The 72,089-nt window shown below is 43.0% G+C and overlaps 1 protein-coding gene across 1 annotated transcript; it reads left to right on the top strand.

Moving 5' to 3' along the window:
• The first annotated feature begins 13,990 nt into the window (after positions 1 to 13,990).
• Positions 13,991 to 50,893, top strand: LOC132391919 (octopamine receptor 1-like). The gene is made up of 4 exons (XM_059965696.1): positions 13,991 to 14,128; positions 20,307 to 20,586; positions 42,851 to 43,027; positions 46,300 to 50,893. Exons 2-4 carry the CDS (start codon positions 20,315 to 20,317, stop codon positions 46,979 to 46,981), a joined length of 1,131 nt encoding a protein of 376 aa, XP_059821679.1. The 5' UTR covers positions 13,991 to 14,128; positions 20,307 to 20,314; the 3' UTR covers positions 46,982 to 50,893.
• The last annotated feature ends 21,196 nt before the right edge of the window (positions 50,894 to 72,089 follow it).

Genomic DNA, 72,089 nt, shown 5'->3' with positions numbered 1-72,089 from the left:
GGCTCAACAACAAGGTGTTCTAAAAAGCCATTTCATAGGCATTCAACAAACTCACTTTCTTGAGATCTATTACCAGTCTGATTTTCCCAATCATCCTGCATGGTAAAATCTCCCATAACCATTGTAACATTGCCCTTCTCAGGGAGCTGGAACAGGGATCCAATCACAGACCCAGTACTGTGCACACAGTGATATTAATTGAGTAACAACTCCCGAGGTACAAACAAAGTTGGCATGAAAGTTCAGGCAGAGATCAAAATATCCAGAGAAATCCAAAAACCAGAATCAGGAGGCAGGCAGAATCAATATTCAGACAGACAGAGAGAGTACAGACATGAATGCTGGAAAGGCTCAGGAAAATTCACTGGCACAATATGGTAACAAACAGGTGAAAACACAGGACTGAAATACACAGAGCATAAACAGAGAGGCAGATGATAGGTGGAGCACAATGAGACACAGGTGGCAGCAATACAGGTAATAATGAGAAACAGATGAGAGACGGAGTACTCAGTGATACAGGGGCCGGAGTAGAGCAGGAGTGGGGACAGGAGCACATGGAAATACAAAACCACAGACAGTTAAGGCGAAACACACAAAAAGACAAGAGTTCAACTGGAGGTACTGTCAGCCCTTTTGACATGCCTTTTCTATTTTCTGTTGTAATCTGTGGTTCACATCCCAGCTACTGTTGGGGAGCCTGTTTATAAAAGCCATCAGAGTCCTCTTACCCTTGCAGTTTCTTAACTCATGAGGATTCAACATCTATGTCACATTTTCAACTGTTTTTTTTTTAATTATTGCACAGCACAACAAAGATTTTGCATCCTGAATACTTTTGGATGTACCTTATGGAGTTTGGGCAGCTGATCATGAAAATCACCATGACATTTCCCATTACACACCATTCTTAATCGTCTGTATTTGTTATTTCAATTCACAACTCAAGTCAGAATAACTGATGCCAAGATTAAGGAAGGCACTTTTATTTCACAAATCAAACAGGTCATTAATGACAGGAAATTTGAAGAACTTCTATTAGGACCTGAGTAAGTCGTATGGAAGGCACTCAAAAAGGTTGCTGAAAATTTTCTTGGCAACTACAAAGTGTCAAACTACATGCAGCTGGTTGACAATATGCTTCAAGCGTACAAAACCGTGAAGTGCAACATGTCATTAAAGATTCATCTTCTGTATTCCCATTTAGACTTCATCCCTACAGATCTTGGTGGTGTCGGTGATGAGCACGGTGAAAGGCTTCAACAGGACATTGAGGTCATGGAGAAATAGTCTCAGGGCAAATAGAATCCGTCAATGCTGGCTGATTATTGTTGGACTGTCAAGCGAGAAGTGTCAGATACTGTACAAATGAAAATCATCTTCAAAACTTAGTTGAACCATTGCAAAGTGTCAGCACCATTATGCAATTAAACACATTATGTTCAACAAAAGTTAATTTCTTGTTTCTCCAAATTCCTACGTGATACGAGGAATCTGAAATTATATTTGTGTTCAGCTTCAAGTGGTCTATCAAAAAACAAAAAAAAAAGTTTTCTGAGGAAGCAACACTTTAGGAAAAAGTTATAGTCTGATGTTTTTATTATCACATGGTACAGGAATGGGACCCGCTCTCAGAGCCTCACCACCGGCTGCTTCTCGATATCCCAAAGATGCAGCTTGGAAAACTAGCGCTCCTTCAGGGTGCCAGATTTTCGTGGCTCTGGAGATGGGCTGACTCCCTGGACTGAGGTGTCGTGAGAGAACACGGAACATCAGAGCAGCAGGTTAGCTGCCGTGGATGTGTGCTGGGAGACCTGAGCCTCGCAGGCCGATTCTCTGGGCGCAGAGCTTGGAAAAAGCAAAGCAACAGACTTCTAACATCACAAATCAGCGAGTTGTTTGTTGTGTCTCCCCTCTTGCTGTGAAACAGGGACACCTTTTTTTCCCTGATTAGGGAGAGGGAGAGCGCCTGTGGTTTGTCGAATTACCAGGTGAACCAGTAGTCTTTGGGGTGCTGCAAGTCTGTGTCTTTACTGATGCTTTGCTGCACGCTTTAGTGTTCAGCGGAGGGCGCCGAAGCTTTTTTTTTTGCTGGTGGGGCAAGTGGGGTGTTGTTGCCTTGCTGCTTGTGCATGGGAGGGGGAAGTTGGTGGGGGGGACTTTGGGGTCCTAACATTTAACTGTCATTCGTTCTTTGGGGCACTCCTCTGTTTTCATGGATGTTTGGGAAGAAAAAGAATTTCAGGATGTATATTGTATACATTTCTCTGACATTGAATGTACCTATCGAACCTACTCACTGTTTATGAACCAATGAATTTTATCCTGTTTCTGCCTTTTTTTAAACTCTCCCCCTTCTGAAGAAAATATGTGGTGCACTTTTTCTTTAACTCAAATGTCTCTCTCTTTTTTTCCTCTGTTTGCTGTACTTCAACAGGTAGGTAGGCATCTCGGGTTCTTTTTAAAACTTATTCATCACTGCTGTTAAGTTTTTTAACACCAAAAAATAAAACCAATGAAAAGAAAAACACAAAGCTGGGGATAATGTCTCTACATCATTCTTACTTTAGTTAGGCGCACACTTATGACATGGTGAAGTAATGACATACAGTAAACAATCACTTACTCTTACGGATAATTTCCAGTTTAAACTGGTGCTACTGAAGTTGTGCAACCTCTGACAGGTAAATCAGAAGGCAAGAAATATGAATAAAAACATTAGTAATAATACCTTTTCTCAAGTAAACTCTGGTCAGCTATCACTAGAAACAATGAAGAAGCAGGTGAGGTGAAACTGATTTGAGGGATGAGCCACACTGGTGTATCGCAAAGCCGAACCGTAACGTGTACAAGCTGCGGCTGCAGATGGAGCTGCTGTCACTGTCGCTGTAGGAGAGAGTGATTCGGAGAGGAGTCGATGCAGAAGAGTTTCGATGCCCATGTGCCTAACCCGGCTGGATTGCCCCCAGGTGCCGAACTAATTGGTGAGATCGAGAATGCCTCCAGGCTCTGAGGTCCGGGTGCATTGCTGTGCCAAGGCCTGGGTCCTAGGGCTGGGCACTACCCACTGCTTGAACAGTTTAAACGCTGGCCCAGATAGGCTGGAAAGCCTGAGATGATTTTGCTTGCTCTCCCACAATGTTCATTCCTCTCTCCGGTGGATGCCATCTCTGCGAGTTTTGCAGCCTTTTTGTCCCGTAAGTATGATGAATGAGATCGAGGTTTTGGCCTACCACTCTGGCTGCTCCTGGGAGTGGAACTAAAGACTCAATTTCGCTCTTGTTTGGATGATGTGTGTGCGTGTGTGTGTGTCTGTGTGTGTGTGTGTGTGTGTGTGTGTGTGTGTGTGTGTTTCTCAGCACAGTGGTTATGGTCTTCCCTTTTTTAGCTGGGTTCTTCAAGTTTCTTGCTCTGTGGCTGTTTGTGAGCAAACAAATTTCAAGGTGTAAAATTTATACATCCTTTGATAATGAATGTACTTTGAATTGACTTTGAACTCAGGATGAATTATGTAAGCAACAGAGAATGCTTAATCAAACAATATTCTTACAATATTATTCAAATATTACTGAAATATTAAATACACAGCATCCCTCAGCTGGTCTCACCTATCACCTATCAGCTTGTAATCCTTCCCCATACCCCACCTTCTTATTCTGGCTGCTGCCCCTTCCTTTCCAGTTCTGATTAAAAGTTGACTATTTGTTCTCCTCCATAGATGCTGCCTGAACTGCTGAAGTCCTCCAGCATTCTGTGTGTTGCTCAAGATTTCCACACAGAATTTCTTGTGTTTATTACCAATTACTGATTTTGCCAAGGGCTGGGATTGAGCGGTGCTGGCAAATTCCAAACTGGGCTTGGGTGACTGGGTTATTGGGATTATTGTTGAGTAAATCTCATCCTGGAGCACAGCCAGTGACAGCTTCTATCATTTTTCTACTAATTGAGAGTTGACTGATTTGCCGATATTTTACCTGTTTGGGTTTTTCCTGCTTTTGGTGAACATGGCATGCTTGGGCAATTTTCCATAATGCTGGGTAGATGCCAGTGTTGTTACTTGAACTGATGTCTGTCCAATGGCAGATTACCCAGCCAGTTATCTCAGTCACCTGCACAAGCTTTGGCTACCCTGTCAGCCTTTGTAGGCTGTGGGTCTGGCACTCAGCTGAGTGGACATCCCCCCACTCAGCACCTCTCAAAATTACCCATTTATCTGTCTTTCCTTCTAGGAGACGTGGGGATCCAGATGGAAGATTTTACCCTTGTCCAGAACACTGAGTAGTCACCACTGCCTGGGTAGATTTTATGTCCAGCCATGTGAAGATTTGTTTTAAGGTGTCATGCAAAAGATGACACTTCTGGCACAGCAGCACTGATCTGAAAATCTAATCCAAAAAATGTAAAGATCCCTGTACCCAGCTGATATCATTACTTGACAATCCTACATTCTCCTGTGGGCTAACATACGTGTGAGACCAGACACCTCCACAATGGAGTTTACACAAAACAGAATACACGTTGTTGTGTTCTGCAGTGTCTCGGCTGGAAAGTCTTATATATTTTCCACTTGGACTGCCCCAGTACTGGTCTGTTTTCATTGGCCAAGTCCGTATACTTTCTGGTCATGGACTATCTACACCAGTACCAGAGAGCACTGGAGAGGTTACAATGCACTCTCTACAGAAATATCTCCAAATCCTCTACACAATGAATGAACCAAATATCAGTGTCCCCTCCGAGACCAACAATGTAGGTCTGATATTGATAACACACCCAGCGTCAGGTCCTCTTCTCTAAGCACTTTCATTGCAAGGGTTTACCTGGATGACAGAGGAATGATTTGAGAATAGTCTCTAAAGTTTCCTGGAGAAATCCAATATCTCCACAAACCCTCATGGAAAGTCGCATTGTGTACAGTTCTGATTACCCTGCCATTGGAAGGACATCAATAATGCAGCATGTTAGGATGCTCTCTACTGTGTATCTATAGAAGGACGTGAGGATAGATGTGCATAGTCCAGCTCCCTTCAGCCTCCCAAGAAAGCGGAGGTGCTGGTGAGCTTTCCTGGCTGTGTTGGATGTGTTCTGAGACCATGAGAGGTTGTGCAAGATGTGCACTCCCAGGAGATTGAAACTGCTCGCAGTTTCCACTGCTGTGCCACCGGTGTAAGGAGGGGGTATGAGTGGCTCTCCTTAAGTCGGTAACCATCTCCTTTGTCATGTTGACATTGAAGAAGAGGCTTTTTGCCGGGCACCAGACCTCGAGCTCTTCCACCTCCTCTCTGCTGGCTGCCTCATCATTGTTGGCAGTATTGACTACCCATTGATAAGCTGACCTGCCCACCACAGTGTAGACTCTGTACTATGCAGTGATGCAGCAAGCTCTCCACTGCACGTCTGTGGTGTCTTCAGCAAACTTGACAATGTCATTACTTGAGTGTTTGGCCATAAAGCCATGTGTGAGCAGAGTGTATAGCAGTGGGCTCAGCACCCAGTTCTAAGACGGGAGGGGGGTGGGCCACCCATTTTGAGGATGACAGGGAGGAAGAGATGGATGTGCATCCGGCTCTCTGAGGTCTGTTGGTTTGGAAGTCCAACACCCAAGTCCACAGTGGTGTATTTAGACTACTACCTTTCAGTAAAGGGACAAAAACGTGTGCAGTACCCTTGGTGTGGTCTTTCCAACACCTTGTACGTTTGTGCCAATACTTCCCTTTCCAAAAATCCCATTTCCTTTGTAATGAAGACCAATGTGTTATTTGCATCAGCCAACTTAGAAGCCATAAAACTGGAATGAAAACAAGTTAGCCTCAGAATACAAGGATGCCCCTTTAGAGCAGAGATGAGGAGGAATTTCTTTAGCCAGCGGGTGGTGAATCTGTGGAATTCACTGTCACAGATGGCTGTGGAGGCCAAGTCGTTGGGTACATTGAAAGCAGAGGTTGATAAGTTCTTGATTAGTAAGGGCATCAAAGGCAATAGGGAGAAAGCAGGAGAATGGTATTGAGGATAATAAATTAGACATTATCAAATGATTGGATAGACTTAAGGGGGTGAGTGGCCTAATTCCGCTCCTCTGTATATGGTCTTATCTGTGTAATGAGCTCCTTGGGTCTGTGCGGGGTATCGGAGGGTAATGGGCTCTGAGGCTTTTAAAGCACCTGCATTGATTTATTGTCGTTTAATTAGAGTTCTTTGAGTTTTTATCAAGTGACTTGCTCTTTGTAATCTGGTGTCCTGGATAAAGTAAATTTATTTTAATAGTCTCAGGGATTCCACGTTATGTACTTGTATTATGTGAGTGGATGCCCGATTAGTACTAAACATGGGTCTTGGTTCTGAGAATATTACTTCTTGCAGAGTCGTCGATGTTCTTTGGAAATATTATGAATAAACTCTTGTTGCAGTCTCTACATCAGAATCTCTCATTCCTCTGCACTTGAGTTCCAATATTACCAGTGCACAGCATGACAATCTATCAATTCAACCTTCGAAGAAGAACTGAATTGCAACAAAAAGCTGTATGAGAGAAAAGGTCGGCAGGTATGTTTTTGTTTGGCATTGGTTGAAGATGGAGTATTTGCCAGGGGAATTCTCCACTCTGTTGTACACAATGTTCTCATTAGTAGATGCTTGAAGGACCAGGGAATAGAGATTCAAACTGATGAAGGTATGGAGAGAAACTATTTTACACTAAGAATAAAGACGATTTGGAATTCACTTCACATAAAGCAGGTAGGAAAGTTAACCAGTGCTTTGTAAAGCAAATTGAAAGGTACTCGGGGAGGAGGAAATAATTTATATGGACTCTGGGTAAGAATGAGAAAATGGGCTTAAATAAAGCACTCTACAAGGAGCCACCAGAGACCTAAGAAGGTAAATAGCTTCACCTTATGCAGTAAGGATGCCTCTGGTAACATTAAATATTTAAGGTGCATCTGGATCACTAGAAGGTTACAAAGTTGCGGCTAATATGAATGGCAAACATCTGATAAACACCTCCGCAATATCCCAGAATTCCTTATGATTGACAGGGCTCATAACTTGCCAATACAACTGCAGGGCCATTTCTCTTTCATCGTAAATGTGGCTGGGCTTATTCTAACTCACGTGGGTCTCTCTGCTACTCCAGTCTCTTGTTCTATTCCCCAAGAAGTTCTTTCATTAGCGAGTGGGAACAAACTGAATGTCAACTATTTCAACGGTATCACTCGCTGCTCTGTTCCCTGAATTGGCTAGCTTTAGGATAGTCATTTCTGTGCACAGGCAGCTCATCTCACACCTAAAAGGAAAACAGACAGGCTTTGGACTTTATAGACTGCTTCAGCCCTTCCTTCAATTAATCTCAGGATCCCTGACATCTCAAACTGAGATGACACTCCACAAGAGCTGAATTTCAACTCTCCTTGCTCTAGGTCCTTTTCTGATCCATATAGCAATATTGTGGCAAGGCTCCTACATTAAAAACTGGGAGATAAATCTCACTGGATAGTATAAATTCAGTTACTAGGTAAAATCTGGAAAAAAAAGTGAAGATGTTGGCACTGTTATAGTGGGAAAGGGGAAGATAAATTGTTGTACTTATAATGTATTTGGTTAACAGCAAAGCGGCTAATGCCACAGGTTTTACAACACCAGCAATCAGGGTTCAGTTCACTCTACTCTCTGTAAAGGGTTTGAGCAAGTGGGTTTCCTCCTGGTGTTCTGTTTTCCTCCCACTTACCAAAGACATACGGCTAGGCTGTGGAGGAATTTGTGGGCTTGCTATGTTAGGGTCCGAGGAGTGGTGGTACTTTGTGGGCTTCCCCCAGCACAATCCTCACTGATTTGATTTGATGCTAAGTGATACATTTCACTGTATATTTTAATGTACCTGTGACAAATAAAGCTATCGTCCCTTTCAATTCTTTAGTCCAGAGATTCCCTGGGTGAGAAGTGAAGGGCAAATCAGAGCAGGTGGCAGAATGGGGGAGGAGGGAATCCGGTGTGTGAAATATGAGTGGATCAGGAGGGGAAGGAGGATGGAAATAGCAATGGGGGCTGGTGAAGTACATGGAATAAAGGACAAAACTAAAAGGAGAAGGATTAAAGATGATCTTTATTCAGGAAATGCACATCAAAACATACAGTGAAATGCATCATTTATGTTAAAGACCAATACAACTCAAGGATTGTGCTGGTGGCACAATTTGTAAGTGTCACCACACTTCCAGCAACAACAGAACATGACCACGACTCACTAACCATAACAGTATATCCTTAGAATGGGGAAGGAAGCTGGAAGCCTACTCAGTCCTGGTGAGAGCATATAAACCCCTTACAGATAGTGCCGGGTGTTGTACCCCAATCACTGATCTCTGGCGCTGTAAAGTGCTGTGCTAATGCACTACTGTACTGCAGTGGATCAGAGACAGAGAGTGAGAGAGTGAGACTGAGAGTGAGAACAAGAACTCAAGTGATAAGGGTTATCTGAAGAAGTGTTGCTGTTCATCTACCATGAGGAGACAATAACCAGTCACCTCTTTGACATTAACCATATCCAAGGAAGAGGTGTGGTGCTTATGAAATCACCATGACAACCACTACTGATCATTGCTCAGACGCAGTGAGACACATTCCTTAAAAGAAACACGAAGGTCATTCCTGACCTTATCAAGGTTTCACAACCAGCCCTGCTTGCCACTCCGCACATATTTATCAACTCAGTGTAGCCCCCGGCACGCCTTAGGCTCACTCAGCTCACTTCCGTTTAGGGGGAGCTGCCTTCGGCCCCGCCAAACTGGGTAATCAGCTTGTGTTGATGCTGTGTGATGTCCCCAATATGCCAAATAACAGGCAGGACACCGTATGCAATTAAATGAGTTCACTTTATAGATCTTACTAGAACTAAGTGATTAATAATGATACCGTATATATGAAGGAAAAGAAAATAAAGAAAAGGCACCAAAACTTATCGAAGTCCAAACCACTTCGTGCACAACCGATGGAGCTCTATTAACGAAGTCTTCTGGCCACCATTCTATCCCCTCAGACCTCCTCGACTTGAAGCTCAGGACCACCCGATGTGATCAACCAAGCACCCCCGGCACCTCTGTCTTTGTCTCCTTTCCTCGCCAAAAATCCTGGCCTCGGACCCCCGCTCGGGGTCCATTCCGTCGCCCAGCTTACAGCATCAGGGTCTCTCACTCTCATCCTCTCTCCCCAAAAGACTGCCAACAACAGCTTACAGACCCAGAAGAGAGAATAACATCTATCCCAATTGATTAACAAACGAACACAATTCACGATATCAGTAATTTTAACCCAAACAAACTATGAGAGAAAGCACTTATCATAACAAAGAAGCATTCCTACTTTTAACAAAACAAAGAAGCCATTTTGATTAACATACGCAGGAACAAAGAAAAAGAAGAAACCCCGTTACATCAGTTTTCTGTAGTGTTAAGATCAAAGTCACATGACCATGCCATAGTTACTGCCTGCTGCCTGACTTGATGAGTCCATCCAGCATTTTGTGGATGTTGCACAAGATTTCCAGCACCTGCAGCATCTCTTGTGTTTATGATCCACGACGTGATCTGCTCAAGCTTGTCTGACAGCAACTCCACAACCCTTGGTGGCTGGTCACAGGGTGGAACGACAAATGCATCAAACATCTCCACCTGCAGGCCTCCATCACTCAGACTCGGGACCACATCAGCAACCCTTCGTCATCCCTGCATCAGGATCTAGAAATAGTTTATCCAAAAGCACAGTGGAGATAACTTCACCAAAGCAAATTGCTCTTCTCACTCCCGTCGACGAGCAGGTACAGGAGCCTGAAGAAAGATACACACTCAACCTTTTAGGAACAGCTCCTTCCCCTCCACCATCAGATCCTTGAATGGACAATGAACGGGTGTACACTACCTCACTATGTTTCCTTTCTTTTTTGCTCTCTTTTTACACTACTTATTTTATTTAATTGTATGTATATATTTCTTATTGTATTTATATTATACTGTAATATATTTCTTATTGTAATTATCACTTTTATTATGTATTGCAATGTACTGCTGCCGCACGACATATGCCAGTGATATAAAACCTCATTCTGTTTCTGATTCTGATTCTGATGCGATCAAAGGCAGCTCACCACCATCCTCTCAAAAACTATCAGGTCAGGCCCACAGATCAGAATCAGAATCAGGTTTGTTATTGCTAATGCACGTCATAAAATTTGTTTTTTTACGGCAACGGTACAATGTAATGCATAAAATATACGATAAATTATATATTAAAAATGATAAATAAGGCATGCAAAAACAGAGCAAAAATGGTCAGGTAGTGTTCATGTGTTCATTGTCTGTCGGTGGAGGGGAAGAGGCTTTGCCTGAACCATTGAGTATGTGTTTTCCATCTCCTGCACCTCCTCTCTGATGGTGGCAAAGAGAAGAGGGCATTTCCTGGGTGCCAGGGTCCTTACTGACAGAGGCTGCCTTTTGAGACCTTTCCTTCTGAGGGTGTCCGTGATATGATAGAGCTTGTTGATTTTACAGCCCTCTGCAGCTTTTTCCGACCTTGTGCAGTTACATCCCATTACGAATAAAAATATACGCCTTCTATTGGAGTGTCGGTGTAGGGAGGTTACATGAGTCATTTCTCAATCATGTACAGAGTAACATCGAGCCCACCATGCCACACAATCTCAAACAAGAGGCTTATTTAGATATTTTTCTCCCACTTTATTTGAGATTGTTAAACAGCAGCAAACAAAAGCAGCGGCATGGAACTGTCCCAGTATTATTAATTACATTAAGGACACTTCCGTTACCACGTACATGAAGTCATAGGGTCATAGAACTATAAAACACAGAGCATAACATATAGCACTGTACAATTCTTAGCTGCTCCAATAGCAGTCAGGTTTAAATTTCTCTAAAGGATCCTGCACACAAGGCAAATCGTTCTGGCAACTATGTATATCCGCTATTATTTTTCATAAACACATGAGATTCTGCAGATGCTGGAAATCCAGAGCAACACAGACAACCCCCTTGGAGGGACTCAGGGGCAGCATCTATGGAGAAGAATAAACAGTCAATGATTTGGGCCAATATCTTTCATCAAGACTGGAAAGAAAGCCCTTCACATTTTTCCACCTATCACCTCCCAGCTTCTCACTTTGTCCTCTCTCCCTGTCCCACCTACCACCCACCCCCTTCACCTGGCTTCATGCCAGCTTGTACCGCCCCCCACCCCACCTTCTTACTCTGGCTTCCTTTCCTTTTTTCCTTTCTTTTCCAGTCCTGACGAAGGTTTATTTCACTCCAAAGTTGTCTGCCCTGCTGAGTGCCTCCAGCACATTGTGCGTGCCCCCCACCATCCTGTGGGGATCCATTGCCAATCCTCAACCTCCTCATTGAAAGGTCTTTTTAAAACAACCGCTTTTGCATATGCTGACTCCTGATAAAGTCAGGTGTTGAATCCCCGTGCGTCTTACAGGCAATTAACTGAAGAAAGTCATTTAACAGGTACACTACCCTCCTACATGCTTCAGTTTTAAATAGCTGGCCCATTATCTCAAAACTACAGGCTGTCCCAAGGTTCTCTTTTTAGAGGTGTTCAAAGTAAATCAATTATCAACCTATGTTACCATATATGTACATTGGGATATTTGCGGTACATACGCATGTACGTGATAACCGATTGGGGTCCAATTCCCACCTCAGTCTGAGGAAAGTTTATACATTCTCCCTCTGACTGGTCGGGCTCCCTGCGGGTGATCTGGTTTCCTTCCACATTCCAAAGACATACGGTTAGGATTAGTGAGTTGTGGGCATGCTACATTGGCACCGGAAGAACGAAAACACTCCCAGCACGATGCTTGGACTATGTTGGTCGTTGACGCATCCAACGCATTTCACTGTGTATTTCACGTGACAAATAAAGATAATCTTTAACCTTTAGTGCAGCCTTGAGATTCCTTTACTTGCAGGCATTTACGAGGGGGGGGGAAGAACTACAGATAGAACTTCACAGAAAACTATACATAACCAAAGACTGACAAACAACCAATGAGCAGAAGAAGAAAAACTGCAAATAAAAATAATCGCGGGAATGTGAGCTGGAAAGTGTAATTGAAAGTGACTCCATCGGCTGTAGAATCAGTTCAGAGCATTGGTGAGTGAAGTTCACCGCGCTGATCCAGTAAGCTGATGGTAATAACTGTTCCTGAACCTGGTGGTGTGGGATCTAAGGCTCCTGCGCCTCCTGCCCGATGGAAGTAGCAAGAAGTTGCTTTTGCCCGGAAGTCAGAAAATGCACCTAAGTCACTCAGTTTTTGGTAACCATACCTCCACAGAAAGGCACCAAAAGCACATGAGACTAACAAGAAGGAGCAATTACAAGTGGAGCTGTAGAGAAAAACGAGTTTGGTTTCTCATTGGAATAAATGCATCTGTGTACGTCAGACATCATATAATGTTATGGAAACTCATTTATATGTAAAGATGTCTATGATCGGGTATTCGTACCCTGGGACAGTGTGCCCAGGATTCTGCCACTAGTGGAAACATCTCAATGTCTGTAACGCCCTCTCAGGATCTGGTACATTTCACTCAGCCCATCTCCTACTTTTCTAAGTTCCAAAGAATGATATGGAAGCTCCAATGCACAGGATCACAAGAAGCTGCGGAGGGTTGTAGATTCCACCAGCTCCCTCATGGGTACAACCCTCCCAACCATTGTGGACACCATCAAAAGTTGGTGCCTCAGGAAAGTCACATTCGTCATTAAGAATCTTCATCATCTGGGCCAGGCCCTCTTCTCATCACTACCGTCGGGGATGAGGTACAGGAGCCTGAAGACGTTTTAGGAATGCCTTCTTCCCCTCTGTCCTCAGATTTCCTGATGGAAAACTCGCTATTGCTCCTGTGTACAGTTTTTTAACTGATCAATTGATTGACTGATTATATCTTACCGTAATTTTTATGTCCTACACTGTCCTGCTGCCACAAAACAGCCGATTTCATGACAGCGACTCTACATGTATTATTCTTGGGGTCCGCAGGGCAGCATAGTAATTAGCACAACACCTCACAGTATGGGTGACCTGTGTTCGATTCCTGCCGCTGCCTGTAAGGAGTTTGTATGGTCTCCGTGTGACCGCCTGGGTTTCCTCCTGATGCTCTGGTTTGCTCCCACATTCTAGAGGCTGGGAGGTTGGTTGGTCATTGTAAATTGTCCTGTGATTAGGCTAGCTTTAAATTGGGGGGGGGGGGGAGATTGCTGAGCGACCTGGTTTGAAGAGCGGGAGAAGCCTACTCCGCGCTGTACCTCAATAAATAAACACAGAAATGAGTAAGTAGATCAATAGATAGGTAACCCCGATACTAATTAATTTAAGGCGAGGGAAGAAATAGTTTAAAGTGATCTGAGGAGAAAAGTTTTTTTTTAATATACACAGAGTGCTGGGTACACGGAAAGAGCTGACCAAAGTAGTGGCAGAGGCGGGTACAATGATAATGGTTAAAAGACAGTTACGAGGATCGGGAGGGAATTGAGGCAAATGGTGTTTGGATAAACATTTTGATCCGGCATCGACCAGTTGGGCCGCAGGTCCTGATTCCCGTGCTGTATATCTCTGTCCACCTACGAATTTCTTTAACAGCTAGTGATAGGAAATGTCCCTCATCCAGGAATTGACAATGAGAATCTCTTTTGGATTGACTTCGGTATGAGTACTGTACATCCCATCTCACGTAAGGGGAATACAAAAGATGTACAGCATGACTCCAGGTGTAGCCTCGCCAGCACCCTGCACACAGTAACAATACTTCCCTAATTCAGGATCAGGTTCCTTTTAAAGTAAATTCAAGGGTGGAGGACAATTCCCCGGCGCACCTCCCCCTGAACGCAGTGAAATAGCGCTGCGTGTGGCGTGGCCGTGCGAAGAGACAAGTTAGCGGATGTACAGCCCACCCCTCGATGTATTTGGAGGCAGCAGCGAGAGATGAGAGTCCAGCTTTGCTGGGACGCTCCTGAATCCAGCGATTCGCTTTCCGAACTATGACCGGGGAACCCTCGGGAGAAGGAGAGAGGACGGTGCGGTGCTGAACCCGCGAAAGGCAGCTTGTTTAACCCTGTGGTAGGTACAGCCTCTTGCGCTATTTCACCTCGCTTCTCTCTCACTGAGGAGCAACATAGCCTTCAACTCACTTTCGTTGTCCGTGCCAGGTCATTTTAGTGAGACCTCACACTCGTACACTGACCGGTCTTTATCATAGCGATCCTGCAAATACCGAACTTGTGATTTGAAAAAAAAACAACACGATTTGGATTAGTTAAAAACTGCATCAATCGGATTTAAAATGGTTATCGATTGACTTGTACGGAATCGGTGTCACTGCCCCTGGTTTTACAAACAGAATTGGACTTGGGTTTTTATCATTTAAATTTTGCATGTGGCGGGTTACATCAGTAAACGAACCGGCGAAAATAACGCAGCTTCAAGGAGTTGCCTAAGTTAGATGGTGAAAATTAACTCGGCAGTAACCCCTTAATTGCACAAGTTCGGGAGAGGAGATGGGGTTTCTGGGGACAATTCAGATCTGCGAGGGGCCACATGTACACCCCGTGGTATCTCCTGTAGGTAATAAAGTGGCCACCAAGTATACGTTCATGGTCTTCTGCTCCTGTAGTCCATCTACTTGAAGGTTCGAGGTGTGTTGTGCGTTCAGATATGCTCTTCTGCACATCGCTGTTGTTACGTGAGGTTATTTGAGTTATTGTTGCTCTCAGTTTGAACCAGCCTGGCCATTCTCTTCTGACCTCTCATTAACAAGGCGTTTTCACGCACAGAAATTTATGCTCACTGCAAGTATTTTTGTATTTCACATCATTCACTGTAAATTTTAAAGGCTATTGTGCGTGTAAATCCAAGGAGATCAGTTTTTTCTAAGATATCTGAGCCACCCCGTCCGGCATCAATAATCATTCTAAGGTCAAAGTAACTTAGATTACATTTCTTCCTGATTCTAATCGACAACTGAACATCATCTTCTGACTTTCCGTGGCACTTGGCAATCCAACTTAAAGGGGCATTACTACCACCAACTGGACTGGAGTGTGGGGTAGGGAATCAGGCAAAAGCCCTGACTACTTCTCTTTTCAAATGAAAGCTGAATTGCCCCCTAAAGCCCTATAGATTGTAGGTACTGAGAGATGATACTGTGAATTAAAGTCACTCCCATAACTTAACCAAGTTTTTAAATGAAACCTGTTAACCCCCAAAGGTTGTAAAGAAGCCAGTATTTGAATTCTTTCAACCTTCTGCTACTGCTACTGCTGGAATGACCTGTTTCATAATGATAAGGAAACCTGCATTACCCAAAATGATGTTTTCCAACAAGATATGAGGAATAATTAAACATAGTGTGCCCAATTCTAAGTTGTGTCAAAATAATTCCTTCCCTCCTTGTTCTACCCCCTTCTCCCATCTACCCAACAGTTTTTTGTATTCTATAAAGGTGTCTCCCTGTATGCCCATTATCCCACAGGACTTGCCATAACCCCCTAATTCTTAACTTTACTGACCCCTTAATTCTGATTTGCTAAGTGGAAGGTCTATATCCTCTTGAACTTTTAACAGTTTTCGTAGCTAGACTATCATGGACCCATAAGAAGAAAACAGATAACCAATATTTTGTATACGAAATAAAGTTTGATGAGCTTCCAACAGTGAATCTGATCTACTGCTGGAACGACCTGTTTTAAAACTCATCAAAACCGAAAAGGAATCTGAACAAGTTACAACTTTACATGGACAAAATTCCCTCCACCCACGGTAAGCCTAAAATGATGGCAACCAATTCTGCTGTATGTACTGATAAATGGTTAGTAAGTCATTCCTTTATTGTTACCTGTAATTCCAGCCCAAAAACAGCCACACCAACATTCCCAGTTAAATCATTTTTTGATCTATCTGTAAAAATGGTTAACGTACCATAAGAATTTTCCTTAATATATTAATGAGCCAACAGATCCAAAACAGGCAAAACAGAATCCTTAGACTTTATTAAATATTGTAATCTAAGATCAATTAAAGTCATTAGAATAAAACAAGGTGGAGTTACTGAGAAAACTACAGTAGGGCATAATCCAGCAAACCCATATTCCCTGCATGATAAGAACTAAGCCACCACAAACTATAAACACTATTCCCAACAGTCCTCCATTGCACCTGGAAGGATAATTGTCCCATTTCAACCAGTAAAGCCAAAACAGGGGACAAACGTATTGCGCCACAACATAATCTTAAAGGCTGTGCTTGTATCACATCCAAACACTATAAAACTGAAGATGCAGCTGACCCATAAGCCACGAAGCCATAATCAAGAACAGATCTAATTAAAAAAATATAAATGGCCAACAAAGATTTTCATGTAACACCCGAAAAACACCCCCATAGGCACCTGAGAAATAGTTAATGCTCCTTTACATTTATCAATTAGTTTACTGATAAGATGCTTCCATGTCAGCTTATTACCGACCCACATGCTGAAAAATTTTACCACCAACACTTCTTCAAGAACTTGACCATATAATGTCAAATCAAGTGCAGATCTTTAAATCCTCTTTGTAAAACACATAACTGTTTTAGCTACTGAAATCTTAAATCTCCATCTATTTGTCCACTGTTCAACCTTATTCATTGCTAAGTGCATTCCATATACAGTAAAATTGAAATTTCTATCTCTAATCCATAGAGCTTCATCATCTGAACATAGTAATTCACCCACCTTTCTCAGAGAAAATATTATTGATCATAATATCAAATAATAAATGGCTACAAACACTGCCTTGTTGGATCCCATTCTGTATTTCATAGAAATTCAAAAATACCCACACTAACCTGCATAGACTGTCCAAATAAAAAAAACTCAAAAAAATTTATACAATCTGTCCCTGACTCCTAATTTCCTTAGTTCAATCAAAAGTTCTTCCTTCCATAACATAAACTGAATCTCTTGACCATGTCTGCATGCTTTTATGCATTGATGTGCTGCCACATAATTGGCTGGATATTTGTATTAATGAGCAGGTATACAGGGTATATCTAATAAAATGGCCATAGTGTGCATAACATGAATTCTAAAACATCATTAGCAAGACAACACATGCATAGTCCAAGTTCCTGAGTGACATGCAAATTGATAGTACAGCACCAGGCAAACCAGCCTGTCATTCCACCGGTCAAACACTGGAGGGCATCACTGATGGGAGAGGCCAGCTCATAACTGAACATGGACTCCACACTACACCAGCTCCAGTATTGTCTCAGCTGGACTGCAGCAGCAGGCAAGCCCCACTTGAGGCCTAGTCCTCACTACAAGCAAGGCCACGCTGCCACCTCATCGCCTGTCTTGTCACCAAACAATGGAAACAGGCCTGCGGCATCTCACAATATCAATGTCCTTGCGTTTGCAAGAGAGTCATCCGAGACAATCACTCATGGTAACACTGCACGCTGCTTTTGCACACCAACTCCGATGCCTTCGAGCAGCAGGCAGCAACACAGTCTGCACCCAGGTCAGCTCCTCCCAACCCAATCCGTCCTGTCCCCTTCTCCAAGCCCAGTGCAAGCTTCTCCTTCTCTAACCTGAGCATCGACTCCTTCGACATCTTGGCTGGCGGCTCTGAACATAAGGAGATCACTGATGCAGCAGACCTGCGGTACTCATTGTTCGTGGTGTCCAGCATAGTCCTATGATCACAAAAACACATCTTAATAAGCAAAGTGCAGCCTTAGTTGGCCACCAAGAGGTTGCTGTGTTCAAACATGCTGCCATCTTACCAGAAGTTCGTACCAGAACATTGTAGGCCAAAGGGCTTGTACTGTGTGTTATTGTTCTATGTGTTATCTACTTATCTGTGTGTCTTGCTAGCTATCTCACTCATAAATTTGCATATTTCTAGCAGGTTACCCCTCAGCTCCCCGCACTCCAGGGAAAACAATCCCTGTCTGAACAATCCTTTGGAAACAAGGTACAGAACAGCCATGACATTATTGGATGGCAGATCAGGTTGTGGAGCTAATCAAAGTTCAAAGTACATTTATTATCTAAGCACATATATGACACTGTGGCAACCCATTTCCTGGCACATCCGAACCGGCTCACAATTAGATAGCCTATGGGGGTTTGTGAGCACAGAGCTTTGGAGCCTCTGCGCCACGGGGGGCAGGTTGAGGGAGGCTTAAAAGTGAGGCTGAGGATTTCGAATAAAGTTTTTTTCCTTCGACTGCAGTTACCAACTCCGTGTCATAATTTTAGCGCTGCATGTAGCACACCGCTACAACACCATATACAACCCTGAGATTCATTTTCTCTGGGCATTCACAGTACATACAAGAAACTCAATAAAATCAGTGAAAAACTGCACCCAGCAGAACAGACAAACACCCAATGTGCAAATACAAAAAAAAATACTACTAATAATAATAAATAAGCAATAAATATAGAGAAATTGAGAAGAAGAATCCTTGAAAATGAATCCATAGTTTGTGGGAACAGTTTAGCGATGGAGTGGGTGAAGTTGAGTGAAATTATCCCCGCTGGTTCAAAAGCCAAATGGTTGGTGGGTAATAATTATTCCTGAGCCTAGTTGTGCGGTTCCTAAGGCCCCTGTACCATCTTGATGGCAGCAGTGAGAAGAAAGCATGGCCTGGGTCGTGGAGGTCCTTGATGATCAATGTGGCTTTCCTGCAAAAGTACTCCACGTAAATATGTTCAATGGTGGGGAGGGTGTTACCCATGTGGACTGGCATTTCCATTCAAGGGTATTGGTGTTTTCATACCAAGCCATGATACAACCAGTCAATATACTCTCCACCACACATCTATAGAAGTTAGATGTCATGCCAAATCTTCACAAACTTCCAAGAAAGTACAGGCGCTGCCGTGCTTTCTTCATAATGGCACTTGAGTGTGGGACCCAGAACAGATCCTCTGAAATGATAACACCCAGGAATTTAAAGTTCCTGACCCTCTCCACCTCTAATCTCCCAATGTGGACTTGTTCATGGACTTCTGGTTTTCCCCTCCTGAAGTCAGTAATCAGCTTCATGGTCTTGCTGACATTGAGTAAGAGGTTGCTGTGGCACTACTCAAGCAAATTTTCAATCTACCCTTCTAGATATTCTTCAGCACTTTCGATTCAGCCGACAACAATAGTGTCATCAGTAAATGTACATATGGCTTAGCCTCACAGTCATAAGTAGAAGGACAGGGGACTAAGCACACAGCCTTGTGGTGTACCTACGCTGATGGAGATTGTGGAGGAGATGTTGTTGCCAATCCAAAGTGACTGGGATCTACAAGTGAGGAAATCAAGGATCCAGTTACACAAGGAAGTTTTGTGGCCAAGGTCTTGTAGCTTATTGCTTAGTTTTGAGGGAATGATGGTGCTGAATGCTAAGCAGTAGTCGATAAAGAACGTCATGGTATATACATCTTCACTGTCCACATATTCCAGGATCGAGTGACGAGCTAATGAAATGGGATCTGCTGTGGACCTGTTGTGCTTGTAGGAAAATTGGAGTGGATCCAAGTCACTTCTCAGGCAAGAGTTGATATGTTTAATCACCAACCTCTCAATGCACTTCATCACAGAGGATGCAAGCGCTACTGGACAATGGTTGTTGTGGCAGGTCACGATGTTCTTCTCAGGCCTGTTAATTAATTAATTAACTAATTAATTAAAGCGTACTTGAAACAGGTGGGTACCTCAGACTGTCAAAGTGAGAGGTTAAAGATCTCATTAAACGCTCCAGCCAGTTGAGAGGACAGGTATTTAGTACTCGGCCAGGTACTCCATCTGGGCCAAATGGGTATCCCTGCTGAAGGATGTTCTCACATCTGGGGCTGTGGGAGTTTGTGAAGGTTCCACCATGTTTTGATGGTCAAAGCAAGCATAAAATGCATTGATCTCATCTGGGATCGAAACCTTGTTGTCACCTATGCCGCTTGGTTTCACCTAGTAATCATAAACCCTTGAGATTCTGCAAATACTGGAAATCCTGAGCAACACAAAGTGTTGGAGGAATGCAGCAGGTCAGCCAGCATTGATGAGAGTGAACAGTCAGCGTTCCAGGTCAAGACCCTTCATCAAGTCTTGGTGAAGGGTCTTGGCCCAATCCATCAACTGTTTATACCCCTCTGTAGATGCTAGCTGACTTTCTCAGTTCCTCCAGGTCAAGGACCTGATCAGTCACCTTCTCCACAGTCGTGTAAATACAAGGCTTTCTTTGCAACACTTTTTTGCAGGGTTGAAGATGGGGCTGGAAGCCAACCTGTCGGTGCTGCCTAACGATTCAGTGCCCTGGGATCTGGGAACAGGAGTGGGCAACAGTAGCAGCTGGCTGGCTCCCCAGGATGTGATGGTGGGCATTCTGCTCACTCTCATTGATCTTGTCACCTTCCTGGGCAATACCATCGTCTTCATCTGCCCAGCCGTGGAGAAGAGACTGAGGACAGTCACCTATATGTTCATCATGTCCTTGGCCTTGGCAGATTTACTGCTTGCTTGCCTTGTTATGCCTTTCAGGTAAGAAATTGACTGTATAATCATAGATTCATTACGTTTTAGCAAGATAGAAACAGGCCATTTGGCCCATTAAGTCCATGTGGTTGTTCCAGTATTCCAGTTATCCTACTCCTTTGTTCTTTATTGCGACTTATTTATATTTGCATTTGCACAGTTTGTTGTTCATTGATCCTGTTTACAGTTACTGTTCTATCGATTTGCCAAGTATGTCCACAGGGTTGTATGTAGTAACATGTACTCTGATAATAAAAATACTTTGAGCTTTGAATTTTTCTCCTGTTTGTTCATTATATGCCTTGTCATATGACTTAGGCAATCATGGTCTTTCCGTGGCTATGATCATTCTTGGCAAATGTTTCCACTGAAGTGGTTTGCCATTGGTGCCTTCTGGGCAGTGTCTTTACAAGACGGGTGAGCCCAGCCGTTACCAATACTCTTCAGCAATTGTCTGCCTGGCATCAGTGGTCGCACAATCAGGACTTGTGATGTGCACCGGCTGCTCGTGCGACCATTGACCACCTGCTCCCGTGACTTCACATGACCCTGATTGGGGGCTAAGCAGGTGCTACACCTTGCCCCAGGGTGACCTGCAGGCTAGCAGAGGGAAGGAGTGGCTTACACCTCCTTTAGTAGAGACATTTCTCCACCCCTCACCTAAGTATAATGCAATTAGCACTATTATAATAAAGCAAGCAGTAGTATAAATGTGTAGTATAAACTTTATGATCTGTTGTCCTTTGTGATTTGGTTTCAATTCCATCTCTTTGTACTGATGCAAAAGAGCATTGGACACAGCGATTGCAGGTTATTGCTGTTGATGTCTGAGCAGCGAATTGTCAGTATAATGAGCATCCGTTCACACTAGTCACCTCAGGTAACTTTCTGACGCTGTGGTCTAAGAGGAAACTCTAATCTGGCAGAGTCTTGTAACAGTAATGTGGTTCTTGCTGCCAGTCAGATATCCAATTCTTTTCAGATCAAGGTCGGAAAATTTTGGCCATTGTGAGCTAACCCTCTGTAAATGATCTCCAATGTGACGGCATCGAATTTTCACTGTGAAAAGTATGAACATAAAACTACTATGCACAGAGAAAGGGCTGAGCGTCCCTCCATTCATTCCGTCGAAATCCCCTGCAATCTTGTATGAGGAAGTGCGGGCATTGGAGGGGTCCAGAGGTTTAGAGAAAGTATCCCAGGATTGAACACGTGAGAGCTGTTTGATCGCTCTGGGCCTATAGTTGCTGGAGTTTAGAAGAATGGTGGGGGGTGGGTTTCATTGATTTACTTTTTATCTGGTTCAGACAGCGTTGTGGGCTGAAGGGACTGTTCTTGCGGTGGACTCTTCTATGTTTTTTAAAAACCTAGCTAATATTGAAAGGGTTAAATAGTGACGCAGAGAGTATGCTTCCATTTGTGGGAGAGTCTAGAACCAGAGAGCACAGCCTCCAAACATAAAGCAATTGCTTTAGAGGAGAAAAATGGGGAGGAATTTCTTTAGGCAGGGGGTAATGAATTAATGGAATTCATTGCCGCAGATGGCTGTGGAGGCCAAGTCAATGGCGATATTTAAAATGGATGTCAATAGCTTCTTGATTAGTAGGAGTGTCAAAGGCAGGAGAATGGGGTTGAGAGGGATAATAAATCAGCCATGCTGGAATGGTGGAGCATATTTGATGGGCTGATTGGCCGACATCTGCCTCTGTCTTATTGTATTATATCAAATTTCCTCTAAATTCTGTGCTCTAAGTCAAGTTAATCATTCAAGCTTTTCCAGTCCAATAGTGTGGCTGAGATCTCACATCCCTGGAATTACACTACTCTGTTCCACATCCTCTGTAGGGCCTTCACCTCCTTCTCGGTCTGTCTGCTGCCATTCAAGTCCGGGATGATAATTGCCTCAAAGCAGCTCTTATCACCTGGCAATGCCCTGGAGCAGATGGTTGTGATGGTAAAGGTCACCTTCTGCTCCACTACCCCAGCGCATCTCCGACCGCCATTGATGCAAAACAACTCGTGTTTCAATGGACATGTGACAAATGAAGCTGAAGTTGATCTTCTTCAGGTGATAATTGATAACCGCTGATTGCTTAATTATTGTCACATGCGCTGAATTACAGTGAAAGACATCACTTTGCATGCAGGTCATTCCAGAAAGTAGGTCGGTCTAGATAGTGCAAGTATGAAAGTGGTAACGGAGCGCAGAATTGAGGGCAAAGCAGGAAAGCAGTGAACTTCTGTTTGTGTGGTGAAAGAGTGAATTATTGCTGCAATATAAGCTCCGGTGCCAACAGAATATCACCATTTCCTTTTACTGAACAGCAACGTGTCCTGAGGAAATCTGAGATTCTCTGGTGGGGACAGCTGTAATCTCCAGTGAGAGTTAAGGTATTGGCATTTAACATAGTGTGAAGTCGGTCACTCAGGGGAGGCTAGTGCTCATGGACTCTAGCCTTGCCAACATTGAGACGTCTTCAAAATGCAATGCCTCAGTATCCATCATTTAAAGAATTCCAGCACCCAGGACATGCCCTCTTCTCATTGCTACCAATAGGGAGGAGGTACAGAAGCCTGAAGATACATACTCAATGTTTTAAGAACAGCTTTTTCTCCTCTGCCATCAGATACCTGAATGGACATTGGACAATGAACATGTACACATCCTCTCTACTTTTGCTCTCTGTTTTCACCACTTATATAATTTAATTTAATTTTAAATATACAGTTTTCTGAGCAAAAGTCTTAGGTATATATATATCTAGGGTGCCAAAGACTTTTGCACAATACTGTAGCCATTTTATATATTGCACTGTACTGCTACCGCAAAAAAAAACAAATTCTGTGACATATGAGAGCGATGATAAGCCTGATTCTAATATGGGTCTCTATTGTGGAATGACATTGGGAAAGGGGCACAGAGAGGGGAATCATGGTTAGGAAAAGTGGAAAAAGGTAGAGGGAGGTAGTGAGAAACACCAGTGAGATATTCTGTAATGATCAATAAACCTAGTGTTTGGAATCACATGACCTTGCCTCATGTCTCAAGGCTGGGTATGACTGCACCCACAGCACCCTCCCACCCTGGCACTCCTTCCCTGCCACCTGCCCAACACACCATCTGCAGCACTCTACTCTTGCCATTCCCTACATCCTTGAATCCCACCAAATTTATAAACTTGCTCTCCGCATCACATTGACAAATACTGTGCAAAAATCAGCCTTGGCGATGCATACAGTATTGCCCGAGACGTATGTACGTACGTGTGTGTGTGTGTTTATCATTATTTAACCTATTGCTTTGTACTGCTGTTGCAAAACAACAAATTTCATGATATATGCCAGTGATATTAAACCTGGTTCTGATTTTATGCACAGAAAACTGAGCCAAAGTGCATGGTATAACAAGATCTGATCATAACAAGAACTCTGCACTCCCATCCGCATTTCAATTCTATCAATGCCAGTAACCCCTCCTCCCCAACCTTGCCCTTACCACCATGGTCCATTCTTCCTCGCCTCTCATCATTCCATGAGCCCTCCTCCCTCATCCTTGTATCCTTTGACAGCTCTAGCATGTTTGGGCTTCTGCAAGACCAAAGTTGGCCTTAACCTGAACTCTCATGTGGGACACCCTCACATACACATTTCCTTCCAAACACACCTTTTCTATAAAAATATTGGGTTTACATCCTGGCACTCCCAGTTTAACACCACTTCAGGAGAATCATTTCCAGAAGATCACAATTGCAAATGTGTACTCTGTAAGCATTGCAAATTTGCAGGAAGACAGATTACCACCTTTTCTCAAGGGCAGGTCAGCATTGGCCTTAAAATTGATATGCATACCCAACAAGATTCATAATCATACAGTCATACAGCACAGAAACTGGCTCCTCAGCCCATCTGGTCCATGCTAACCAAGATGCCATCCAAGCTCATCAAATTTGACAGAATATGGTTCTCTCTAAGGTTTAGAGATGAGCTTGGATTCCCAACCTTCTTATATGCCATGGACAAATACCAGTAAGCAAGGGGTCCATGGACCCCAGGTTGGGAAATGCCTACTCTAAAACTTACTGTGCCATGTATCTTTCTCTTTCAATATTTTTATTAGTTTCTGCATAAAGGAGTACAGAGTACAAGAAGATAGATATTATAAGTCAAAAGAAAAAATAAAATAGTACCAAATACATTGTTTTAAAAATACAGTTACAATCACAAAACCCTGTATTCATAAAAATTAAATTAAATTGTAATATTGAAATATAATAATTTGTTAAACAGAAAAAAATATCTAAACCCACTACCAAAGTCAGAGCTGTTAGGAAAAGCAAGAAAAAGGGGAAAAAATCCTTATCATATAATAAAATATATTATTAGCCACCATCTGTACTTTACAACAAATCAAAGGTTTTGAAAATAACTCAAATATGGTCCTCGCCATGTATCTTTCTAAATGTCTTTTACATATTGTAACTGTACCTACCTCTATCACTTCCTCTGACAGCCTGCTCCATATAAGTATTACCTTCTGGGTGGAAGAAAAAATGTCCTTGTATCTTTATTGAGACTTTCCCCTCTTGTCTTGAGTTCTGGTTCTTCATTTCCCAATACTGGGGGAAAAAAAAGACCGCGTGCATTCACCTATCTATACACCACATGATTTAATGCAATTCTATATGGTCTTCGCTTGTCTATCCTCTCTCTATAGTGCAGTCCTTTGGGCCTTGTCAACATCCTCATATAATTTTTATGCACTCTTTCCATCTTCATGACATCCTTCCGAGAGTAGGTTAACCAGAATTGAACACAATCCTCCAAATGCAGCCTCACCAACATCTTGTACAACTGCAAGAAATCATCACAGCTTCTATAATGAATGCCCTGACAAAGGCCAATGTGCCAAAAGCCTTCTTCACTACCCTATCTGTGATGCCACTTTCAGGGAACCATGTAACTGTACCCATAGGTCCCATTGTTCTAAAGCATTCTCCTGGACCCTAATGCTTTCAATGAAAATCCTACCCTCCTTTGTCTTCCTAAAGTACAACACTTTGTGAATATATGCAATAAACTCCATCTGCCATTTCTTGGCCCACTTACCCAGTTAATCAAGATAGTTCTGTAGATCCTGATAAACATCTTCAATGTTAATGACATTCCCTATTTCCGTGTCATCTGCAAACTTACTGACCACGATTGTAAGAGACTAAACAAAGCTATCCAGTTGAATGACAGGATTCAAATTCCACCACCAGTGTGTTACTCTCCACTCAAAATAGTACAACTGGAAGGGCTTTGCATGGATGAATTTTACTTGTTGCTTACACTCAGGAACCTCCTGTACCTAATAAAGTGGTCACGGAGAGTATGTTCGTGATCTTCTGGTGCTGAAGCCATCCACTTTAAGTTCCTATATGTGCATTCAGACATACCATTCTGCACATTATTATTTGAGTTATTGTCGCCTTCCTGTCAGTTTGAACCCAGTCAATCTCACTAACAAGGCTTTTTCACTCACAGAACTGTGGCACACTGAAAATTTTTTTGCACCATTCTTTTTAAGTTTTAGAGAAGGTTGTGTGTTAAAACCATATGAGATTAGCAGATACCCAAACAACTTTGTCTGGCACCAATTTTCACCCCACAGTCAAGGTCACTTAGATCACATTTCTTCCCTATTCTGGTGCTTGGTCTGAAAAACAACTGAACCTCTTGACCATGTCGGCATGCTTTTATGCATTGAGTTGCTGCCACGTGATTGGCTGATTAGATGTTTGCATTAATGATGCAAGTGTACCTAACAAAGTTGCTACTGAGTGAACAAGTGCAGTGTAATCCATGTTTTGTATAATATGCTTGACTACTTCCTTAACGGAAAATAGAAGTGACTATTGGATAATTGGTGGAAATCATGCCTCTGCCCGACCTTCTGATGGAGGGTAGATCAGCAGTGAAACAGAATCTATGCAGAAAAACGTACAGTATCCCCTTCTGCACCACTAATTCACTTTAATACTGATGTCTGCATTGTCTGAATTCATTCTGTTATGTCCCTTCTCACTGTACAGTTATCTTGCTCAAAACTGCTATAAAATAGACTTTAATTGAGCCAAACAATCAAAACTGTAAAAGAGTAACCTCAAGTTAGCAGTGATGTACAATGAGGGAGCTTAGGCTGTCTATGCAAAACATCAATCATCCCTTCAGAAACTTAGTGCATAAATCCAGAATCATTAAATTTCACCTTATCAAGGCTTTATCAATTTCAAAGAAAAATTACCAAGCAGTTTTCTCATGAAGAGGAATAAATAACATTGTTGGAGAATGAGTATAAGACTATAAAATATAAAGTTGGAGCGTAAACCTATTTGGATGCAGGTTAACATGGTATTTAAGAAACAATTAGGCCATCTTACCCAATTATCTTGCCTCCATAATGAATGAATGTTATTTTGCTTTTCCAGATTAGAAGGGATAACAATAGATTAGCATTTAATTTGCATTTTACCCAGATGGATTTCGATCAACAAGGTTTGGTAAACAAACATAGCTGAGGAATACACAATTAGTGATAGTGACTTTGACACGACAAGAAATGCCAAGGGGCTGTGCCATTGTGGTGTGGGCATCATAGATTCCTGAAAGAAACAATATGCAAGTAGATAAGGCAGCAATAAAGACATAAGATTTAATACCTTTTTGCGATGAGGGATAAACTAAAAGAATACAGTGGCAATAGTGAAAACATTTGAAATAGTACGGAGACTACTATTGACACTTCAGAGTCTCTTGTGTTCAGCATTAAGACGGATACTTGGATAATAAAGGAGTAGAAGAATAAGGGTCTAATATGGGCAAATGGCAGTAGCGTAACTATGCATAACAGTTGGCATGGATGAGGTAAGCTGTAGTGGCCAATTTCTGTGATTTTGTGGAACTAGATGCTGCTTGATTTCCTGAGTATTTCCAGCATTGTTTTCACATCAAACACCCAGCATCTGTGTTTTTTTAATTTCCATTGATTAATCTGGGTTTGTTGGAATGGTGCAGACTGAAGGAACATAAAATTAAAGGAAATCTTGGTAACGCAGGGCTGGGAAGGAATATTTTTTTACTGACCTGACACCCATAAATCAAAGTTCAAAGTAAATGCAAGTGTATGTCACTTGGTTTATTGGTTTATTTTTGTCACGTACTGAGATACATTGGAAAACTTGTCTTGAAAACAGATTGATTCATTACAACAGTCCAATAAGATAGTACAAGCTAAAAGAATGATAAAATTAAGAATAAATGTCACAGTTACCGAGAAGGTGCACTGCAGATGGACAATAAAGCCATAATGAGGTAGACTGAGGTCGATGAGCACATCTATTTGTACTAAGGCCCATTGTCTTATAACAGTAGCATAGAAGTTGTCCATGAGTCTTTTCAGACTTTTTTATCTTTTGTCGATGACATGGGGCAGAAGTCCATTGCGCTGTAGGTGGAATCTTTATGTCGGCTACTTTACTGAGGCAGTGAGAAATGTGGACGGAGTTCATGGAGGGGAGGATGGTTTCTACGATGTGCTGAGCTATGACCACAACTCCCTACAGTTTCTTGCAGTCAGGAGCAGAGCAGTTACCATACCAAGTTATGTTGTCTATGGTGCATTCAATAAAAATTGGTGAGGGTCAAAGGAGACATATCACATTTCTCCAGCCTCCTGGGGATGTAGTGACAATGGTGAGTTTTTGTGGCTGGGGTATTAGTGTAGTTGGACCAGGACAGGCTATTGGTGATGTTTACCCCTCGTTACTTGAAGTTCTCAATCCTCTTGATTTCAGCATTGAATTGAATTGACTTATTTCTTACATCCTTCACATACATGAGGAGTAAAAATCTTTACATTACTTCTCCATCTAAGTGTGCAATGTGAAATCATAGTAATTTATTTATAAATAGAACTGTAAATGTAACATAGAAATACACCCAAATCAGTGTGAGTTAATCAGTCTGATGGTCTGGTGGAAGAAGCTGTCCCAGAGTCTGTTGGTCCTGGCTTTTGTGCTGCGGTACCATTTCCCAGGTGGTAGCAGCTGGAATAGATTGTGGTTGGGGTGACTCAGGTCCCCAGTGATCCTTCAGACCCTTTTTTTTTAACACCTGTCTTTGTAAATGTCCTGAATCGGGAAGTTCACAACTACAGATGCGCTGGGCTGTCCGCACCTGTTCAGAGCCCTGCGATTGAGGGAAGCACAGTTCCCATACCAGGCAGTGATGCAGTCAGCCAGGATGCTCTCAATTGCGCCACTGTAGAAAGTTCTTAGGATTTGGGGGCCCATACCAAACTTACTCAACCATCTGAAGTGAAAGAGGTGCTGTTGTGCCTTTTTCACCACACAGCTGGTGTATACAGATCATGTGAGTTTCTCGGTGATGTGGATGCCGAGGAACGTAAAGCTGTTTACCCTCTCAACCCCAGATCAACCTAGTACCATTGACATAGACAAGAGCTTGTGCACTGTTCCCTTCAATGACCAATTCTTTTGTTTTGCTGACATTGAATGAAATATTGGTGTCATGGCACCGTGTCACTAGGCTCTCTTTCTGCTTCCTTTATGTACTGTTACTTGAGTTATGCCCCATTACAGTGGTATCATCTGAAAACTTGTAGATGACTACACAGTTGTGATTGTATAGGGAATAGTTTAGGCGGCTGAGGATGTAGGTTGTTGAGCACAAGTAAAAGCCTCAGAATCATAGAGCACTACTGCACAGAAACAGACTTTTCAGCCCATCTAGACCATGCTAAACTATTATTCTGAGTTAATTTGAGTTCTATCAACCTGCACCTGGACCATAGCCCTCCATGGTGTTGGTAACAATAGCTATTACTGCCTATCCTTGCTAATTATGGTCTGTTGGTCAAAAGATCAAGGATCCAATTGCAAAGGGTGATCTTGAGGAGTTCCAGGTCCAGGATCTTGAAGATAAGTTTGTTTGGGATTACAGTATTGAAGTTGAAGCTGCACTCAGTAAGCAACAGTTGGTGTCTTGGAAAGTTGGTAGGATTAGAACAAATTTAAAGAAAATTAATCATATCCGGATGGGAGTTTGGAAATCAGCATCAGAATGGTGGAGACAACAAACTGAATCCCATTGGAAAAGTATCCAGCTGGGAGTTAATGCCCCCAAACCTGCAGGTCAAGAGTAAGGCAATGGGAATTGGCTGAGAGCAGTTGTCAGTTTATGTTGCATAACAGGCTAAATGCCATTTAGTCATGTCATTGTCATATCTATGCCATCAATTGCCCTTAATTCCACACATATTGATAAACCCCCATCTAAACAAAAGTCTAATGATCTCTGGGAAATTTTCACTTGATTGCCAGAATCACCAATCTAATGAAACAAGTGATTTCTATTACAGCTTTCAAATTGGCCATTTAAGTAGCTTAATTTAAATTTTGATGTGTTCAGATTCTCCTTGGGAATCTCTTAATGATGTTCTAATCGTTAATCAATTCATTATCTTAATTACATTACACCCACAATCATTATCACTCAGGTAGAACATAAGCTAAAGTGGGAAATCGGAAATAAAAATAGAAATTGCTGTAAACACTTAGTGCATCAGGCAGTATCTGTGGAAGGACAAACAATTCATGTCAATGACACTTAATTAGAGAAGCTCTGTTCTGATGAAGGGTCTCGGCCCAAAACGTCGACAGTGCTTCTCCCTATAGATGCTGCCTGGCCTGCTGTGTTCCACCAGCATTTTGTGTGTGACACTTAATTAGAACTAGGAAAAGTTGGACATGAAACACAGCTCTTTGGAAACTCAATGGTTCAGCTCCCTCATCTTCCCATTTGGCATGTTCAGCCCTTGGGGTTTAGCAATGAACTTTACAATGTCTGAATATCCAGTCATTGACATTTCCAGCATTCAGTTTATTTTTGACTCGTGGTGCTTCAGAGTTTCATTCATCTCATTTGAATAACACCTCGCAGATGCAACTTTTGTTACTCATCAGCTTCTTTCAGGCAAAACCACCATAAGACCATTTAGAAAATAGTCAACCCTTTCATTTTTTCTATGAAAGTGAATGACCGTACACTTCCCGACACTGTATTCCATCTGCCTTTTCTTTGCCTATTCTCATAATCTGTCCAAGTCCTTCTGTAGCCTCTCTACTTCCTTGTCTCTCCACCTATCTTCATATTGTCTGCAACCTTTGCTGCCTCTCTGGAATCACTTTCCAGCAGTCCATGAGCTCTTCTCCAGCTCATCATTTATCTGGATCTGATATTCTTAAGTCCTTTCCGTCTTTCCACCCCTGACTCCCCCAACTACCTCTGCAGATTAAAACCTGTATCTTTTCCAATTTTTCCCCAATTCTGATGAGCGGTCCTTGGTTTGAAACATCGCCTCTGTGTCTCTCTTTCCCTCTCTGCAGATGCTGCCTGACCTCCTGAATGTACCCAACATTTCCTGTATAAAGATTTGTTTGTCATTTTCCTCTTAAAAATGAGCATTTGTCACTTGCACATTAAAACATACAGTGAAAGGCGTTGTTTGCATCAATAACCAACACAGTCCAAGAATGTGGTGGAAGCAGCCCGTAGACGTCACCACATTTCTGGTGCCAACATAGCATGATCAGAACTCACTAGCCCTAACCTGGTTGCCATTTGGGATGTGGAAGGAAACTGAAGCACCCAGAAGAAACCCACATGGTTGTGGGGGGAACGTACAAACTCCTAGCAGACAACCGTGGGAATTGAACCCCGATCACAATAGTTGGCACTGTAAAGTGTTAACCAACTACAGTGCTGCTGTGTAGCAGATTTCAGGTTTCCAACATGTTCAACATTTAATTCTGGTGAAACTATACATCTGGGTTCATCTCCTGCTGGCGAATTGTTTTATTCAGACATCACTAAATCATCATAATCCCTTGAGCAAATTCCATGAGTTAAGAAGGCTTAAATATTTAAGGCTGTTTGTGATTTTGAGCAAAGTGGGTGATGGGTGAAGCAGATAAGCTGGCGTTGTTCTGTCAGGATAGATCAAAGAAACAGAAACGCCCAACACAGCAAAACATAATTTATTATTTCAGCCTATTTTTAGCTACGGTTGATGCACAGAATGTAACATCAATTATGGGCAGAATGCTGCGAGTCATTTAACCTCTTTCGAATGTGCGAAGGCGAAGCTCTGCTAAAATGTTACTGAGGTCTTCGTAGATAAATAGAGTGCAGTTCAGAAGCTGATGGAGCTCATCAGACAGTAGGTAAGGGCTGTGTAGTTCAAGATGCAAGGTTGTACGAACACCCTCGAATCATCATCGTCTGGGGAAGAACTTGTGATTTTTTAAGCCAATGTAAAATCCATAGATAGGTCACACATGGAGTACTGTGTGTGGTTCTGGCTGGCACAGGACAGGAAGGATGTGGTTTCACTGAAGGAAAGGGTACAAAGGAGGTTCTTCAGGATGCTGCCGGGATTAGAGGACTTTTGTAATGTGGAAAGAGACTGGATAGGTTGGGCTTGTTTTCCCTGGACCAAAGGAGGCTGAGAGATGAGCTGATCAAAGTACATAAGATCATAAAAGCTATAGATAATCAACACCTATCTTTTCCATGACAGAGGTTTCAAAAACAAGACAGCACAGGTCTAAGGTGAGAGGAGGGATTCGTAAGGGAACTTTAAAGCAAATTCAGAGAGTGGTTGATTCCCGGACTCACAGCTAGGGGGGAGGATGGAATCAGATACAGTTGCCACATTTAAGAGGTATTTAGATCGACATTTAAATGAGAAAAGCATAGAAGGATTTATCAGAATCAGGTTTAACGTCATGGGCAAATGTCATGAAATTTGTTGTGTTGCACAACAGTACACTGCAATTCATAAGAATAAAAACAATACACATATATATAACTACGTCAGTAATGCAGAAAAAAGGGTAAGTAAATATTGAAGTGTGTTCATGGGTTCATTGTCCTCTCAGAAATCTGATGGCAGAAGGGAGGAAGCTGTTCCTGAATCATTCAATGTGTGTCTTCAGGCTCCTGAACCTCCTCTTTGATCGTGGGTGATAGTGATCCTTGCTGATGGATGCCACATTTTTGAGACATTGCCATTTGAAGGTGTCCTGGCAACTGAGGAGGCTGGTGCCCACAATGGACCTGGCTGAATTTACAACTTGCTGCGGCTTTTTCTGATCCTGTCCAGTGGCCCCTCCACACCAGACATTGATGCAACCAGTTCAAATGCCCTCTGCCATACATCTGTAGAAATTTGAATGTGTCTTTGGTAACATACCAATTCTCCCCAAATTCCTAATGAAATGTAGCCTCTGGCATGTCTTCTTTGTAACTGCATTAATACGTTGGGCCCAGCGTAGACAGGAATATAGAAACATAGAAAACCTACAGCACAATACAGACCCTTCGGCCCACAATGCTGTGTCGAACATGTACTTACTTTAGAAATTACCTAGTGTTACCCATAGCCATCTATTTTTCCTCAGAGATGTTGACATCCAGAAAGTTGAAAACCCTTTCCACTTCTGATCCCTCAAAGAGGACTGCTGTGTGTTCCCTTGAATTCCCCTTCCTGAAGTCCACAGAAAATTTCTCGGTCTTACTGATGCCATTGGCACCACAGTCCTAATACGGACGAATAGAATTGGTGTAGATGGGCCAAAGGGCTTGTCCCTGTGCTGCGCAACTCTGTCTCAAACTAGTTTACAAAACCATAGTGATGTAAAAGAACAGCCCTGAAATTGAATAGTAGAGCACACTTGAAGAGCAGAATAGTCTCCAGCTGCTTCTGTTCTTTCATGTCCCATGGTGTGCTGTCCATATAAGAGCACCTTAGACCCTGCCTGTGAGAGGAACTGCCCAGGGTGAATCAGACCAAATCCAAAGCCACTCTTGCTCAGTTCTTCCCCTTCACTCTGCCTTCTCTCATTGTTCCCTTCTACTCCTCATTTTCACCACCTCATTCATTCCTTGGCTTTGCCTCCCTCACTCTACCCCTCCTCAGACTATTTCTCCCTCACTCTCTTCCCTCTTCACTTGGCCTTCCTTCCCCTTACTCTCCTTTTTCCCTTTCCTTTACACCTGTCTCCCTCCCTCACTTGACTCAGTGCTTCCGTCACAAACTCTCCCTCTCTCCCTCCCACACTCCTGCTCAATCAATACTACTTTGTCTCATTCTTCTTGTACCTCTCCCTTAACCCGTTTCCCTCCCTCTCCATTCTCTCTCTCTATCTCTCCCCTCCCAATCCCCACCCTTCGTGTGTGTGTGTGTGTGTGTGTGTGTGTTTGTGTGTGTCTCTCTCTCTCTATCACTCTCTCTCTCTAGAATTAGATTCTAGAATCACAGCAAATGATAGTACACAAAAAGGCCATTCAGCCCATTCTCCTTACAATGAACTATCCTCTTTAATCCCACACCAAAAGCTGCAAAATCCACTCATCCTGAGATGTACAGTATATGTTAAATTATTATTAAATCCAGCTCTGCACTTTTGGTGTTGGCACATCTGGAGGTAATGGCACAAGTCCAGGGTGTTACAAAATAATGAATCTTAAGGATGGGGAAATCCATAAATTTAGTTGCCACTTAACATGGGAAGCGCATACACTTTGTGGCCACTTTATTAGGTATATCTGTACACCTGCTTGTTAATTAAAATATTTAATCAGCCAGTCGTGGGAATAACTCATAAAAGCATGCAGATATGCTCAAGAGGTTAAGTTGTTGTTCAGTCTAAACATTGGAATGGGGAAGAAATATGATCAAAGTGACTTTGACTGTGGAGTGATTGTTGGTGCCAGATGGGGTGCCCTGAGTATCTCAGAAACTGCTGATTTCCTGAGAATTTCAAACACAACTGTCTCCAGGGCTTACAGAGAATGGTACGAGAAACATAAAGCATCCGGTGAGCAGCAGTTCTGAGGGCAAAAACACTCCGTTGATGAGAGAGGTCAGAGGAGAATTGACCAGACTGGAAGGTGACAGTAACCTCATTTCAACAGTGGGATGCTGATGTGCATCTCTGAACATTAAAGTGGATGGGCTACAGCAGCAGAAGACCATGAACATAGACCTAATGGTCACTTTATGAGTTACGTAAGGTACCTGATGAAGTAACCACTGAGTGTGGTTCTGCTCCTTCGCACAGACTTCAGCAGCAGGTGTTGTACGCTACTTAATGTGCCTTGTCTCTATTGGAAATTGATGACTGGCCATTATGACTAACTGAATCCTTGAAAAAGCCTTTCAGCTGTTGGAGCTTGTTTAGTGTTTCCTCAAATGCTCTGCCACAATGTTAGGATGTTTATGCTGGGAGCAATTCTACAGTGAAAGAAGAAAGGGAATGGAAAAGTCACCTGTATTTTGCAGCTGATTTAGTTCTCCACTGCAGGCAAATGACGAATATACCTTTATTTTAGTTCATTGCATTGCTTGAATGTTCTTATTTTTACTGGGTGTTGATAATGCTGTTGAACTCACGTTCCTTGCCATGATGATTAACCAGACACGCACGCTTACCTTTGGTGTACCCGTATTTTAGGCCTGTAACCCTCCGCCATTATGAGAACCAGCCCAGTCCTGCCGTCCATGAACTACTGGGATGAGGACACTGGAATAACGCTATCTTACAGACAGAGAAATCATGATCATATCTCATGAGTGGATGGAAGGAATTAGATAATTAGTCATCATTGTCTTCATTAATTCAGGTCGATGTCATGGGCTGAAGGTTCTACTCTTGTTCTGTACTGTTCTAAGTTCTATCATCCCCTGGTTACTAGCATCAATAGATACATAAGGTTATAGACTGGCACTGTAAAGTGAAGATGAAAAGTGCCAGGTTATTATAAAAAGCACCACAATTAATTGCAGTGCAGTTCTGTTTACCTCATTACAGGAAGAATATGGAGGCTTTGGAACGGGTGCGAAGAGGTTTAGCAGGATGCTGTCGGATTAGACATTATGAGCTATAAAGAGATGTTGGTCAAACTTGGGTTGTTTTCTCTGGCCCATCGGATGCTAAGGGGAGACTTGATAGGTTTGTAAAAGCACAAGAGGCATAGACAGGGTAAGGGGTGAGGAGGTGGAGATATGTCTCTACCAAAGGAGGTGTAAGGCACTCCCTCCCTCTGCTAGCCTGCAGGTCACCCTCGGGAAAAGTGTAGCACCTGCTTAGCCCCCAGTCAGGGTCACGTGAAGCCATGGGAGCAAGTGGTAGATGGTCGTATGCGCAGCCAGTGCAGATCCTGATTATGCAACCACTGATGCCAGGCGGACAGACTTGGAAGAGTATTGATAACGGCTGGGGTCACCCATCTTATAAAGACACTGCCGAGAAAAAGACAGTGGCAAACCACTTCCGAGAAAATCGCCAAGCACCTTCGTGGTGGTGGAATAGCGCAAAGCGAACAAAAGCTCAGGGTGGACAGAATCTTTTATCCCCCACGTTGGAATGTCAAGTAAGGTAAGAGGAGGAAAGTTTATCGGAGGTGTGCAGGGGAAGTTTTTACACAGAGACTGAAGATGGTTGGAAAGCTGAGGAAGTGGCCAAAGCGGATACTACAGAAGGGTTTTAGAGGTCTTCTACTGGCATATGAATATTCAGGAAATTAAGGTTTATGGATCCTATACAAGCTGCAGAAATCTATTTTGATTTATTTTTCTCTAGGGTATTGGATGCTGAGGGGAGACCTGATGTAAGTTTATAAAATCATGAGCAGCATAAGTAGACAATGCTGTCAGAAACTCCTAGGGTAGAATGTCAAATACTTCAGAATATGTAGATAAAGTGAGAAGCTAACTTGCCCCTTCATTGAAATGTTCCCACAACAAATAGACTTACTTTTGAATATTCTGCTTCTCATGATTTTTATATTTATTGCTTATTTATTATAATTATTTCTTTCTTTTTGTATTTGCACAGTTTCTTGTCTTCTATACTCAGGTTGAATGCCCAATTTCGTGCACCCTTTCATTGATCCTGCTGTGGTTATTATTCTGTTGACTTCCTGAGTGATTCACACAAGAAAATGAATCGCAGGGTTGTATGCATATAGTAACATGTATGGATAATAAGTTTACTTTGAAGTTTAAGCGATATGCAGGGCAAGTTTTCTTCACACAGTAAGTGATAGGTGCCTGGAACAGGCTGCCTGGGGTAGTGGTGGGAGTTGACACAACAGTGGAGTTTAGATAGACGTATGAGTATGAAAGGGCAGGAGGGATATTGATCAGACAGAAGAGATTTAGTTTATTGCTTCAGATTCAGATTTATTTATCACATGTATATCGAAACATTCAGTGAGATGTGTCATTTGTGTTAACAACCAATCAACTGAAGGATGTGTTGGGGGCAGCCCGCAAGATTTGCCAAAGCTCCAGTGCCAACATAGCACACTCACAGACACTAGGTGCTCACATGATGTGCATATGGCCTGTCCATGTTCTATGTCCTGCAACAATCCAGCAGATGCTGGAGTTCTGAGATAAAGCAGAATATACAAGAAGCACAGCAAATCAGGCAGCAGCTGTGAAGAGAGAAACAGAGTGAACCAAAGAGAGTTATAGACCACTGCAGCACAGAAACAGGCTCTTTGGCCTATTTAGTCTGTGCCAAACTATTAATCTGGCTAGTCTCATTAATCTGTAGTTGGACAATACCCTTCCCTTTCATGTACCTATCCAAATTTCTCTTAAGTGTTGAAATCAAATCTACATCCAGCACTTCCACTGGCAGCTCATTCCACACTCTCACCACCCTCTGAGTGAAGATGTTTCCTCTCATATTCCCTTAAATATTTCACCTTACACCCTTAAACTATGATCTCAAGTTCTATTCTCACCCACCCTCAGTGGAAAAAGCCTGTTTGTGTTTACCCTATCTATACCCCTCATTATTTTGTATACCTCTATCTCCCCTCATTCTCCTGTGCTCCAGGGAGTAAAGTCCTAACTTATTCAACTTTTCTCCAACTGTGTTCCTCAAGTAAGTCCTGGCAGCATTCTTATAAATTTCCTCAGCACTCTTTGCAGCAGGACTTAAATCGGAAGAATGGGCAAAAAAGTAGCAGATGGAATACAGTGTTGGGAAATATATGACAATGCACTTTGGTAAAAGGAACTATAGTGCAAACTATTATCTCAATGGGGAGAAAATTCACACATTGGGGTGCAGAGGGACTTGGGAGTTCTCGAGCAAGACTCCAGAAGATTAATTTACAGGTTGAGTCTGTGGTACGGAAGGCAGGTGCAATGTTGGCACTTATTTCCCTGAAAGTGGAGTCTCATGTAGATAGGGTGGTGAAGAGGGCTTTTGGAACGCTGGCCTTTATAAATCAAGGCATTGAGTACAGAAGTTGGGATGTAATGCTAAAGTTGTACAAGGCATTGGTAAGGCCAAATTTGGAATATTGTGTGCAGTTCTGGTCACCGAATTATAGGAAAGATATCAATAAATTAGAGAGAGTGCAGAGACGATTTTCTAGGATGTTACCTGGGTTTCAGCAATTAAGTTATAGAGAAAGGTTGAACAAGTTAGGTCTCTATTCATTGGAGCGTAGAAGGTTGAGGGGGGATTTGATTGAGGTATTTAAAATTTTGAGAGGGATAGATAGAGTTGACGTGAACAGGCTGTTTCCATTGAGAGCAGGGGAGATTCAAACTAGAGGACATGATTTGAGAGTTAGGGGGCAGAAGTTTAAGGGAAACACGAGGGGGTATTTCTTTACTCAAAGAGTGATAGCTGTGTGGAATGAGCTTCCTGTAGAAGTAGTAGAGGCCAGTTCAGTTGTGTCATTTAAGGTAAAATTGGATAGGTATATGGACAGGAAAGGAGTGGAGGGTTATGGGCTGAGTGCGGGTAGGTGGGACTAGGTGAGATTAAGGGTTCGGCACCGACTAGGAGGGCCAAGATGGCCTGTTTCCGTGCTGTGATTGTTATATGGTTATATGGTTATTTCAAGGGGAATAGAATATCAAAACAAGAAGATAGTGCTGAAGCTTTATAAGACACTAATCAGGCTGCACTTGGACTATTATTGATAGTTTTGGGCCCCATATCTCAGGAAGGATGTGTTGTCATTGGAAAGAGTCCAGAGGAGGTTCAGGAGGATGATTCCGGGTACGAAGGGTTAAACATATAAGGAGCCTTTGGCAGCTTTGGGCCTGTACTGACTGGAATTTAGAAGATTGGGTCAGGATCTCATTGAAACTGACCAAATGTTGAAAGGACTAGATATGGTGGATGTGGGGAGGATGTTTCCTCCAGTGGGGGTTTCCAGAACTAGAAGGCGCAACCTCAAAATTGAGGGGCAACCTTTAAGACTAGAGGTGAGGAGGAATTTTTTTAGGCAGAGAGTGGTGAATGCTCGGCCACAGGCTGCAGCCATGTCCGTGGGTATATTTAAGACAGAGGTTGATAGTTTCCTGATTGGTCAGTACATCAGGGGATATGGTGAGAGGGCAGGTGTGTGGGGTTGAATAGGATCCAGGATCGGCCATGATGAAATGACAGAGCAGACTTGATGGGCTGAGTGGCCTGATTCTGCTGCTCCGTCTTATGGTCTTACGTTCTTATGGTCTTATCTTATTGTTACGTTATGGTAAGTTAATGCTTCAGGTCCGTGGTGGGTGGAATTTCTGGGGAAAGGAACTATCCAAAGGCTGAAGCAGCAGATCAGCATAGCACAGAATGCTATCTGTTAGAAAAGTCACTTAATACACTGTTGTTGGAAGATCTCTGCTGTTGACTCACTAATGCCTATCAGCAAAAATAGACCCTGCCTTTTCCTGTCTACTGCATTCTGCCACAAATTCACTCAGCAAGCAAACAAATTGTCCAGGCAGCTAGGAATGGTCACATACACTCTGAGTAAATCTGTTAAAACAAAAATACCTATTCTCTTCCACTAACGTCTGAAAGTGGTTGTCTTCGTATGGAGGCCTTATGCTTATTGAAATAGAGCAGGCATGGAAAACAACTGTGTGGGTTGGGGTTTAAAATTATTGATAGATGGTAAGGATGCCAAAGACCAATCTGCCAGTCTTGTTACTGGCTCATACCTGGGATAAAGGTGTGTGGGGGTTTTAATGGCATTTGTCAATTATTGGGCAGCACGGTGGAGCTATGTCTCTCTCAAAGGAGGTGTAAGGTGCTCCTTCCCTCTGCTAGTCTGCGAGTCATCCTTGGGCAAAGTGTAACACCTGCTTAACTTCTCCCCACCCTGATCAGGATCACATGAAGCCATGGGAGCAAGTGAAGGATGGTCGTATGAGAAGCTGGTTCTTATTACGAGTCCCAGTTATCATATTCCTAGTGGCCACTGACACCAGGCAGACCAGCTCCGAAGAGTATTGACGGGGATCACCCATCTTGTAAAGGTACTGCCCCAAAGAAGGCAATGGAAAGCCACTTTTGTAGAAACATTTGCCAAGAACAATCATGCTTATGGAAAGACCGTGATTGCCAATGTCATGCAACATGGCACATAGCAAACGAACGAGTCAACTATTCCTTTTACAGTCAGTTGTAGGGGAGGAGTACAAGCTGGCAGGTGACGGGTGAGGCCAGTTGAAGGGGAAGGTGAGTAGAGTAGGGGGAATGAAATAAGAAGCTGGATGGAGATGGGTGTGAGAGGTAAAGGGCTGAAGAAAAATTAATGTGATAAGAATGGAGAAGAAAAGGAAAGGGAACCACAGAGAGGCAATAGGCAGGTGAGGAACAGAGAAGGGGTAAAAGGGGAATTGGAATAGTGAATGGAAAAAGAGAACGGGGAGGGGAGAGAAATCAGCAGAAGTTAGAGAAATCAATATGTATCTCATCAGGTTGGTGGCTACCCAGACAGTATGAGGTGCAGGTCCTCTAAAGTAACATACTAAATGCAGGAGATCAGGCAGCACCTATTGCAATGAATAAAGAGTTGGCATTTTGGGCCGAGGTCCTTCATCAGGAGTTTGCCCCCATCATGGCAGTAGAGGATATTACCCCCTTCACCTGTCCCCCTCTGAGTAACAGCTTCTTCCCCAGGCTGTGGGACTTCTAAACAACCTGCTTCTACCTAGTACACATTATTTATGATGGGACCGGTAGCAGTAATGCAGTTGCATATTTAACTATATGTTACTGTGTACCTGCACATCTACAGAATATTTTTTATTATCTGTGAACATTATTTTATGTACTGTATGTGATACGTGCACTGTGTTTTGCACCTTGGTCCCTGAGAAATGTTGTTTCGTTTACATATACATGTATACATATGCACGGTTAAATGACAACAAACTTGAATTTAAGGCTAAGAATTTATTCCGCAGAGCGTAAGAGACTGGGAGGTGACCTTACAGATGTGCTTAAAATCATATGGGCATAGACGGTGAATGTACACTGTCCTTCTTCCTGAGAAAGGAAACCAAAAGCTGGAGGGCATAGGCAGGAGGTGAGAGAGGAAGGACTTTAAAGTGACTTGAGGGGCAACTGCTTCATGCAAAGGGTGATACACACAGTATGCATAGAGAGTGAGATGCCAGAGGAAGTAGTTATGACCAGTAAACACAGTGCAGAATTAGGTCAATCCACCCATCGACTCTGCTACATTATTCCTCTCAACCCCATTCTCCTGCCTTCTCCCCATAACCATTGATGCCCTTACTAATTAAGAACTTATCATCCTCTGCTTTAAAAACAGTTACTGCAGGTACAATGGAAACTTTTAAGTAGCACCTGAACAGGTATATGGATAGGAAAATTTCAGAGTGATATGAGTAGAGGCATCTGGGACTAGCTTGGATGGACTTGGACAGAACGCCATGTTTCCATGTCAGAGGTAAGTTTTTTTTTACACAGAGTGGTGGGTACATGGAACACACTGCCAGGGGGAGATGCATTTGGAGCATTTTAGAAACTCTTAAAAAGATGACAGAAAAATGGAAGGTAACCTCCTTTGGGTCAAGCGCAAAGTTGAGTGTTCCAGCCTTGCGGTATTTTGCAGTTCAAATGTAAGGATCTGAAAGATTTAGGTCTGAGTATGACTTAATACCATTGTGCAACTGGGTGCTGGACTTCCTAACAAATATACAGAGAGTCAGGATGCACAGCCGCAGCTCCCTCCCCAACACAGGTGCCCCAGTGCTGTATGCACTCCTCATACATGACTGCACGGCCAAATGCCCGAGCAATCGCACCGTCAAGTTTGCTGATGACATGACAGTCATCACCAACAATGGTGGAACGGCCTACAGAGGGGAGGTGGAGGAGTTTGACATCTTGGGCCAGACAAATAACCTCTTCCTTAATGTCAGCAAGTCAAAGATTGTTATCGACTTGAAGAGCACTCACATCCCTCCTTACGTCGGCAACACAGCAGTGGAAACTGTGAGCACTTTCAAACTCCTGGCGGTGCACATCTCACACAACCTCTCATCGTCCCAGAACCCATCCTACACAATCAGGAAAGGACATCTATATAGAAACATGCCGGAAAAGGACCAGTAACTTCATGAAGGATCCCACACACTCTGCTCATGGACTGTTTATCCCACTCCCTTCAGGGAGAAGGCTATATGCATCCATATCGGGACCACCAAACTCAAAACACGGTTGCTTTCCCCAAGCAGTAAGACCGATCAATACCCCCACCACTACTTTATTATTTCTGATCAGTCAACTTATGTACAGCCTAGCTTCACTTTATAACATATAATCAATCTAGGTATATAAGCAATCTTATGTATTAATATTTACTGTTTTAAAATCATTATTGTGTCCTGTACCTTTTGTTGTGTCTTTTGTTGTTCTGCATTGGATCCAGAGTGACAATTATTTCATTCTCCTTACACTTGTGTACAGGAAATGACTTTAAACAATCTTGAATCGATATCTTGACAATCTAGGTGCAGAGGACTTTAGAGGCTGCAAAGAGCCTTACCAGGACGCTGCCTGGATTAGAGGGTACGCATTCTAAGGAGCAGTGGTGGTGAAGGCAAATACGATAGAGGCATTCAAGAAGCTTTTAGAAAGGCATGTGAATGTGCAGCAATTGGAAGGTTATGGGTACTGTCTTGGGAGAATGAACTGGTTTTAGGCATTTGACTGGATTTATTCATGATTATCTTATTTATAGTAAGGAGTTTCAGCCTTGCTGTAAGTGCAGTTGAAATGTGAAGATGCTGAAAGATTTAGGTCAGAGTATGAATTTTTTTTTCCATTGACTATCCGGGCTCCTCTTCCTTTTGCAGTATTATCTATGAAGTGACAGGATTGTGGATGTTTGGTCATCAGTTCTGCAAAGTCTGGATCTCCTTCGATGTCATGTTCTGCACAGCCTCCATTGTCACCCTGTGTTTCATTAGCCTGGACCGGTACTGTTCAGTAGTTACGCCTTACAACTACCCAAAGAGGATGTCTCGCAAAAGGTCAGTCAAGTCATTGTACCTGGTTCTCACCCTACCAATGAGAAAAGCCATCTTTGCTAATTCAGGTCTTCAATAATAATTGCCCTTAGTAATGGACACTCTTGCTTGGAGACCATTTTAGTTGTAATGTTGTATGTCCAACCCATTTTACTGAATAGTACACTTCACAATATTGATTGTCATTGTTCAAATATCAGAGTTGTCAGGGCATTGAACATTTCTCTGCATGGATGAAGTAAACTGCTAGACTAGATAAATGGAGCCATTTGATGATTAAATATCTTGAAGATTAGCTTTATTTGTCAAGCGTACAGGTCCATTGAAACATGCAGTAAAATGCGTCATTTCAGTCAAAAGAAATTCGTGTCAATTGGCCTGGGGGCAGTCTGCAAATGTCACCCAATTTCCCTATATTTCAATCCCACAACTTACTAACCTAACCTCTCCATCCTTAGAGCGATGGAGGAAACTGGAGCACCCGGAGGAAACACACAGTGGTCACGGGGAGAATGTACAAACTCCTTACAGGCTGTGACAGGAACCAGCCTGAGTGCGACGCCTGCTCATACGGAGGACCACTTCATCGAGTTCCTCCTCTCCATCTACCACAAGCAGAACTTCCTGGTGGCTAAACAGTTTAATTCCAAATCCTGTCCCTGTTCTGACATGTTGGTCCATGGTCTCCTCTTGTGCCAAGATGAGGCCACCCTCACGGTGGAAGAACAATACCTTATCTTCTATCTGGGTAACCTCCAACCTGATGGCATGAACATTAATTTCTCCATCTGGTAAAAAAAAAAAATCCTCCCTCATCCTCCCCTTCCTCTTTCCCCACTCTGACCTTTCACTCCTCTCACCTGCCTACCATTTCCCCCGGATCACTTCCTCCTTCCCTTTCTCCTATGGTTCACTCTCCTTTCCTATCAGATTCCTTCCTCTCCAGTCTTTACCTTTCCCACCCACCTGGCTTCACCTATCACCTTCCAGCTAGCCTCCTTCCCCTCCCCTCACCTTTTTATTCTGGCATCTTCCCCTTACCTTCTCAGTCCTGAAGAAAGGTTACTGCCTGAAACGTCGACTTTTTTTTTCATTTCCTTAGATGGTGCCTGACCTGCTGAGTTCCTCCAACATTTTGTGTGTGTTGCTTTGGATCTCCAGCATCTGCGGGGTTTCTCAAGTTTATGAGTGGCAGGAACTGAACGCTGATTGGTGAAAGCTGGCATTGTAAAGCAATTGCACATTGAGGTGAATGATGAGATGCTTTACTTGGTTAAAATTCTAAGACAAGGAAGAGTTGGGTGGTAGATGCCCAGGGCTTTATGGTCGGGGAAAGATGGGTATTGGGAATTCCTAGGATCTAACATAATAAGGGGCATTCTGATGAGTAGAATGTCATCCGGAGACGAGCATGGGACTGGATACATTCCACTGGAGGCCAGAGGCCTAGGGCATCTTTCCCTAGGTTGGAAAACTATATGTGTGTGTGAACGGGAGAGAGGAAAGGGGCTTATTTTTTTTCTGTTTTTGCTATTGTTTTTACGTGTGTTGTTCTGCTGAACATTGTGGGCGTGCTTTGCTGGTGTCGGAATCTGTGGTGACACCTGCGGACTGGAGCCCACACATCCTCAGATTGAATTGGTTGTTGAGCAATTTTACAGTACGTTTTGGTTAACACGTGATAAGTAAATGCACCTGATTCTGATTTTCCTGTAAAACGCCAGGCAGAATTTTCAATGGTTGACCTTCCCAATCACCAACTTGCAGGTCAGGGGAGAGTCCAGAGATTCCTTGTAGCTGCAGGATAAGACCAAGAACTCCCATTCTGCTGTTGACTTCTCTTAATGGTCCAACAGATACAATCACCAAATGGCTCCTCTGCTCAACCTGTGCCGAAGTTGCCTGGCACAGTGACTCTGCACAGGGCAGCCTGGTAGCATAGTGGTTAGTGTGCTCATTTTACAGCACCAACAATCATCTATCAGCATTCAATACATGCCACCGTGTGTAAGGAGTTCGTACATTTTCCCCATAATGCATGGGTCTCCCCCAGGTGCTCCGCTTTCCTCCTACATTTCAAAAGAATTACAGGTCGGAGTAGGACATGTTTTTCTTAGCACTGGAAGCGTGGCAATACTTACTGGCTGCCTCCAGCACATCTTTGGACTGTGTTAGTCATTGAACCAAATGACTCGTTTCACTGTTTGTTTCGATGATCCTGTGACAAAGCTGATCCTTTATGTGCAAATATAAGGTGTGTATTGGGGATCAAGTTACTGTTGACAGCCATTGAGACTGATGGGCATTATAAGTAATCTAGTGTGTATCTGGAGGCAGGGGAGGTGGAGAGATGTCAGGAGGTGGTGGCTTGATCTGAACTAACAATGTAAGGAAGCGGGTGGATTTTCCTGGGAATTCTCACAGAAGCAATAAAATCTTCCATTTGTCATACTATCATGGCTGTGTCAATGCTAGTTTCTTAAGGGCAATGTGCCAAAAATCGCAGACCGCCCCTGTGACTTTTAGTAAGCCTTGATCTTCTAGAGTTTAAACCCACCCCTTTGGGTTGCAATTGAAATGGGTTTATCATTGTCACATATAGATAGATATAGTGAAAAGATTGTCTTGCATACTGTTCATCAGATCGAATCATTACAGTACTACAAGTGCTTTGAAGTACTACAAGGACAGCACAGTAGCGTAGTGGTTAGCACAACGCTTTGCAGTACAGGCAACATGGGTTTAATTCCCACTGTTGCCTGTAAGGAGTTTGTACGCTCTCTCTGTGAGTACACAGACTTTCTCCAGGAGCTCTGGTTTCCTCTCACAGGCCAAAGATGTACCGATTGGTGGGTAAATTGGTCATCGTAAGTTGTCCCCTAGGGTGAACTTACAGGGTTGCTGGGTGACATGGATCAATGGGTTGGAAGGGCTATTCAATAACTAAATAAAACTATAACAGAGTCCAAAACACAGCCAGAGAGGAAGTGTAGTGAAGACAGACTCTAACTTGTGAGGTCAAGAATCCATCTTATTGTATGGCGGATCTATTCAATACTTATAAGTTGTCCTTGAGCCGGATGATTGATGGAAGGGGGGGGGGAGAAAAGACAACATCCAGGGTGTGTAGGGTATTTGATTCTGCTGGCTGCTTTACTCAGGCAGTGAGAGGTGGAGGGGAGGCTGGTTTCTGTGTGCCTCAGATGATTCCTCCTGCCCATTGAGTTTTGCCCATCGTCAGGACGCCAGTGCTTACATCTTTATTGCTTTTGCAGATGTATCATCATGGCCGTGACCATTTGGGTCTACTCTTCGCTGATATCCTTCCTGCCAGTGATGCAAGGATGGAATGAAATACCTGGTGTTAACTTTGATGCTGGCACAGAATGTGTCTTTGTGACTAACTGGACATTTGCCATCGTAGCTTCTGCCTTGGCTTTCTACATCCCCTTCCTGATCATGTGCAGCATGTACTTCTTCATCTACCGGGCCTCCCGCCTAAAGGCCACCAGGATCATGTCGCAGACCCTGGACCTCCACTACCACCCCAACAGCAAACGCCCCAACAACCTGCAGCTGGAGAACAAGGCCACCCGGACAATGAGTATCATCATCTCTGTTTTTGTCCTGTGCTGGCTGCCGTACTTTGTCCTGAATGTTTGGCTGGCGGTGCACAGCGCAGAGGAGACCAGTGAAGTCATCGTGCATGTCTTCAAGGTGATAACCTGGCTGGGGTACTGTAACTCCACCATTAACCCCATGCTTTATGCCTTCCTCAATCGCGACTTCCAGCGGGCGCTTAAGAAGCTGCTGATCTGCCAACGTTGGAGCTCACAAGTGGACATTGGCGAGGACATGGTCTCCATCGTGACCTTCTCAAAGACTGCCCAGGATGTGGAGTACAACACCAGGGTGACAGGAATTCCCAATGGAGGCAAAAGCAAGTCAAAGCAGTAGGAAGATTTTGGGAAGAGCAATGAGTCAAATGGCCCATTTTTGTGTTGTGACCTCTGACTGACTGCATCACTCTGTGTATCCCATCCTTCTGCACTGGCCCTCTCATCGATTCCTTCTTGTTCCTTGCAATTCCTTCACTGCCCCACTTCCTTGCCCTACTGAACTTGATCAGATGCTCTTTAACTGCAATACTTCCACAGTGCTTCAGAACCACAGAGCCCTACTCATCCCTCGGCCTTCCCATCCATCCACGAGCCATGCTTCTTGCACCAGCCTATCCCCTTCATATTTGATGTGTCTTGTGGACCTCTCTCTTTTCCTTATTTATTTTTGTCTGTAATCTTAAAAAAAAAGCCGAGAAGATGGGGCAAGTAAAAACTTCTGACCCGAGTTAATATCCTTTGAAAATATTGTTAATGCTACTAAACTTGATTCAGGCATCCTCTGTTACATGTTAAACATTCTGCATTCTCACTAGAACAGTGAAATCACAAAGAATCTTATGGCGATCTCTACAAGACACTGAATAGCTTGTCAACTTGTCAAAATAACCTTGTGTCTGTTCCTTGTGGTGTTAAATGTTACCTTCCCACTGGTACATGTGACAAGAGGTACTGGCAAAGGAAGGAGCTAAATAACTAGAGCGATACTGTAAATAGAAGCCACTTCCAAGTACACAGAACCTGCTCTATAACCAAGTGAAAACATTACAGGGTGCTCAGAAGGAAAAATCTCAGGAGATGCTTGGGGGAGATGAATGAAAGCTCATTCTAAAAGGCGGGTTTTAAGGAGAATCTGCAGAACAGAGATGGGGAGGAATTTCTTTAACCAGAGGGTGGTGAAACTGCGGAATTCATTGCCACATACGGCTGAGGAGCAAGTCGTTGGGTATCTTTAAAGCGGAGGTTGATAAATTTGATTAGTGAAGGCATCAGAGGTTACACGGAGAAGGCAGGAGGATGGAGTCGAGAGGAATAATACATCAGCCATGATGGAATGGTGAAGCAGACTCAATGGGCCGAAAGGCCTAATTCTGCTCCCTTTTTTATGATCTTATGGGATGACAGAAGGGCAAGGAAGTCCAGAAAGGAGATGAACTCATGGGCTCGATTAAAAACAGAGGAGTAAATTCAGGAATGATCGGGGGTTCAGACCTGAAGGTTGCAGCTACTTGGAGAATTATAATATGGGAATTAGAGATTCAGGGAGAGTGGAACCACAGAACAAGTGGAAAGCAGAATCAGAATTTTATCACTGCCAGACGTGGTTAAGTTGTCTTGTGGCATAAAATATGCTATCAATTACAATAAAATAGATAGCGTATATATAACAATAGTAGTAAGCAAAAGAGAGATAAATTACTCTCTGGAGTAATCGCTCCAGAGTACCCGCTGGAGTCTAGAAGAATGGAGGGAGGTGGGCTGGAAATCTCATTGAAACATGAAATACTGAAAGGCCTAGATTCAGTAGACGTGGAGAGGATTTTTCCTATAGTGGGGATCAGGAGGCACAGTCTCAGAATAGAAGGATGTCCTTTAGAACAAAGATGAGGAGTAACTTCTTCAGCAGAGGGTGGTGAGTCTGTGGAATTTATTGCTGTGGAGGCCAAGTCGTCTGATATATTTAGAGTGGGGATTAATTAGCAAGCGTGTTGAAAGGGAGAAGGCAGGGTTGAGAGGGATAATAAATCAGCCATGATAGAATGATGGAGCTGCTCCTATGTCTTATGGTCTAAAAGAGTGAAATCTGATGGTGGAGGAATTTGGGAATAGAAGCCTATTGCCAACGTTGGCTGGTCTCCCACTTGGTCCACTTCCCCTCCATCGAATAAAGAAAAGATTCATTAGATCTGAAACTTCTCCAGTTGAATCCCCTACTCGTGACAGTTTCCACCAAGGAGGAAAAGGGCGGAAGTCAAATGGAACACCACCGCCTGCAGATTCCCCTCCCAATTACGCAGCAACCCAGCTTGGAATCCTGTCGCCATTCCTTCTCCATCTCAGGGTCTGAATCGTGGAACTTCCAACCCATTACCATTATGGGACAGAAGGACTGCAATCATCATCCAGGCCGTGCTCTCTTCTCACTTCTACTATGTGGCAGGAGGCCTTAGATCCCATGCCACCAGGTTCAAGAACAATTATTACCCTCCAACCATCAGGTTCCTGAACCAGAGTGGATAACTTCATTCACCTCAACACTGAACTGATTCCACAGCCTACGGACTCACAGGGAAGGACTCCTTACAACTCGTGCTCAGTGTTATTTTTATTTGCAGTTTTGTCTTTTGCACATTGGTATTTGTCAGTCCTGCCTTTTTATGTGTGGTTTTCTGTAACATTTTGTATTTATTTTTATTTCTCTACAGACTCCTTCAAGGTCTCTGCAAATTCATGGTCTCAGAATTATCTATCTTCTTACATACCTACCTTTTTATCTAATTAATTAATTAATTTTAATTACATGATTTGTCTTCATCTCCACAGAGGCTGTTTGTCAGTCTTGTTTATGAATACATTTTTTCATGAATTATTTATTTTCCTGTAAATGCCTGCAAGAAAATGAGGTAACATATACGTAATTAATAACATATTTACTTAGACTTTAATTTTAACTTTGAGAAGTCGTCATTTCCCACCACCAATTAGACAAGTGCACAAAATGGTCACGTCGCAAAAATTGAATTGGTGAACAGAATTAACACATCCTGTACCATCTGCCACATGCAAGTAGAGGGTCTCAAGTCTTTCTGAGTACAGGGAAACAGTACAATCCAGGAAAGTGTGCGGGTCAGACTTGAAAGCAGAGTACATGATTAAGGAGGTTAAGAAGGAGTGTGTTATGTTTGCTTTCTGGAGATTGAGTTCAAGAGCCCTGAGTAACTTTGCAGCTGTATAAAACCTCATTATAGAAAGAATGTGGAAGTGTTAGAGAGATTGCACAGGAGATTTATCAGGATACTGCCTGGAATAGAGAACATGTTTTAGAGGCAAAGATTGAACAGGCTAGGGCTTTCCACTTTGGACCAAAGGAGGATGAGATGTGACTTGATAGGGGTGTATAAAATTGTAAACATAGAACAGAGCAGCACAACACAGTACCTTCAGCCCAAAGGTTGTACCAACCTTCAAACCCTTTCCTCCCTCATAGCCTCCATTTATTTCTTTCATCCATATGACTATCTAAAAATGTCTTAATTGGCTGCCTCTACCAAGGGTGATACGATGGAGATATGCCTCTACCAAAGGAAGCATAAGGTGCTCTTTCCCTCCTCTAGCCTGCAGGTCACCCTTGGGCAATGTGTAGTATTTGCTAAGTCCCACTCCCTGACTGGGGTCACATGGAGCCATGGGAGCAGCTGGTGGGTGGTCATATGAGGAACTGGTGCAGCTTATGCAACCACTGACACTAGGCAGACAATCTCTGAGGAGTACTGATAATGGCTGGGGTCACCTGTCTTGTAAAGACACTGCCCAGAAGAAGGCAATGGCAAACTACTTCTGTAGAAAACTTTGTCAAGAACAATCATGGTCATGGAGACCGTGAGTGCCCGTGTCGTCAATGTAATATGACATGGCACACAATGATGATGACACCACCACACCTGGCAGTGTATACCCACACACCTGTGAGTACACACCCTTAGATAGTAGAGGGAAGTGAAGGCAGAAACTGCAAGAGCTCTTCCCAGGTCTAGCCAGAGCAGATTGGGCCCTTAGTTATTTTTATTCCTCCTGTCGTCAATATATATTTAATTCGTCAAACAGTTGATGCTGCTAATTCTATCTAAGCAATTTCACTCCCATCCACCTACCACATTTCCACTTTATTGCTGTGAAATTAGCACTGAAATTATAGATCTTTAGTTGCTGCTACATTGTAAGTCCTTTATGTACTGTTTCTGATCTAAATGTGTACTGTCAGATTAAATTTATTTTACCTTACTAATTGTATTGGCTTTTATGATAACTGCTTCGATACTATGATGCTTACTGAAACCCAAAGACCCGATCACTTGGTAGTGCTCTTGGTGATCTATCATTACAACTGACGGTCGGTCTCAACCTGAAACATTGACTGTTTGCTCCCCTCCATGGATGCTGCCTGATTTGCCGCCTTCCTCCAACATTTTGTGTTACTCTGGACTCGCAGGTAGGTTCAGGAGGGTGTAGCTCTGCTGTTCATTGTGTGGCATCGGAGGTTCAACACATTCTGGATTCATATAACACAGACGACAGCACGGTAGCATAGTGGTTAGCACAACGCTTTACAGTACAGGTGTCCCATGTTCAATTCCTGCTGCTGCCTATAAGGAGTTTGTACATTCCCTGCGTGACTGCATGGGTTTCCTCCCGGTGCTCTGGTTTCCTCCCACAGTCCAAAGTCATACTAGTTGGTGGGGTATTGGTCATTGTAGGTTGTCCCATGATTAGGTGAGGACTAAATCAGGTGATTGCTGAGTGGCGTATCTCGTAGAGCTGTAAGGGACTATTCCACACTGTATCTCAATAAATAAATAAACACAATAAAAACAATACAACTCTGAAACAGGGCAACTCACTCCCACTCTTGGATAACTCTAGTTCTATGCTTAACAATAAATAGATATTTAAAATTATTATCTTGTGCAGCAAGGAGAAGATAAACTGACACTGAGTATGAACTACAGGATCTTCCAGTGAGCATTCATGCTTAATTTCATCCTGGATATAACATGGAGCTAAAAGTTTGCAGGTAATGTCCCAGATGATACTCAGCATATACACTCAGTGGCCACTTTATCCTGTACCTAACAAAGTGGCCTTCGAATGTATGTTTGTGGTCTTCTTCCGCTGTAGCCCAACTACTTCAAGGTTCGATGTGTTTTGAGCTCTACACTCCACTGTTGTAACACATGGTTATTTGTACTTCCTTTCTGTCAGCTTGAACCAAGCTGGCAATTTTCCTCTGACCTCTCTCAATAACAAGGCACTTTCATCCACAAGACTGAGCTCGCAGGATGATTTTTGTTTTATGCACTCTGTAAGCTCTAGAGATATTGTGTGTGAAAATCCAGGGAGATCAGCAGTTTCGAGGATATGCAAACCACCCCATCTGGCACCAAAGTCACATAGTTCACATTTCTTCCCCATTCTGATGTTTTGCCTGAAAATCAACTGAACTTCTTAACCATGTCTGTGTGCCATTATGCATTCATTTGCTATCACATGATTGGCTGATTTGCACTAATGAGCAGGTGTACCTAATAAAGTGGCCATTGAGCTAAATCTTTTCTGATAAAGGCCGAGGTGGTGGTCAACATACATACTTCTGCATAAGCAACTCTTTGCCAGGGATTGTGGTTGGAAATTAATTTCCATCTCCACCACGGTTCCTGCAGTATGTTTGGGGTCAGCCTCCATTTTAATATGGTTCTCATTCTCCTTGAGGGTTTGCTGCTGTGAAATGGGTATACTAGATATCGAATCCCTGTCCCCACTAACTGCACTCAAGCCTCTGACAGGTGCGATCAGAGGTATTCAGAACTTCCTGAAATACATTTAAATAATTACAGTAAAAAACAATACTAAATAATTCATGTATTTAAAAGCTCACTTAACAGGTGGGTTAACTAAAACTAATTAATTTTAAAAAGGGAAGAAACCAGGTCACTTAACTTTATAATGAAAGTCAGTGATGCAGTTAAATGAATGGGGCTACTCTATGAAACTAATAGCCTTCTCATTTAATAAGCCAAACGCTAAGTGGATTTGTCTACTCAGATGAGGAACCACCCTGGACTCACTAACTCAAGAGAACCAGCAGATGCTGGAAGTCGTTGTCAACACACAAAATGCTGGAGGAACTCAGCTGGTCAAGCAGCATCAATGGGGGGGGGAACAAAGAGAGTCCACGTCTAGGGTCGAGACCCTTTCATCAGACTGGGAAGTAAGGGGGCGGGGGGGGGGAAGAAGCGGAAATGAGGAGGGGGGAGGTAAAGGTGTGCAAGCTGGCCAGTGATAGGTGAGACCAGGTGAGTGGGAAGGTGGGGTGAAGTAAGAAGCTGGGAGGTGATAGATAGCTACATTATTGATCCCTAAGGGAACTACAGTGTCACAGTGGCATTACAAGTGCACAGATATACAAATAGTTAGAAGAGAAAGAACAAAAAATAAGTTACCTCAAGCAGTCTGACAGAAGGGGGTCATCACTTCCCTGGCTCATTATAGAGCCTAATGGCTGAGGGTAAGAATGACCTCTTTGGAGCAGTACAGTTGCCTGATTTTACTAAATGTGTTCCTCTGTTCAGCCAAAGTGGCAGCAGAGGGTAAGATCCATTCTCCAGAATTGCCAGGATTTCCAGTGTGTGTGTCCCGTTTGACAGAGCCAGCCTTTCCAATTGGGTGATGGGTGGAAGAGGCAAAGATGTAATGAAGAAGGAATGTGATAGGAGAGGACACTGAACCACAGAAGAAAGGGAAGGTGGAGGGGCACCAGAGGTGATGGGTAGGTGAGGAGAGAAGCTGGTCCAAATGCCTTTGAAAGGTTGCAACAGAATCTGCTGTCACCTCTGGCAGCTCATTCCAAATATTCACCATAATCTGTGTGAAAGTCGGACCCTTCAGATCAAACCTTTAATTGTCTTCCCTTTCCCCTGTGCCCTCTAGATTTGGAATCCCTTTCCCTGAGAATAAGATTCTGACTCTCTGTGCTATCTAAGCCCATTATAATTTTGTAATCCTCCTCCAGCCCACAAAAATTCTGGTGAGAATAAAGCCAGCCTACCAATAACTCTTTCTACCTACAGCCCTCCATTCCAGAGAACATCCCAGTGAATCTCTTCAGCACTCTCTCTGTGACAACCTCATCCTTTCTACTGTGTGGCCATCTGAGCAGTGTTTTGTTCAGCATCAAGGCATGGTTGTGAGTTAATGTTCCTGCTTGAAAACTCTTTGGCAAAATGGCTTGAACCCGAAACATTAACTGTTTCTCACTCCTGCTGTGTGTTTCCATCGCCACTGATCGGAAAACTGGGGTTCATTTCACACCACTGTCTGCAAGGAGATTGTACATTCTTCCCCCAACTGCTTGTGTTTCCTCCTAGTGCTCCGGTTTCCTCCCATGTTCCAAACTGTGGAAGCAGCTTCACAGGTTTGGTGAGTGAGTCAGAAGGCACTGACTACAAATAAGCATATTAATCATTTATTTATCAACAGTAAATGATTCGACCAAACATCAAAGACAGAAGGGTACCTGGACCTGACTGCCGCTGCCACTCAATCCCATAATGATAATGATAATCCCATAATGTTCAGGGAAGCGAGCAGTGACCTCGGGGCATTATTGATCATGTGTAGAATGATAGGCTCCCTAAAGCACCCAACTCTCTATTAGATAGACTCATTCCACTACCTTCCCATCCTATATCCTCAACAACCATGTGGCCAGAGACTCTCCAGGGTTCCGTCTGTACCTATCCAATAATTTGGCCAATTCTTTAGCAGAGAAATCCCTGATCCCTATTGTCTCATAGGGGCCCATTGTACCACCCTGACACATTCACGATCCTCTTCTTCTTGTCCCTCCTGGGTGGATGAAGCTGTGGGCCAAATCCCCCCATTGATGAGTATGTGAACACGTGATCAATAACATGGTCTGAACTGTTTTGGGTACACAGGAGGGAGGATGATCATTTTGAGGGATAATCCCAGGAGTCCACTCTAACCTCTCTTCCTCATTTTCACCATCCAGCCAGCATAAGACCATAGGAGCAGAGTTAGGCCATTAGCCCATTGAGTCTGCTCTTCCATTCCATTATGGCTGATCCCGGATCCCACTCAACCCCATACTCCTGCCTTCTAGTCACATCCTTTGATGCCCTGACCAATGAGGAAACAATCAATTTCCAGCTAAAATATACCCATGGACATGACCTCCACTGCAGTCTGTGGCAGGGTATTCCACAGATTCACTACTCACTTGCTAAAAAATTTCTGCCCTCCCTCTCAAAAGATTGCCTCTCAATTTCGAGGCTGTGCCCTCTAGTTCTGGATGCCGACATTATAAGAAATATCCTCTCCATATCCACCTTATCAAGTCCTTTCATCATTCAGTAGGTTTCAATGATACCGCCATGCATTCTTCTAAATTCCAGTGAGTACAGGCCCAAAGCTGCCAAACACTCCTCATATATTTACCCCTTCATTCCTGGAATTATCCTTGTGTACCTCCTCTAGACTCCCTACAATGACAATAAAGCCTTTCTGAGATCTGGGGCCCAAAGCTGTTGACAATACTCCAAGTGAGCCTGGCTAGTCCTTATAAAGGCTCAGCATTATCTCCTTGCTTTTATATTCTATTCCCCTTGAAATAAATGCCTACATTGCATTTGCCTTCTTTACCACAGACTTAATCCGTAAATTAACCTCTGGTAGTCTTGTATGAGGGCTCCTAAGTCCCTCTGCATCTCTGATGTTTGAACCTTCTCACATTTAAATAACGCTCTGCACTATTACTTCTTTTACCAAAATGCATTATCATGCATTTCCCAACACTGTATTCCATCTGCCACTTTTTTGCCCATTCTTCCAATTTGTCTAAGTCCTGCTGCAATCACATTGCTTCCTCAGCATGACCTACCCCTCTGCCTATCTTCATGTCATCCTCAGTTCTATCATTCTGGTTCCCATTCCCCACCATATTAGCTTAAACCACTTCCAATAGCTCTAGTAAACATGCCCTTGGATTCAAGTGCAACCCAACCCTTTTGTATAGGTCCCACCTGCCCTAGAAGATGTCCCAATTATCCAAAAATCTGAATCCCTGCCCCCTGCTCCAATCCTTCAGCCGTGCATTTATCCACCTCATTCTATTCCTGACTGTCTCAATGCACAGGTAGCAATCCCAAGATTACTACCTTTGAGGTCCTGCTTCTCAGCTTCCTTCCTAACTCCCTGTATTCTTTTTTCAGGACCTCCCCCCTTTTTCTCGCTATATCAGTAATACCAATATGTACTACAGCTTCCGGTGGTACATCCCATAACCCATCCATGTAGTGAAATCATCTCCCCACCGCATCAAGGCTGAGACCTTAAATGGATCCAGTTGCCAGTTAGCCTGCCGGACAGTCTCTAATTGCTGTACCTTGATTAGCTGACAAGCTCTCTCCGTATTCCTAGCTCCTTGGCCTGGTTCTGGGCCAGCTGCAAAACTTCTCCTATGGTGGAACAGTGCTGACTTAGCTCTTCCACCTCATTCTTAAGGCCTGCGATTATCTTGTGCTGGTGCCTTACGACGGCTGCAAACAGCCAGAAAGCATCCTTTCTCCTGGGAAATCCTAACGTGCTAAGAACGGACGTGATGTGGTGTCCAGTTTCAACCCCGGGAAAATATAATTGCTCCCACAAATCTGCAGGCATCCCATAGGTTGGTGAAACTCCCAAATCCCACACTGTCATCAGTCCACCCTGAGAATTGGCTTCGCTCATATGGGGTGTGGGGATACCCTCTCTTAAATAACCTTCTAAATATATTCACCTTGCTCTCACATGGCCAAACCCTGCTCGCAGCACCAAAAGTAATGTGGAAGCAGGTACACAGATTTGGTGGGTGAGACAGAAGACTCTGACTACAAATAAGCATATTACTCATTTACTTACAAACAGTAAAAGATTTGACCAAACATGCAAGTCCCCCCAAGTTACACAAACTACAAAACTAAATTTTCAACAAACAGATACTTCGCTAAGAGTATAAGTCTGGAGAATACGTTCCCAATGATTCTTCAGCACTGGTCACAACCTCAATGTGAAGAGCCCCTGGAGGCAAAAGCCTCCCAGACATGCTATACTTATACCCCTGAGTTCCCTGAAGCTGAACACTGATGCCGTGGCACACAAGGCAACCAATGGGAAAGAGCTGCCCCATACTTCAAACGGGCCAACTGATGACCGGCGCGTTGGAAGCGGCTTTCGACTGACAAGTGAACAAAGCCCCAAATAACATTGTACGTATTTGTTTCATAAGTTGTGGGCATGCAATGCTGGTGCTGGAAGTGTGATGACAGTTATGGGCTGTTCTCAGTACACGTTTAGACTGTGTTGGTCGCAGATACAAATGACGCATTTCACCGTATGTTTCAATGTGCGTGTGACAAATGAAGTTACTGGCAACTGCTTATTCCGCTCCATGGACACTGCCTGATTTGCTGCGTTGCTCTGGATCCGCTGGGAGGTTCACGGGGGTGTAGCTCTGCTCTTCAAAGTGTGACATTTGAGCTTCAAAACATTTTGGACTCATAGAACACAGAACAGAGCCTTCAGCCCACGATGTCTGTGTCAAACAGGATTTGAGTGAGCAATTTCAAGTTCCTGATTGTCAGCATCTCTCAGGATCTATCCAGGACCCAGCATATCAATGCAGTTACAAAGAAGGCACAACAGTGGCTATATTTCATTGGGAGTTTGAGGAGATTTGGCATGTTACCAAAGACACTTTCTACAGATGTACCGTGGAGAGCATTCTGACTGACTGTATCACCATCTGCTATGGGAGTAGGGGTAATACACAGGTTCGAAAGGAGCTGCAGGAAGTTGTGGACCTAGTCAGCTCCATCAGGGGCACAAGCCTCCCCAGCAACCAGGACACTTTAAGGAGCAATTCCTCAAAAAGGTGGCGTCCATCGTTAAAGACCCCAACAACTGGGACATGCCCTGTTCTCATTGTTCCCAATAAGGATGGTACAGAAGCCTGACATACTCAACAATCAGGAACAGCTACCTCCCCACTGCCATCAGAGTTCTGAATGGACAATGAACTTGTGAACAATACCTCACTACTTCTTTTGCACTACTTAGTTAATTTAACTATTTTACTTATTTTTTTTACTGTAATTCATAGTTTTTACTATTAGGTAATGTAATGCTGCCGTGTTACAACAAATTTCACAACATTTACCAGTGATATTAAACCTGATTCTGATGCCTGATTAAATTAGATCTTGCCTGCCTGTACATGATATGTATCCCTCCATTCTCTGAATATTCATGTGTCAGTCTTGGACCTCTGTCGTATCAGTTTCTACCACTACACCCCCCACCCACCCTGCCCCCCCAGCACTCCAGGCACCTGCTCTCCATCTAAAACTCACCATGCACATCTCCTTTAATGTTCCACCTCTCACTTTAAATGCGTCTCTTCCAGTACTTGACATTTCTACCTGGGAAACAGATTATCCCCACACTGCCCATGCCTCTCATTATATTATAAATTTCTATCAGCTCTCCGCTCAGCCTCTAACAATGCAGAGAAGGCTGCCCAGTTTTGGCCAACCTCTGCTTATAGCTCATACCCTCTAATACAGGCAGCATCTTGGTTAATTTCTTTTGTAGCCATTCCAAAGCTTCCTCATCCTTCCTTTAATCGGGTGACCAGAAACGTGCAAAAAGAAAACAGAATAAGAAGAGAGCTGATATCATCAATCAGGAAGCAGCAGCTGGAGTGTCTTGGACAAGTACTGAGGAAAGAGAAGCTGGAACATCTTGCAGTGACGGGAAAAGCTGATGGAAGAAAAGGTCACGGTCGACAGCACATGATATTCATGTGTCAGATCAAGGGAAGAACAGGCAGAAGTTTTGAAGAGCTTATTAGAACTCCTCAGATTGAAGACAGATGGAAAACCATGATCACCCACATCTTCCAACACAACACATAACAGTGATGATGCAAGCTCCAAAAATGGCCTAACCAAAGTTTATACTCTCCTGCATATCCCGACAGAATACTAGCTTCAGCTAGTGTCAACATAATCCAGTTCTCCATCAACGATGGAGGTGGAAAAGATGGAATGGTTGTGGAAAATCCGAAACAAGATGAGCTAAGTAGTTCTCTCCAAATCATGCATGCGAGTCTGATTGCAGTTGGAAGCTGGTGGCCCTTTGTCTATGAGCCCACGAGTTTACTGGAGGCCGGAGGCCTATTTTGGGGTTGGAGGGCTGTGGGTGGGAGGGAGGAAGGGGGCCCATTTTGCTGTTGTTGTTTTGTTGCTTGATGTGTTCTGTGTTGTTCTGCTGAACATTATGGGCATGCTACACTGACAATGCTTGCAGGCTGCCCCCAGCACATCCTTAGGTTATGTTGGTTGTTAACATAAACGATGTATTTCCCTGTATGGTTCAATGTACACATGATAAATAAATTAATCTGAATTAGAATGGCACCCTCAGTACCTGACACATTAGCTCTCCCAATTTACGCTCACTGCCTCCACGTCCACCTTGTCTGACCTTCCTGAGACTTCAGAACCTCCTTTGTGGATGCCACTTAATTGTTCTCTGCAAAAGCCCAGCAGCTTATTCCATTCAAGGAGCAATTTGGGATGAGCAGTAAATGCTAATTGTTCCATGCATTCCCCATACCATGATCAAGTATAGTGTGCTCACCTCCCTCAGGTATCCCTCCTCCTTTCCTTTCTCCCATGTTCCACATTCCTCTCCAGTCAGGTTCCTTCTTCTTCATCACTTTTCCTCTTCCACCTCCCAGCTTCCTACTTCATCACCCCCTCCCTCACCCACCTACCTTCCCCCTCACCTGGCTTCACCTAGCACCTGCCAGCTTGAGCTCCTTCCCTTCCCCCTCCTCCTTATTCTGGCTTCCACCCCCTTCCTTTTCCAGTCCTGATGAAGAGCCTCGGCATGAAATGTCAGTGCTGCTTGACCTGCTGATTTGCTCAAACAGTGTGTGTGTATGTGTTGCAGAGTCCCTTGTGTCCATGATCAAGTGGTTAAAGAAATTACTTCTACTGATCCTTGTTTAACTTTTTGAGAGGTCCCATCAATTACCCTATCCAAGTTATTTCAGAGCATTGAACAAACTACAGTCGAAAGGCAATAAAAGTTATAAGGAAACATAGATAAACCTACAGCACAATACAGGCTCTTCGGCCCACAAAGCTGTGCCGAACATGTCCTTACCTTAGAACTACCTAGGGTTGCCCATAGCCCTCTATTTTTCTGAGCTCCATGTATCCATTCAGGAGTCTCTTAAAAGATCCTATCATATCCGGCTCCACTGCCGTCACTGGCAGCCCATTCCACTCACTCACCACTCTCTGTGTAAAAAAACTTACCCTTGACATCTCCTCCGTGCATACTTCCAAGCACCTTAAAACTGTGCCCTCTTGTGCAAGCCAATTCAGCCCTGGGGAAAGGCCTCTGACTATCCACGTGAACAATGCATTGAATAGATTGAATAGATTAGATCTTTATTTCTTAGAATGTAGATTGAGAGGAGATTTTATCAAAGTATTCAAAATTATGAGGGGTATAGATAGGGTAAATGCAACCAGGCTTTTTCCACTGTGGTAGGGTGGGACTAGAACCAGAGGTTAAGGGTGAAAAGTGAAATTTATAAGGGGAACGTGAGGAGAAACTTTCTTCACTCAGAGGGTCTTGGGGGGTTTGGAATGAGCTGCCAGCATGTGAGCTCAATTTCAACATTTAAGGGAGGTTTGGCTAGGTACATGGTTGGTAGGGGTATGGAGGACCATGGTCCCTGTGGAGGTCAATGGGAGCATGCAGTTTAGATGTTTGGGCATGGATTGAAGGGCCAGTTTCTGTGCTGTACTTTTTTGTGACTCCATGACTCACTGGCTGGAGATCAGAAACAACAGATTAGGCTGGATATACTCAGCAGGTCAGGCAGCATCTGTGGCAAGAGAAACCTAATTGAAGTTCCAGGTGAAAGGCTATTGACTAGAAACATTAACCATATCTTTCCCTAAAGATGCTGCTTGATACGCTGATGATTTTCCAGCATTTTCTTTATTGCAAATTTTTCAAAATCCCTAGAAATTCAAGTTTCTGCTATACTGGGATTATTGTTCTCCCCCCAGGAGCATGTGTTATAGGGTGGTTAGGCCAGCAGGAACATGTTTGCCCAAGAATGATCAAACTGAAGGATTTGTGAGAGTGCATATTCATTTACATGTGTTTAATGTGATCCTTCACTGCAGTCATTTTTAAATTCCTGCACACATCTCTCAACAAATGAAGCTTTCAAGAATAATTAACACATATTTAGCATCATTGATGAACTCCCCCATGAGAATTTAGTTTCTTTTAATCACTGGATCATGGTATGCAGACCCACCTTTCTAATAGGGAAATACTTTACAGAAATGGTCTAGTAGATTTGGGGTGCCTATGAGAACAAAATGGATGCAACAATTTAACAATGGCTACAGAATTCAGTCTTCAAACAGAATAATTACTGACACTGTTGCCTCCTCGACTGCTTAGCTCACTACATCTCAGAGTCAAGGGAAGAAATTTTAATTTCCAGCTGTCAGCTCAGTTACTTGAGCTAATTAAAAACATAGTGTGGAAAGTAAAACAAGCTGAAGCCCTTTGGGAAGTCATTATACTCTGCTGTTGGGACCTATGTAAAAGAGCATTGTGCAGTGTGGTCACTGATGCTGTTACAGATTGAGTTCAGCCGTGAAATTGACTTTTGGGAACAGCGTCATAATAATAAACTCAAAATTAAAATGCATGGCTGCACTTAAGGGGACAGAGGATAAGTACATGAGAGAGTACGGAAGAAAAAGATTTGTTGATGGAGGTGTGTGAAAAGGGATGGGATGAAGCTTGTGTCAGACACCCTATCCCAGGTTCAATTCCCACTGGTGTCTGTAAGGGGTTTGTACATTCACCATGTGGGTTTCCTCTGGGTGTTTCAGTTCCCTCCCACATTCCAAAGATATACAGATTAGAAGGTTGATTGGTCATATGGGTGTAATTGGGCAGTGCAGGTTCGTTGGGCCAGAAAGTTCAAAAGTTCAAATGTTCATTTATTATCCAAGTATGTATGCAGCATACAACTCTGAGATTCACCTTTTCCAGATAGCCATGAAGCAAAGACAATCATAGAATTAATTCAAAGAAAACATTAACCCCACTCCCCCACCCACACAAAAAAGAGCATCAATACAATCACCCACCCCTCCCACGTAAAAAAAAGGCCTGTTATCCTGCAGTATTTCTCTCCAAATAAAAACTTGAGTCAAGCTGAGTAGCCCGTATCCATGCTGAGAATTCAAATGAGGAATCTCGGCACTTTAAATGTAGACACTTGAAACTGCAGATACTGCAAGCTGGAACAACAAACAATCTACTGGACCACACTTGGAATGTTGCTTTTGGTTCTGCTCACCTCATTACAGGAAGGATGTGGAAGATTCACAGAAAGTGCAGAGGAGATTCACATGTTTGCTGCCTGGATTAGAGAGTATGACTTATGAGGATGGGATAAGCAAGCGAGGACTTTTCTCTTTGGAGCAAAGGAGGGTGAGAGGTGACTTGATAGAGGTGTAAAAGGTGATAAGAGTGGTAGATTGAGGAGAAAGCCAGCGCCTTTTTTTCCAGGGCAGGAGTGATTAATACAAGGGGAGTCTACAAAATGCTGGAGGAACTCAGCAAGTCAGACCGCATCTGTGGAGATGATAAACAGTCAACATTTTGAATTGTGACTCTTCCTTGGGACTGGAAAGGAAGGGGGAAGACACGAAACTTTAAGGTGTTTGGAAGAACGTATTAGGGGGTGTCAGAGGTAAATTTTTTTACATAGAGAGTAGTGGTTGCATGGAACACCCTGCCAGGGGTGGGGATAGAGGCAGATACATTGGAGGTATTTAAATGATTCTTAGACAGCTACATGGATGAAAAAACATCAAGGACTATGTGGGAGAGAAGGGTTAGCTTGATCTTAGAGTAGGTTAAAGGGTCGGTACAACATTGTGGGACTGAAGAGCCCTGTACTGTGCTGTACTGATCTAGGTTCTATGAAGTCAGCAGGTTGAAGAGTATCTGTGGAGGCAAATGAGTTTTCAATGTTTTGGATTACATTAGGGCCCTGAATGGATTGGCACTCGCCCCTATTGCCTCAATCCACAGAGTTCCTTGAGTAGATTGTTGGCTTCAGTGCTTTTAAGTGTTGCATTCAGCTCAGGTAATTGGTGAAAAACAATTAAGACATATTAGACACTGGTTACACGTGCAGTGCCACAAGGCTCCGTTGGTTCTTCGTCCAGTTACAAAAACAGAAAAAGCTGATACAATTAGTACAAAATCTTTATATTGCACAACAAGGCTGCCATTAATTTAGCTTCCCAGGTTAAAGGCTTTTCATTGAGAAATCATCGGTGAAGCACCTTCATCCTGAACTCTTAACTCAATTTGTTGCTCCACAGATGCTGCCTAGCTTTCTGAATGATTTACTGTTTTTATTTCTGAATTCCAGCATCTGCAGAATTCTTTTCTTGGTTTTTTTTTCAACCTGGAGCTACAAACGTTTGTAATTTGTTTCACAAGGGTGAAGTCATGGGAAGACAAGAAATCCCAAACAAAAACAGAAATAGACAGCATTTCTGTGAGTGAAATGAGATCAAACTTCTGCTTTACAATAGAACAACTATATTTTACTCTTGCAAAGAAAAGCAAGGCTTTATAAGGCATTGGTCAAAACATATTTGAAAGGTATTGTGAGCAGTTTTAAGACCCATATTGAAGAAAGGATGTGCTGGAATTGGAGAGGAGCCAAAGGAGGTTTACAAGAATTATCCTGGGAACGAAAGGGTTAATATACAGGGAGTATTTGATGGCTCTGGGCCAGTACTTGATGGAGTTTAGAAGAATGAGGAGGGATCTCAAGGAAACATATCAAATATTGAAAGTCCTAGATAGAGTAAATGTGGAGAGGATGTTTCCTATAGTGAGATAGTCTAGGACCAGACTGCATAATCTCAGAATACAAGGATATCCTTAGAACAAAGATATGGATGAATTTATTCCTTTTCTCACCATTTTTGGCACTTATTGTACTACTTTTTAAATGTAATCATATATATAATGGAACGGTGAGGAAGGAGCACTGCAGGAGGGGTGTGAGTTAGGTGGCAGAGAAGCAGTGTCAGTAGTGGTGGGGAGCGAGGGGTGCAGACACACCCAGCCCTGAAACACCAGGCAAGGTCATTTAATTCCAATTGGTTTGTTGATCATTACAGAATGTCTCTCTGGTACTTCCCATTCCCGTCCTCTCCCTTCCCCTTTTCCCAACCTTGATTCCCCTCTCCCTGCCCCTTCCCACTCTCAGTCCATAATACAGACCCATATAAGAATCAGGTCTGTCATCACTCAGATGTCATGAAATTTGGGGGGTTTTTGCAGTAACAGTACAATGCAATGCATAAAATTGCTACAGTGCTGTGCAAAAATCTTAGGCACCCTAGCTAGTTATATATGTGTTTAAGGTTTTTGCACAGTACTGTATTATAAATTAAATTAAGTAAGTAGTGTAGATAGAGAATATATATATATATATTATGCAGTACATAACAATATAAATGACAATAAGAAATACATTTTCTGTACTTTATTAGGTTTTTATGTATTGCACCGCGTTGCCACTGCAAAACAACAAATTAAATGACACATGCCAGTGATATTAAACCTGATTCTGATTCCGAGATTTGTTATTTAAAACCATCTGGTTTACTAATGCCCTTCATGCCATGAAAGTGCCGTCCTTTCCAGGCCAAGCCTCTATGTATCACCAATTAATCTTCCAGGTGGCAACGTTTCATTTGCTCAGTCTGATTCGTTGTCAGGAAGTTTGTGTTGAGGTAACTGATGGAGAAAAAAATATTTTGATAATATCTCACTGTCCTGTGTTGATACGAACCTGTGAACAATTCAGTGTCTAAATTGTCTGAACAATAATGACACACAAACAGAAACATAAATGTGAGTGAAAATAGACTTCAAATGCTGGAATTCAGTGGGACAAACAGTATCTGTGGATGCCAAAGATGTAAGTCTATGGTTTGGGTTGAGTCTCGGCATCAGGACTAAGAAGTAACAGGAAAGATCGCCTGTATATAAACACAAGAGATTTTGAAGATGCTGGAAATCCAGAGTAACACTCACAAAATGTTGGAGTAACTCAGTAGGTCAGGCAGAATCTATGGAGCTGAAATCCTTAATCAGGACTATTCATTTTATTCTGATGAAGGGGCTTAGTCTGAAATGTCAACTGTTTATTCATTTCCATGGATGCTTTCTGACCAGCTAAGTTCCTCCAGCATTTCGTGTGTGTTGCCTGTGTAACAGCAGGGCAGGTAGGTGGATCACAGTCCGTAGCCAGACAGAGGTGACAGTGGGCAAATCGAACCAGGTGAGGAGAGGGAATGCACAGGGCAGGGCAAATAAAGGAAGGACTTTGAATACAGAAGTTGGGATGTTGGATGTTATATTGCAGTTGTACAAGATGTTGGAGGGAACACATTTGGAATTTTGAATTTAGTTTTGGTCACACTGCTAAAGGAATGTAGCCATTAAGCCAGAAAGAGTGCAAAAGAGAATTTCAAGGATACTACTGGGACTAAAGGGACTGAGTTATGGAGCAAGGTTGAGGATGGGTCTATTTTCATTCAATTGTAAGATAATGTACGCAACTGTAGAAAATCATTAAGGGTCTTCAACATGAACGTTTAACGTCATTTCTCTTTCCACAGTATTTTTCCCAAGATTGGGAATCACGAACTAGAGAGCATGGGTTTAAGATGAGAGGGAAAAGACTTAACTGAAACCTAAAGAGCAACATTTTCATACGAAGGATGGTGCATATATGATATGACCTGCTAGAGGAAGTGGTTGATGCAGGTACACAAATAACATTTAAAAGATACATAAATAGAGAAGGTTTAAAAGGATATGGGCCCAGAGGGTCAGCAACTTTATATTGCTCAGTGTTCTCATTTCAGAGGATCTGTCCTGGATAAAGTTTCATTTCAAAGGAAGCATGGCGCACCTCTACTTTATTAGAAGTTTGCAAAGATTTGGCATGTCAGTTAAAATTTTGACAAACTGCTATAGATGTGTGGTGGAGAATATATTGACTGCTTGCATCCTGGCCTGGTACGGAAACACCAATGCCCTTGAACAGAAAAGCCTACAAAATGTAGTGGATAGGCCCACTCCATCAGGGTAAATCTCTCCCCAATACTGAGCACATCTACACAGATTGCTCTCGCAGGAAAGCATCATCCATCGTCAAGGGCCCCCACCGTCCAAGCCATGCTCTCTTCTCACTGCTACCACCAAAAGAAGATACAGGAGCTTCAGGACCAATGCCACCAGGTTCAGGAACAGTTATTAACCCTCAACCATCAGGCCCTTGAATGAGAGGGTATACCTTCACTCGCCCCATCACTGAACTGTTCCCACTGAACTAGACTAATTTTCAAAGACTCTTCATCTCATGTTCTTGATATTTATTGTTTATTTATTTGTTTGTTTATTTATTTATTTATTTATTCAGCTCAGGCTGGTAAAATCTGAGGTACAGACATAACCAAGCATGCACATTTGTCAATTGCTAGGAACTTTCCAACTATTCTAGTGGTGTTTAGTATTGTGGCTTTCTGAAGATTTAGATAAATATTGTTGTGTAGGCCTAATTCTTTAATGCTATTGTGTAGTACCTTTGGGCTGATACTAGTTGTAGATATTATATTGGGACATTGTATACCTTGTTCATGTTCCAGTCTTTCAATTTCCTCTTTTAATTCAGCATATTTCTGGTGTTTTTTACTTAGTGATTTCTGTATGTTGTGTGCATTTGAAATGTTATGTCTATTAAATAAATTGTTCTTGCTTGTGTATCCTGTAATATTATATCCAGATGCTGTTATGGATTGTCCTATCTCCAATAATAGATTGGTCATAATATAATTTGTGGGACAAGTTATGTAATTATTATTATTTCTTCATAATTATTCTTTTTTTATTTTCTCTTTCTATTTGTATTTGCACAGTTTTATTTCTGCGCATCAGTTGTTGTTCATTTTGTTGTGTGTGGTCTTTCATAGATTCTATTGTTTTTCGTGTGCTTGTCTGTGTTTGTCCACAAGAAAATAAATCTCATGGCTGTAAATGGTGACATGCACAGTATGCACTTTGATAATAAATTTACTTTGACTTTGAAAAATGGGGAAATGGGTCCAGCATGAGACAAGCTAATTTGCATTCATCTGTGGCTGACCCAGTGTGAGCTGAGGGACTGCTGTGTGCTTGTTCTTGCAGAAACGTGGCTCCAGGGCAACATCAGGGACCACTCAGAGACTTGTGCTAATATTATTTTGTGACTGTGTGCTGTGAGCTGTGTGTGACTGTATGTACTGCAATTTACACCTTGGTTCTGGAAGAACTATGTTTCGTTTAGCTGTATACATGTGCACGGTTGAATGACAATTAACCTTGAACTTAGCTGGTTTTTTTGATCGGTCTGGATGAGCTGAGCCAAACGTCCTGTCTGACTTTAGGACTCCAGATGACGGCTTTGCAGAACATTTATGCTCCGTCCGCAATGACTAACTCAAGCTTTCCACAAGCATGTCACTTTAAATCTCCTTCATACTCCTATCACTGACCTGTCTGTTCTCAGCCTTCCCTATTGCTACGGAGAGGCCAAGCAGAAACGGAAGAACACCATCTCATGTTCCACTTGGGTTTGCTGACAGCTCGACGGTCAGAATTACTATTCTGTGCTTTGCCTCAGAACACCCACTGCCTAGTAGTGCAATGTAGAATCATTAGTATTTGTCAAAAATATGAATGATTGTCATGGAAGAAAATCTCTTCCATTGAATATTTCAATAATTACTTTATTCAAGAGAAGTCTGCCTGTGACGTTTGATGAATGGAGTTGGCAACAGGGAGTTGAATACACACTATGAGATGGGTGGAAATGTTTCCCTTTACTTATGCTTACTTACTGCTAGTTATGCTACTGGTGTTTAGGGCAATGATGAATTTTTCATTACTGTTTCCTTAACAAGTTTCTTGATCAGTCTGGGTTTTTAGCCCTGAGCTGAATCTCTGAACCTGGAAGGCTGATGGACCACTCTTAGCCTGGCCTCTACCCTTTGACCTGTTTGCCGTGGGTGACCCAATCAAGAACCAAACCACAAGGCCTGACTTCAGCCAACATAGCTCCCTGGGTCATTGAGGCATAATCATGAATTATGTTATACTGCTTTTTGTAACCTCTCGATACAATCAGGACTAGAGGAAGGGGGTAGAAACAGCCCTTATGAAGTTTCTCAACCAAAAACTTTGACTTTTTTATTTCCCTCCATAGATGCTGCCTAAACTGCTGAGATCCTCCAGCATTTTGTTTGTTTTCTCCACTGGACCTCTGCCCAGAAACAAACATCTCCAACACAGCTAAAGGTCTTGCATTTTTCAGATGCTGCAAATCATGATATTATAATCATAAAGCAGCAAAATGTTATAAAAATATAAAATCCTTCCATTTCACAAAACATCTTCCAAACATGTTAGTACAAACCTGTTCTTAACTCAAACAAGAGTCTCATCAGCTGTACTCAATCCTCAATCGTAAGACTTCAAGTGACGTTGGGATATGCTTGTGGCAACCCCTTCACGTGAAAGATATATGCAATGGCTTTCAAAGTAGTTCTAGAATGTGTCATCATAATACTGTCACGCATTCCAAAACATCTTCCGAGTCAATTAAATTTCATCCGTCATTCACTGTAATATACTTACTGTTCTGGATCCATCAAATGCAAAAATCTTCCTGGCACCTGTCACCAAAAGCATTACTCGAAGCACCCACCTCCGCATCAGTCTGAGAAGCTGATATCAAAGCACTTAAGGGAATACAGTAGGGATTTTTGATGGATTTTAAGACATGTCACGAAACACCCAGACTGAAAAATATTAGCAATAAATATGTTAATACAAAGTAGATTTTGTCCTTTATGGAATAAGTCGCAATGCACAAATTTAACCTAGGGGTTGTGTTTTAACTTGTTGGGCAGGCTCTTTGCCAAGCACATATGCTCTGTCCACCATAATCTTCTGGAGCTACTGGTTGACAGCCATTTAACACGCAGAAAATACTGGAAGAACTCAGCAAGTGAGGCAGCATCTAAGCAAAGGAATAGAGTCAACATTTTGGTCCAAGACTCTTCATCAGGACTGGAAAGGAAGGAGGAGGAAGCCAGACTAGAAGGTGGAGGAGGGAGGGGGGCAGGAAGAAGTACAAGCTAGAAGGGGTTAGGTAAAGCCTGGTGAGGAGGACGGTGGATGGGTGGGGGTAGGAGGATGAAGTAAGAAGCTGGGAGGTGATAGGTGGAAAAGGTAAAGGGCTGAAGAAGAAGAAAACTGATAGGAGAGGAGAGTGGACCATGGGAGAAAGAGAAGGATGAGGGGCAGCAGAGGGAGTTGATAGAGACACGAGGAGATGAGAAGGGGATAAGACAGGAGCCAGAACATCCTTTTAAATTCTCCTCTCCATTCCCACACCGACCTGTCTGCCCTTGCCTTTCTCCATTGCCGAGGTGAAGCTGAACATAGGTTAAAGAAAGGCACATAATATTCTACAAACCAACAGCATGAACATTGAAGTCTTCAATTTCTGGCAGAATGCTCCCTCCCTATCTTTTCCTCTCTCCTCCTGTTCTTCCCTGTACCTTCTACACCCTTTACATTGTTTCTTTCCTCACCTCCATCGACTCCATCTGCCCATTATCTACACACCCCTCACATTGGGGCCCTTCCTCCCACTGCCCCACCTGTCCTCCCCACCTCCTCACTTGACCCCATGCTCCATCTTCCTCTCCTATCAGATTCCATCCTCTGCAGCACCTACAGTCCCATGCAAAAGCCTTCAGCACCCTAGATTTTTTAAAAGGCTTCAGAAGGGATGGCTTCCATAGAGCCTTGATCACATCATTGAGGCTGCCTGGGATTACCTGGAGAGACAAAAGCAAGTGAGACAATCAAAGTCTGCAGAAGAACTGTGGCAAGTTCTCCAAGATGCTTGGAAACCCTACCAACTGATTTTCCTATAAAACTGCACAATAGCGTACCGAAGAGAATTGATGCAGTCTTAAAGGCAAATGGAGGTCACAACAAATACATGCCTAAGACTTTTGCACAGTACTGTACTCACCCCAACCATCCCCAACCAGCCTCAGTGATCCTTCCTCCCTCAGCCTATCACTCATCCTGACCTGCATCTACCTATCATTTGTTCCACCCCTTCCCCTTCTGTCTCCCCTTTGCCTTCCAGTCCAGATGAAGGATCTCGGCCTGAAACGGCGACTGTCTATTTCCCTCCTCAGATCAGTATCTCCAGTACTGTAGTTTATTTTTTTTAAACATCTTGCAACTTTATCTGGATTTAGTAGCAATAACAATTATTTCTGGGTGAAATCATAATCTCTGCTAGACTGTAGTTGTTCCAGCTACATACAACTGTGCCTGGCATACACAGCACCAGAAAAATATGTAATTTGCCAAAAGTTAAGCTTCTGGCCTCTCATTCCCTACAAATTGAGGGAACAACTGTTACAATGAAGAATTGGAATTGGCTAATTATCACTACATACACTGAGGTAGAATGAAAAACAGATCTTGCATACTGTTTATGCAGATCAATTAATTGCACATTGCATTGAAGCAGCAGAAACCAAAACAATAACAGAATGCAGAATATCATCATCATTACTGCCATGTCTGACACAAGTGATTATGGTCCCATGACAATGATTGTTCTTGGCAAGTTTTTCTACAGACGTGTTTTGGCATTGCCTTCTTCTGGGCAGTGTCTTTACAAGACGAATGACCCCAGCCACTGCCAATACTCTTCAGAGGATGTCTGCCTGGCGTCAGTGGTCGCGTAACCAGGACTTGTGATATGCACCAGCTGCTCATACGACCATTCACCACCTGCTCCCATGGCTTTATGTGACCCTGATCGGGGGAGTTTGGTGTGGGCTAAGCAGATGCCTCACCTAAAGGCTATATCTCCTTTGGTAAAGACGCATCTCCACCCCACCACCCACAGAATAGAGTGTTACAGTTACAGAGAAAGCACAGTTCAGGTAGACAGTGAGATGCAAGATTATTACAAGGTAGATTGTGAGGTCAAACATCCTTCTTATCAAACTAATGGTCTTATAACAGCGGCAGAAGCTGTCCTTGTCCTTGGTGCGTGTTGTCAGGCTTTTGTATCTTCTGCTTGATGGAATGGGGTAGAAGAGAGAATGTCAGGTGGTGGGTGGGTATTTGATTATGTTGGCTGCATTACTGAGATATCGAGGAGTACGGACAGAGTCGGTGGAGGGGTGGCTATTTTCCACAATATGCTGAGCTGTCTCCACAACTCTGCAGTTTTTTGTAATGCTTAGATCTCAAATAAGATAAAAACAAAATACCAGCATTTCTACCTCACTCATCCTGAACTGCTTGGGATACTTTCAAATACATTACTGTTCGGTCCACCAACAACTGCAGGTTTTATAATAAGCCACACCAGGCAGTCTCTGCTTCACTAAGCAGTCTTGTGACTCATGGTGGTATGCAGGCGACTCAGCACCTGATTTCATCAGACCAAGACAAACATATGATACAGGAGGAGATGTAAGCCATTCAGCCCATTGGGTGTGCTCTGTCACTCAATAATGGCAGATTTATTTTCCCTCTCAACCCCCTTTCCCTGCGTTCTCCTCATAAACCTTTGACAGCCTTACTAATCAATCAACCTCTGCTTTAAACATACCCAATGGCTTAGCCTCCACAGAAAATTTGTGCCAATGAATTCCACAGATTCACCCTCTTGCTAAAGAAATTCCTCCTCATCTCTGTTCTGAAGGGACACTCTCATATTCTGAAGCTGAGCCCTCTGGTCCCAGGCTTTCACTCTCTATAGCCCAAGAAGAGAACACCAATGTTCAAGAACAGGAAAGCCTACAAAAAGTGGTAGATACAGCCCAGTCCATCGCAGGCAAAGCCCACTACTACTGAGCACGTCTATAAGGACAGCTGCCACAAGGAAGCAGCATCCATCACTGAGAACCCCACCAGCCAGGCCATGCTCCCTTCCCACAGCTGCCATCAAGAAGGAGATGTAAGAACCTTAGGTCCCACACCACCAAGTTCAGGAACAGTTTATGCCATATGATTGGCTGATCAGATATTTGCATTAACGAGCAGGTATATGGATTTACCTAATAAAGTGGCCACTGAGTGTACACCCAAAT

This window comes from Hypanus sabinus, chromosome 3 (genome assembly GCF_030144855.1).
Source record: "Hypanus sabinus isolate sHypSab1 chromosome 3, sHypSab1.hap1, whole genome shotgun sequence".
In the NCBI taxonomy this organism is placed as follows: Eukaryota; Metazoa; Chordata; class Chondrichthyes; order Myliobatiformes; family Dasyatidae; genus Hypanus; species Hypanus sabinus.
This window is presented reverse-complemented; position numbering and strand designations above follow the sequence as displayed.

Excerpts from the sequence above, each read along its gene's own strand:
- LOC132391919 (XM_059965696.1), top strand. The coding sequence starts at position 20,315 with ATGGGGCTGGAAGCCAACCTGTCGGTGCTGCCTAACGATTCAGTGCCC. Across the intron at positions 20,587-42,850 it reads TGCCTTGTTATGCCTTTCAG|TATTATCTATGAAGTGACAG; the intron begins GTAAGAAATTGA and ends TTCCTTTTGCAG. Across the intron at positions 43,028-46,299 it reads AAGAGGATGTCTCGCAAAAG|ATGTATCATCATGGCCGTGA; the intron begins GTCAGTCAAGTC and ends TTGCTTTTGCAG.